At 40.3% G+C, this 72089-nt stretch overlaps 1 protein-coding gene across 1 annotated transcript; it reads left to right on the forward strand.

The window, feature by feature from the left end:
* The first annotated feature begins 2563 nt into the window (after positions 1–2563).
* On the forward strand, positions 2564–24911 carry ICOS (inducible T cell costimulator). Its single transcript, XM_004262823.4, has 5 exons — positions 2564–2680; positions 17732–18070; positions 18790–18896; positions 20178–20262; positions 22587–24911. The coding sequence occupies exons 1-5, from the start codon at positions 2623–2625 to the stop codon at positions 22625–22627; spliced, it is 630 nt and encodes a 209-aa protein (XP_004262871.1). The 5' UTR covers positions 2564–2622; the 3' UTR covers positions 22628–24911.
* Positions 24912–72089: the final 47178 nt, after the last annotated feature.

Here is a 72089-nt window from a genome sequence, read left to right on the forward strand (position 1 = left end):
AATAAACACAGCATCTTTAATGTAGCAGACTTTCCATTCCCACCCTCACCCTGGGCATCTGCACACACAAATCAAAACCCTCTTAAGTCACGGAATGAAAAAGTGAAAAAAATAAAAGCAAACAAAAAGGGCTTCCTGTGGGGTGAATGGAAATTTCTGCCCAGTTTGTTTTCCAGGCACATGAAGAGTAGTTCTGAATAATCAAAACCACAAGTAATTGTATTCTGAACCGAGATTTTTGAGACAAGGAGGAAAGGGAAGGATCCCTTAGAGGGGTCTTTGACAGAAGGCTCCGTCTACAAGGCTCCGTCTACATAGACACAGGGCCTGCTCTACTTCAACTCAGTTTCAAACAGATCCCTATCAAACAAAAACGCGCGTATCCAATTGAACTAAAGCGAGCTCAACCATAATTGTGTAACTTTTCTCCCCCAAGATAGAATCATTGCACCTAAATTTTATTAGGAAGTCTCTTTTGCATTCAGATATTTGGGAACTTCATCTAGGACCTAAGTGCCCTTCTTCCACCAAAATCTGAGGCCAAAACATCATGTCACCGGTAATTTCTGGCCAGATAAATGAAGGCTAGCCTGTGAGTATATTGTGGTAATTAAGAGCATGGAATTCACAGAGTTCCATTGTCTTTGTTTGACCTGGCTCCATCACTTAGCAGCTGTGTGATCCTGAGCTACTATTTAATCTCTCTAAATCTCAGTTTCCTCATCTGGGAAATGGGAATAATGACGAGATTTACTTCAGAGAGTAGTTGTGAGAACTGAATGAGACAATTCATGGGAAGTGCAGTACCTGGCACACAGTACACACTCAATAAATGTTCATTATTAGATTCCCTCCCGCATTTTCCTCTGCATAACTGCAGCCAAGCTCTAGAATTTGTAGCAGCTTTTATCACATGAAGTAAAATCTCTTTATTCTCAGTTCCAGAGCTAGGCCACAACTAGGTTAGAAAAAGTCAGTTATTCTCTACTGCCTGTCTTTGCTGGGAAAGGACTCCAGTATAATGTCAGTGGGACTCTTGATGCTGTCAGGGCAGAGTAGAAGGGAAAGGAAGGAAATACGGGTAGCAGGTTCCCAGGGGACCTCGTGACCCAGTCTGTACCGCTCAGGTTCTACACTTCAAATGGTTTCTTTCACATCCACTATGGAGGCCCAGGAGCCCTAAAAAAGTTACCTGGGAAACCTCAGCAGCTTGGAAATCACTGCAGGATCAGTCTCCTACCTTACCTTTGGAAGCCCTTGACTCTCCAGTATCTTTAATTGCTTTTTTACGGACCATCCTGGATTCTGCTTCAGAGCCTGGACATTTTGGACTGACATCTTGGTTGCCCTGCCCAGCTGATTCCAGCTTCTCACCTAGATGTCAGCTCTGCAGGCTGAGAATCTATCCTGCCCTGTGACTCCCCAGAAACCCAACCTGGATCCAGCATTCTGGAAGCCAGTTCAGACCTCTGAGTGGCAGGCTCAGCAGGCCTTGGCATGACTGGTTTCACCTGCTTGGTTAAGAGTGAGGATTCTGGAGCACACACTCCAAATCCAAGCACTGCCACTTACTAACTAAGTGACTCGGGCCAGGTAATTTACCACTCTGTGCCTCAGTTTTCCTCATCTGTACAATGGGGAGACTAGCAGTCCCCATCTCATAGGATGGTTAAGAGGATTAAATGAATTAATACATGTATAAGACATCATATAAACATATACAAATAATCCACCTACATAAATGTGAAACAATATAAATATAATATTAGCTATATTCACATATTTTATACATATTAAATATATATTATTTTACATTTAACTTTATGTATGTTTTACATTAACATGTATTATTTCATGTAAAACATTTATATACATATAAACATAATTATTTATATTATTATTACTGTTGTTTTTGTCTACTCTATCTCCCTGCATGGATAGAGAGACCATGGGTAGGCTCTTCAGCTTTCTTGCTTTCATCTGAGGCTATAGATGTAGAATCCTGATTTCTACAGACTCTGCTGTATTATGTAAGGCAAGGTTTAAGTTAGATTAAAACCAACTCTAACACTTGGGAAATTACCATCTACAATGAATGCCATGTAAATATTCTTTCCTAGATTCCTATGTTGCTCTTCTTTCAGTATCATCATTTTAAGTTCTGTTGCAATTGCTTTTATTTCTTGTCTTATTTCAAAGGCTTTCTCTCTCTGGAGCACATAGCATAAGATAGAAATGTGTCAAAATACGTGCTATTTATCATGTGGTTAATTTTAGATCATGTTATGCCCAAAACTATAGATTCAGAGGAATAGGGTGGTTCTGAAAAGAATAGGCATTGTCTCTTCACTTCTTTTCATGGAACTGAAATGAGGGTAAAATTTTCCTCTGTCTTCAAAATCATTAATAATCCATGGATTAAGCTTAACCTCCATGAGCAATAATGCCATATAGCCACTGACATCAATTAAGAGACACCACCCTGCCTTGATGGTAAGTGTGACACTTCATTAACCCCAAAAAAACCCACTTCCTTTCCAGCAAACAGAAAACAGCAGAGGACATGAATTCACTGGCAGCTTTAAGCACTGAAGGAGAAAATTGTGTTTGTTTCTGGCAAACATGAAGTCAGATCTCTGGTATTTCTCTCTCTTCTGCTTCCAAGTTGAAGTTCTAACAGGTAAGTGACCTACTGAATATTTATTATTAAGTTATAATTCAAGTGAACATTAAGAAAAACCAATTGGAAAAGTTAGGCACCAAATAGAAAGGTTTTTTTTGTTTGTTTTCAGAAAGTAAGAACGATTACAGAAGAGCCCAAGTCCATGGCCAAGGATGTTTATGTCACTGTTTTAAGATGAAGAAAAATGTCTCATTGGATCATTAAAACTTTAAATTACCTGCTTGAAGTTACTTTTTAGTGGATAAAGTAGAAGAGTGGCTTACTGTTCTCAGAGAGAGATGAAAGGCAAAATGACTTGTGTCAACAGAATGAAAATTAAGTAGTCCTGGCATTTGGGCTGGGGATTCCTTCTGAAGGAGAAAATAAGATGGAAGGGCTTTGAAAAGAAGGATTTTGATTTTAATCTTATCTGGGTGGTCTTTTGTCAGAAACGCCCTGGCTGCCACAGAGTTTTGTCGACACTAATGTCAAGGTCCTTCTAAAAGGCTACGGAGTAGTGGATAATGTAAAAACACTCTCTAGCCTCTGTAGACATTAAAAAAATCATTCTGAAGTCCTCAATTCTTTCTCTTACATGGTATATATCACACTCTACTTGAATACTTTAAATAATGTTACCTACAATGAAATTAATATGTATTTCTGCTGCTTCTTACTTGGTACATTTTCTATTATTTTTGTTTCATCTTTAAGTCTGAGTCTCATGTTCTTGAGGCTGAGAAAAAGCAAAGTGAAATTATATTACATTGGGAAGTTCTACTAACACTAAAAGTGCAGAGAGAACTTTTAGTAGGTGTAACTTTATTTAGAAATAAGTTTTGCAGTGGTACCAAAAATAGACTTTATTTTTCTCTCCAAAGAATTAAAAAACAAAAATGTATTGGTCAAATATTTGATCTTGTGGTGGCTCAAGGTGGCTCCAATGCTCTTAAATAAAGAGGAAAGAGGAATGAGGAATTAGAATCTACTTAAGGTCCCAAGGGCAGTTTGGGGCCACTTGCTCGTTAAACTATGGCTTTTATACAACCCAATGAAATCCTTTAGCTGCATGAGCAACAAAGGAATAGCTTTGGAATTGATAACCATTCATTCATTCACTCATCCATTCTTTCAGCACCAAGCACTTGCCATGCAGGAGGTACTGTGCCAGCTGCTGTGTGTACAATGATAAGCAAAACCAGGTCAGCCCCTGCTCTCATGAAGCTAATTGAATGGCGGGGAGAGAGACATTAATCAAATAATCCCATGAATGAATGACAATTACAGGCAGAACTCAGTTCTGTCAGAGGATGTAACAAAGAAACCTGCATAGACTGGTGGGTGTGGAGGTGTGGTTGGGGGATGGGTTCATCCAAGTCTTTCTTGTGGAAGTGGCACTTGAGCTAAGCCTTGGGGGACAAATAGGAATAAATGGGGAGAATGGTGGGATGGTGGGTAAGAACATTCCATATCATGAAAAGAGTAAGTGCAAAGGACCTGTGGCAGGAAGGCATGAAGTAAGTCAGGAAGCTGGAAGAAAGTGGACGTGCCTGAGTACAGAGAGGAAAGGGGTTGGGGATGGTGTAAGATAAGGCAGGAAAGGAAAGCAGAGACCAGACCATTCAGACCATATGCACCATGTGAAGGATTGTGGATTTTCTTCCAAGAACATTCGTTGAAGTCATTGAAGGGTTTGTACTGCTAAAAAGCATCCAATATGCCAAACCCATTTAGGCACTTATGGTGGTGATATTATGCTCAGGAGATTTGAATTAGCAATGGTGTTACCACTGTGGAAGGACTGATCCAGCCTAGGTGGAATTATTTCTAGTTGGCAGATAAAGCTGATGAATAAATTGTACTTCTGGAATGATATTTATCTTGGATTCTAATGGAATAAAACCAACATTCCCCCTCATCAACAGAAAACCATGCCATGGGCAAGCTGTTATCCTATTTGACAGGTGGCAAAACTGGCGCACAAATGGCTAGATGGAGATAGTGAACTGCTGAACAATCTTCATATTCAAAATATCACCATAATGCATGTATCCAGCAACTACCATTTGAAAGGCTCTAAATGCAAAGTAAAGAACCAAACTGAAGTCAACTAAGCTCTTGCAGATCCTTTCTTTGGCATATTTTTAATCCTCCCAACTATGTAGGCTTTCTCATTCCATGAAGAGGTAGGCATTCTTACTTTCAGTTAATGTTTGAAGAATCTCAGACCAGGAAAGGCTAAGTGTTTGGTTACCTAGTAATCAGTGGCAGAACCAAGATTAGAATTCAAATATGTCTGATTCCAATAATCACATTCTTTCCACACCATGTTGAAGTAGTGGAGATATAACATGAATCTCAAAGGAGAGAAATTCTCATCAGTTTTGTTATTTGGTTGGTGAGTTAAGAGGAAAGAAATCTTGGTGATTCTCAGTCTTCTATTGATCTCAGTGTAAAACTTAACAAAGTCATCTTCTTTTAATGATTCTGGAACAATAGGAGGCTCTTAATTGTAAAAGGATCTGAGAAAAATGAGACACTCTGTCTGCATTTAGAAGACACTCTTTCTAGACATTATGGGCAGTGGAGACCACGTGGGTGACCTGATGAATTCTGGTTTGGGAAAGACCACTTTAAAAGCAGTGGAGTGGGAATGACCAAGGTTGGGTGGTGTTTAATATATGTGCATGTCTAATGATATGTTCAGGGTGGAAGCTGGAAGGGTAACCCTCAGGCTCATTCTGAGCCTTGATTTTTGTCACCCAGGCATTGAAGCAGTGATTCCTGAACTCCATCACCTCCAAAAAACCCAGCCCTTTGGCGCTTCCAGCACCTGCCCCTCCCCAGAGCTCAGGGAGAGTCCTGCGGAGCTGAGTTGACATTTAAGCCCCTCCCAGCACCTCCTTCCAGTGTTCATGCTGAACTTTAAAAATCCACATTGTCCATCTTTTCTTTCAATAGATGAATTCAGGGCATTCTCACTCAGCACAAGAAGCCTATGTTGATTTCACTCCTTCAATATTATGTTTATTTCTATTTTCCTTGGTTGTGGTATTCTCTTTTATTTTTGTCGGTATGAGGAAGTTTCTTTTAACTCCCCTCTTTCCCTCTGTAATTTGGAAGGTTGACCACACGTCCTAGCTGACTAATTCATTATCATGTTCAGAGCAGCTTAATTGAATATCTATTTATTATTGTAGTAAAGTAAATAATGACAGTAGCCTTGCTTGACGTGTTTACCCCACCTCCCATCCCCCGCAGTGACGTGAAAACTTTGGAATGTTCTCTTTTCACTCTCTTGCTTTCCCCTTAGTGAACCCCTGCCCCACACATGGGTTTTGTTGAAATAACTGAAAACTTGTAGTTGCAGATCATTGCTAAGTTTCCTCTGACAGTGTTTCTCTTCTGGTTCAAGAACTCTTTACACTCACTTCACCTTTTTTCAGCGGCAGCATCACTCTTGCCATCTGCTCCTGTCTTGTCATCCTTGTTCCGATCCAATGATCAGAAGACTTCCATTATTTTCTTCAGATACCTCAAACTCTGAATTCCAGCATGGGTAAAGATGTCTTCCTTTACTCTGTTGGGTGACTAATATCTTTTCTGGGAGTAGTATTCCTGGACTGCACTCTTTTAATAGTCTCTGGGTATTCATTCACTGTATGCTGGCTTCTAGGGTTGCACGTGAGTAGTTCCATGTTAGTCTGCCTCTCATTACTTTGCACGTAGATTACAAAGTATCACTAGAATCTTGTTATTCATTTCAACAAGGGAATTCGGGAATTCCACTAGGATATGCCTAATTCTGTGAGTGTTTCCATTAACATCGCTTGAGATTGAGTGAGTCTTTTCAATCTGCAGACTTCAGGTGTTTGGGTTTTTTTAAATTTCGGGGATATTTTCTCCCAGTAATTGTTTAGTCATATCTTTTTCTTTGTCTTTTTTCCTTCTTTTTAGACATGCCTATTATTTTTATGTAAGATCTCGAGATCCTTGTTTTTTCATCATTAGTGAGCAAAATGAATTTCATAACTTGCCATGGCTGTTAACAACTCCCTCAGATGAAATGGAATATTATAGTTTTTAAATTGCTAGCAGCATATTCCCATTCTTGGTAGAAACAAATTGTAGGTGTGTAGGGAGGACCTCAATTCTCATCTGAGCTTTGCTCACTGTGTATCCATAGACTTGTTTGACGTAAAAAAAAATTGGCCTCAGCATTCACAGTTGTAAACTGAGCAAAACCCACAGCTTATGCTGTCTCCCTATCCTAAGAATATAAGTTTTATACATAAAAGGATGTACTGGGCTTTGCAAATTCAAAGCCCAGTATATACATACACATACATATATAAATATATATATATATATACACACACACACACACATATATATACCAATCATTTGTAGCCTTCAATACCCAAAGAAAAGACCCCGTTTACTCCATAAATGGCATCTCTGTGCTACTGCTCTTCTAATAAATTGAGTCTATTAAATGACACGTTTTCGTCATTCTAAGTAAAATAAGAATGTGGCATTCAATACCTTTTCAGGAAAATTCAGAATTATACTTTGGAAAGTGGAACTTAAATATGTAGAAAACATGTAACACAAATGAAAGCTGTTGGTCAACAAGAAATTTTTTTCCAGTTTGGCCTGTATGGTCGATTGAAACAGACTGAGATTTGCAAGTTAAAGTAGAGAGTCAGAAGTTGGGCTATGAACCTCCTCTGGCTCTCTTATAACATACTGATGGCTGCATCTACTTTGCATGAGGAAAAGCTAAGAAGAAGCAGTTTGTCTTTAAAGGAAGGTGATGGACTCAAGAATTTTGAGTCAGTCAACCACTAGTTCTGAAAGTCTTTTGTTTTTCTGAGTGTGTTGCCATAGACGTGGCACTTCCAACAGGCAACAAAGAGTCACTTAAGTGGAACCTTTTTGAATATGAGAAATCAAACTTTTTTTTTTAATTAAGGGTACTTTAATTAATTAATTTATTTATTTATTTTTGGCTGTGTTGGGTCTTCGTTTCTGTGCAAGGGCTTTCTCTAGTTGTGGCAAGCAGGGGCCACTCTTCATCGCGGTGCGTGGGCCTCTCACTGTCATGGCCTCTCTTGTTGTGGAGCACAGGCTCCAGACGCGCAGGCTCAGTAGTTGTGGCTCACGGGCCTAGTTGCTCTGCGGCATGTGGGATCTTCCCGGACCAGGGATCGAACCCGTGTCCCCTGCATTAGCAGGCAGATTCTCAACCACTGCGCCACCAGGGAAGCCCGAGAAATCAAACTTTTATAACCACCATTTACACTCTCCTAGGGCTTAGCACAGAAAAAAGTTCATTCATGAAAAAAGCAAGAAACAAAACCTCTACTGCACTCACAATTCAAGTTTTGTTCATTTTGTACTAAGACAAGCAAAAATCTCCTAGTAGTTCCTGTTTGCTCTCATTTAACTATAATAGAGTTTCTTGTAGATGTCAATCCATCTTTTTACATTTCTACAGGCAGATAATTTACAGAATACTTATCAAGAATTTAGATCCCATCAGAGCAAGGACCCAGACTTTGTTGCAGGTTTAAGTACACAGGGCAGCTCAACACACAATGATCCATGAATGAGGCTGTCTAGGGAAACAGGTATGTTAAACGATGTATTTTCACATCAAATAAATAATTTTTATATGTTTTTTGGTGCCTAATAACATTTTCAGTCATAGAATACATATGTGGCACCAATGTAAATACTACTTTAAGTATTTGGGACAATTATACACCCAATACATCTTGAAGGAAAAGAAATACTTGAAAATAACTTCCAAATCTAGCTTAATGTTAAAAGCTTCTTTTTCTTTTTCTTCTCTTTTCTTAGCAAGTCTCTTTAGCTTCTGTGCTTCAGCTTCTATAAAATTAAGGGGTTGGACTAGATCATTGGACTAAGGGGCTCCTTAGAAATGTGGACTCTGATGTCAAATTGTCTAGGTTCAAATCATGGCTCCACCACATTTTGCCTCTATGACCTGGGGCCAGTTACTCAAGCCTCAGTTTCCTCACCTGTAAAATAGGAATAAAAATAGAAAATCTGATGTCAAATGTTGTTATGAACATCAAATGATATATTGCATGTAATGAATTGGAAACCTTAATACACGGGAAACATGCAAATGCTTGTAAGTTGCAATTATTATTATTATTTGGAAGTTTTTGAAAGCTTAGATGTTTATATAACTCCAGAACTATTGGGCTTCAGACAATTGGTTGGGCATCATTCAGTGTGAGACTTTGCCTTTGGACTTGGAAACAAGCATCCTCCATTATCTGGTAAATTGGATCCCCTGCTCTGTTTTTCTCCTCCTCACCTCATTGCAGGACATTTACCAACCATGCTCAGCTTCGATATTCTTCTATTCATTCATTCATTCATTTATTATTATTGAGCATCTAATATATTCCAGGTCCTAGGATTATTTGTGACCATGATCCAGTCTTTATCCTTGTGAAGTTTATGTTTAAGTGAGGAAGACAGACAAAAATAATTATGATCTAAGCTTATACACATTATAAATATATTGGTATAAACAAAGCTTTATTGAAATCATTGAGATAGGAGTCTTTGTCTGGGGGGTCTCAAGGACAAAGCGGTTCTTTAAAGTGGTTCTTAAAGAATGAATGAGGATTTCTAAGCAAATAAAGGGGTAATGGGATATTCTAGTCTATGGGGACAGAAGTAACAATGAGAAAGTAATGGCCAAAAAGTATGGCGTAGCTTGAAGCTATATGGTCCCTGAGATTGTAAAAGGATTTTGTGTCATTCCAAGAAAATTGATTTATTTTTTTACCTCATAAGCAAGAAGGTAGTGAATATTTTCAAACTGGGCAGTGAAAGGCTTTTTAGAAACACAATTTTGCAAGCAGCATGGAGAATGGATTTGGAGGGAGAGACTGCTGTTGAGAAAGCCAGTCAAGAAGATGCTTCAACAGATGAAGGAATATGTGAAAAAGTCCTAGTTTGGCAATAGGAATGGGGAAAAACCATCCATGAGCTAGAGTCAACTGGACTTGGTGACCAATTGGATCAGGACAGTCAGAGAGAGGGAGTAATGAGGAAGACTCTGAGGTCCTGATGCCTTAAAGGACAGGACTTGGGTTAGGTGAGTGAATGCTGAGTTCAGTTTGGAAATGTTACTCTTGATGTGTCAGGGGACACATCCAGATAGATGTATTGAAAGGAAACTGGAAATAGGGACTAAGCCAAGGGAAGGAGTGGGCTGGAGATGAAGGTGTGGGTTACTGGAGTAGAGAGTAGAGTTTATTCTAATTACTTTGTAAATATCGCTACAAAGTTTTACAACACCCTTGGGATTTTTCCATTTTCACAAAGAAAATCAGTTTTTACGAGGAGAAAATCAATCATTCACTTAAAAAATTATGCATTTTAGAGCATCAAAGTTGTTTTACCCCCTCTACAGAGTTCCTTGGAGAATAAAAGAGTCACACATTGTGTGTGTGTGTGTGTGTGTCTGCGTGCGTGTGCACGTGCAGGTGTGCTCAGAGTCTTTTGCCTTTTTAACCTTCTCCTTACTTTTTTTCTTCATGTTTTTTTGACTTCCTTTTCGGCAAATGTTAAGACTTGGGATTGGGTTTATTTTGCCTACCCTTGCTACCGATTTCAATCACTATTTTAGATTATGGATGCCTTTGAATAATAATGTAAATATAGAAATTATGCATATATAAAATATGCTAATCAGGATTCCAAAAGTTTTAGCTAGTAGATGCATAAGAAATGACAGTGGTTTTATGAGAGGTAAAAAAAAAAGTGGTAGAAAGCATATTTTTTAAATGCCAGAATTTCTTAGGAAAAGATCAAATGTAACAAAACCCTAATATAAACATTGCAATTTTTAGAACTTCACTTCTTATGTCACATTCATGTGCTGTGCTAAGCTAAAGCTTATGATTGTTGGATTACAGAAAATATTTTTAATAAACACTATCAATAATTGCAAACTCAGGAACTCTTATCTTTCGATCACTCAGACCTTTGTGGAGGTTTGTGGTTAGAAGTCTGAGTTAAGGAGAATAAAGTGAAATTGCTGATCGGTCTCATATCCCCTTCACTGTGTGGGTTTTCTAAGTGCTTTTGCTAAAAGATTTTCAACCAGGCATGATACAATTGCTTATAAAGAGTCCTGGCAGGATGGGTTCTATCAAGACAATCTTACACTGAAGAAATGAAATAGTTTAGACGTAAAAGAATCAATTTGTAAATAAACTTCTGAATCATAATGCGATTCTCAGCTGAATGACCCTTTTCTTCAGAGATTTTTTTCTTAACAGCTCCCCCCAAAGAATATGCAAATGCTTTTATCTTTTAAAAATTTTGACGATCTAAAGAAATCATCTGATATAAACATTCTGATTTTACTCTTGAAACCTTAGTCTGCTGATATCAACAGTAATGTTATAAAAATCATAGCAGCAGTTAACAGGTTTGAACCTCTATTGGAAAGATTGCACCCTTTAGACATGGTAGTCAATGTGACTAAGATATAGCAGCTATTTTCTAGAGTACTAATAATCTAGGAGCACCAACAAGAAGTAAACAGATATGGTAGCAAAGCGAAAATGAAGTCTGAATATTCAGATTTTTAGACTCATCACAGGATTCAAGAGAACATATTCCTGTTTGTGTTTTTAGCAACGCATTAAATGCTAAATTTTATAGCATGGTTTTTCTATTGCAAATCACTAACATGCTCTGGTTATGAAACATCTGGATGTATTAAAACAATCATTGGTTCAGAGGCACCTGTCCTGGACATCCATTGGGCAAATTTAATGATTCTGCACTTTACAAAATACATAACAAATAATACAAATAATAACCAGGTTTAAACCTGTCTTCCCTTCTATAGACACAAAAGAGCCAAGAGAATAGTCAACCATCTAAACAAGTCTTTATGAACCTGGTAGATATTTATAATAGTTAAAGAACGTGCTTCTTTATAGCTCAGCCAGATAATATTCATTAGAACCTGACATCCCAGTCGAGGAGGTGTCTTTTGAACTTGATTGTATATTTGCATGGACTTGTCTGCAGAAGAAAGGCAACATGCCGTAGCTAACCCTGGGATCGTGTCCCAGCTATGAGCTATGTAATCCTGGGAAAGATACTCAGTTTTCTGGCCCCAATTTAGCTTGATAAATTTAAGGGTACAATTTAAAATGAAAGGCTTAACTGAATAATTTTTAAGAGCCCTTTTGATTCTTATATTCTATAGTCTATGCTTTATCTCCCCAGATTTATAACATCACTGAGATCTACGTATCCATTCATCCATCCAACCATCCAATACATATTTATTGTGACTAACTACTTACCAGGTGCTATTGTAGATACTTGGGATGAATCTGTGAATAAAATCAACAAGGTCTCTCATTTTAAAGCTTATGTTGTAGTGGGGTAGCCAGACAGTAAACAAGAAAACAAAGCAGACAGCAACCTCAGGTAATATGCTAGAAAATGACTTGTGGTGTGTTTTGGATTGAGTGGTCAGTGGTTGCTGGAGAAGTAAGAAGCAGCCATGTGAAAATCAGAGAGAACATTCCAGGCAAAGAAACAACACATTCAAAGCCCTGGGGACCAACTTCTTGTGTTTGAGGAATAGAAAGGAGAACAGTGTGACTGCAGTGTGGTGAGTGACTGGTATAAAATGGTGTTAGGGGGACAGGGTAGATCACGCAAGTCATGGAAAGTAGCGTAAAGAGTTAGATTTTCTTTTAAATGAGATGGGAAGGCCCTGGGTGTTTTATAAACAGGGCAAGTATACTATCTGATTATAAAGAAGATTATTCTGATTCCCCTGAGGAGACTGGATGGTGAATGGGCACGAGTGAGAGCAGAAAGTTAGGAAGCTCTTTTCATCCCAGAGAGAGATAATGCTGGTTTGGACCAGTTGCAGCTTAGATGGAGAAATGGGTAGATTCTACTGGAAATAGAAGAGAGGGGCAGGAAATTAGACTTTCTTCCTGTAGAAGGATTTCAACAGTGATCCTCTAAGACTCAGTCTATAGTGACCACTTTGTAGCTTCACGTGGTTGCCTGCTTCCATTATACTTCCTCTTGCTGTTGCTAGCGACACTTCAACCTCAGACTGTACCCCAAATCTTTCATCTGCCCAAGAAGTTGTGTGACCTCGGACAAATAATCTAATCTGTCTGGGTCATCAGCTGTCTGTATGTGGAAAAATTGGACTTGCTGTATGACTTGTGTGTTTGCTAGGCTTGACTGTGTATGACGCTGGGCAGAAGTTGAATCATGTTACAGGAAACACAAGTGTGAAGGTAGGGGTGTTTACAGGATGTCTGAAACATGTACAGACTGTATATGAGAGCTTATGGGGATTGGAAATGGAGATGGTTATGGCAGGGAGAGTGAGGAACATATCAAAGATAGTGTGAGAGAATATTTTGGAGGATAATTTTATATTAAAAAGTGGTATGTGGAGTGATTTTAAGCTTGATATAAAGGAAGAAAGAACAAGAAGAAAGAGATCGATGAGGGGAATAGTCGCAATTTTCAACTACTGGTATGACAGGGGAACTGACCAAAGAGATTTGACACCCAGTCAAAGCAGACACAGGGTATAAAAAATGGTGCTATCGTACCAGTACTCCTGACTGAATATTAGACTTGGAGATAAGAACATCCAGGGAAGGTGTAGAAAAGATTCTAGCTGCTTCAGCAGTTATAAGGAACGAACATATTCAGATTTTCCTTAAATTGTCTGTCTATCCATTAAATGTTTTAGTCATGATTATAGGGATGATCTCCTTTTGATACTATTTTTCAAATATCATCAAAGACTAAGGAGATTTTGTGATTAGGTATTTGAGCATATCTGTTCTACAGGTGCCAAAGTAATTATGAAGCAATTGATTAAATCCCCTATCTGGTTCCTTTAGTTGAAAACATTCAAATAGAAGACCAAGGATTGCCAAATCGTTTTCCAGATGGAAAGTTTAAGCATCAGGTATGTGGACACTTAAGTCAGGCTTCTTGTCACCACATTTAATAATAAAAAGGTGACCTAGGTAGTTTTTAGATTAAAAAGGGTAAAATGAATAACTAAGAGTGTCCAGTAGAAATGACACTTTGGGATCTCCAGTTACTCCTCTGATGTCAATGGCACTGTCACTCAAGAAAAACTTGGAGTGTTTTCCTTGCCATACCTAAATGCTATTATGGGCCAGGAAGATTGTCTCATTAATTTTCATTCCTCCTGACTTCATGGAAAAGCCCAGTAAGATGCTGGGACAGAGAGAGTATTATGGAAACATGTTTCTCCTCTGGAGAACCCAACAGCAAACTAGTAGCTCTCTTAATTGTTCATGGTCTCATCTAGATATGTTCTCATCCTGAATCCATAGAGAGTAAACGTTGGAAAGAACTTTAAGATGTCTTGGTCTTACTTCCTTATTTCACAGCTGAAGAGACTAAAGTCTAGAGAGGTATCCTTGTCACAGAGACTTGCTAATGGCAAAGCCAGAATTTTCCTCTGGTTTCCTTGGGAACCACTGCATTGCACTTCTATCACCCTGCACCGCTAACCATTATATTTCATCTTGCATTGGGTTATAGGTCATAGTGTGGGCCCAAAAGGAGAAAAAGCTGCTGACAAAATCATCTTCAGAAGTAGAAGACAATGCCTCTATGTCTGTGTGTGCACAAGGTGGCCGCAGACACTTTTGTTCCAAGATCTCTTTGTGGTTTACACGCTGCCATTCTAAAGTCCTTGGGAAATTTGCTCTGAACGTTTCTAAAGGAACTGTGAACCAGCTCACTGATTTTATCTCCTGCAATAGACAGTAAAGACAAGCATCAAAGCAATAGTAGTGCAACATAATTTACTTTCAGACAAATAAGTCCCCATGCAAATTATCTTTCACTTTAATCTAATGTAGCTTGCACCTATTCTCATGTGATGAGTTTTTCCCCTTTCCCTTTTGCTTATATTTACTTTCAGTTCTTTAAATGAAACAAGCATTATTTTTCTTCTTTATACTTGAAAACTATTTTATTCTAGAACAAAACATCTACTCACAAAAGTGGAAAAATATAAATGTACAATTTAACGAATAGTTACAAGACATACTACCTTACTCCTACAATTATCACAGGTCAAGAGGTAAAACATTGTCAGCCCACAGGAGCCTCTCCACCCTGTGTTTTCCTTCCCGGTTCCAATTCCTTTTCCCCTTTATACAGAAGCATCATACTGAATTTTGAGATATTCATTTGGGTTATATATTCTGTTTCTATTCTTTTGGTCATTATGCAAGAAATCACAACATGCATACTTCATTTATCAAAGTCTCAAGTTACATACACCTTTTCTAGCCTCCTAGACAATGTGTTTTAGGTTGACAGTTTCTTTCAGTACTCTAAAGATATAAGGTGTAATTCCACTGTATCATGACTTTTACTGTTGATTTTGAGATACCACCTGTCAGTCTCACAGTTGCTTCTTAGAAGGTAGTCAGTCTCTTTTCCCTGGCTGTTTTTAGGATTTTTATTATGATTTGTCTAGATGTGCATATTTTTTAAAAATCTGCTTGTGTTTTATTTTCCAGTTCAACAGCTCTGTTTAACCATCTAATATGCTCTTAACTTATCTCCTGAGTTTCTAATCTCAGTGTGGGTTTTTTGGCCAATTCTAGTTGGTTCTTCTTCAAATTAGTTGACTTTTTTTCTTTAAGTTTCCTGTGATCTATAGATATTATTACAAGTTTGTCTTTTATTTCCTTAAACACAGAAGGCTCAATTGTTTTATTTGGGGGATCTGATAATTTAAATATATAATTGTGTATTTGTTTTTGGAGTCTGTTTTTTCTGTTGTTGTTTTGTTTCCTTGCATGTCTGATTATTTTTTATGGTATGCTTGTCATTATAATTATTATTTGTAGATATGAGTTGAAGCCTAGGATGTAAACCTTTTCTTTCTGTAATAGTTTGCATTTTTACTTTCAAAAGCTTAGGGGTAATAATAATCCAAAATCACCTTAGACAAAGTTCAATTATTGAGATTTTCTGGACCACTGAAGTGATTTGAAGGTGGGCTATGATCTGCATGAAGGCTGGTTTACTTCTGGTTTAACCTGTATTCCAAGGATGTAGCCCTTTGGGATTTTGAGGAGCTTATTGAGGAGAATGTCTTTTACTAGATTTCTCACTTTCAGACTCTGGAAGTTGAGACATGAAAACAGAAGTGTGAATCTGGGAGAACAGCACATGCTCTCGAAGTAAAAGCAACTTCTAAACTTTGCTTATCTCTCTGGATTCTGGTTCTTCAAATTTAATCTAGTAATTTCTTCTTTTTTTCAGCTCTTTAATCCTTTACATTAATATTTTTAGACATTTCATTCAGCATTTTTGGTTGTTTTGGTGTGGGAATTAGTTTGAATAATCTGGACCACCATACTGAAAACTAGAAAGCTTGTGTTTTCACAATCAAATCCCCAAGTTGAAAATCTATTCCCTAGCAATATGAGAGATATAAATTAAAGCCTACAGGTACTAGGAAAAATAAGTAACTATGGTAAATTTTAAATAAAATGAACGCACTGGTGTAAGCAGAGCCATGACAAGTGAATCCAGGAGGGTAATGCTAGTCCTGTTATAAAGTGGAACAGTTCTTTCCAAAAGCAACATGGTGGTACAGAGTGTTTTCAGAGTCTTTAAATATTTTGCCCACATGTCAAAATATTTACATAAAATCAAAATGCTGAAAATAACCCCAACAGTCAACACTGGTAGAATGCTTTAACAAGTTATGATAGATGAACATCATGCCCTTTTATATAGCCATTAAAAAGGATAAGTATGATGACTACATAAAAAATGGAATGTTTATGATAACATTAACTGCCAATAGAAGAACAAAAGGAATAGGTTTGCTATATAAAATAAGTATATGTCTGGAAGGTAAAGAGCAAAAATGCACAAATGGTATTTCTATTTCACTGGAAAAGGAGGAGTAGGTAATATTTTTCCTTAAAACTTCTTTGTACTTGTTACATAGTTTTCTCAAGAATAAAAACAGGAATTTCAAAATTTAAGCTAAAAACTGTCATGCTAATAATTTTTCCCAAACAATTTCAGCATGAGACTTATTAAAAGTCATATTTAAAAAGAAGAAGAAAAAAGAAAAAGAAAAAGGAAGGCAAAGAGTTGTTTGAACTTGTAACTGAATAACTCAGAATCTGCAACCAGGCCGAATCCATCTCAGTTTCCTTCTTCTGTGATCCCCATGTAGCTTGTAAAAACAACCTTGGTTTCCTATAAACTTTATTTTAAAAAATGAAAAAGTAAACAAAAATCTGGGTCTTTACCTTTATCATCAGACTTTGATTCAGTTCTCAATGGATGAGGTTCAGAGAAGACATGTTTCTATCATTTGAAAATGATTCATCTGTTCTTTCACTCTCTAGCAGGAGGGTATAGTGTAAATATATACTCTTATATAACCGTTCATTTTTAGTTTAAGCTGTTTTGTGCTTTAAAATGTTTCTTCCCTAAACTATGTCTTTCCCCAAATCTCTCATTGTTTGACTGAAGTGCTTATCCTCCTTCAATTTCAATTTTCAAAGTCGCTTTCTCCAAGTGGCATTATCTGATTCTCCAATCAAAATGTGACTCCATCTACATTTACTTGAATAGTACTCCATTCCTAGCATGAATTATGGTGCATAACTTTATATTTATCCATCATCTGTCTCCAATATGAAATCTGCCCAAAGGCAGGAACAATTTCTGTTTGATTCATACTATGTAAATATGTTATTTAATATATTACATATTATATATTCATATATGATAAACAAGTCTCCAGTTAGGTTTTTTCCCAAGACACAGTTTTACCTTCATGTTCCATTTTTTGGTTGTGAAGTTCCTTCATTTTGTTGCAATAAAGGTGACTTTATGAAGAGAAGAGATGACTTTTGTGCTCAAATATAATGATTAGGTCAACAGAATCATAAAATGTCACTTTTGCTTTTTATTTTTTTTATCCAGGAGAATTCAATGCTTCTGCCACGTCTGAGATGTTTATATTTCACAATGGAGGTGTACAAATTTTATGCAAATACCCTGATACTGTCCAACAATTTAAAATGCAGTTGTTGAAAGGAAATAATATACTCTGTGATCTCACTAAAACAAAGGGAAGCGGAGACAAGGTGTCCATCACGAATCTGAACGTCTGTCAATTTCAGTTATCCAATAACAGTGTCTCTTTTTTTCTGTATAACTTGGACAGTTCTCATGCCAGCTATTACATCTGCAAACTATCAATTTTTGATCCTCCTCCTTTTCAAGTAGATATTCTAAGCAAAGAATATTTGAATATTTACGGTAAGTCATTGTTTTAATTTTCCAGACTTAAGAGTACATAGGCATTTTAACAATTTTTCTCACTAATGAAAACAGTTAAACAAATAAATATCTCTTGTGTTGGAGTTCATTTCGGTGCAATTGATGGCAATAATTTATGATGAAATATATCAATACAAGGATGTTTATTAATAATAAAAATAATTATATTAATCAGTAATATGAAATTTAATCATATAGACTTCTGAGTTAGAAATAGGTTACGTTGTCTCTAAAACACACATGCCATTGAAAATCAGGAAAAAAAATTAGGAGAAATATCCAAACCCATGGCTTAATGGCTGTGCTTCTATTCACCTAAAGTTTAAGGTTTGGGTTTTGTGCTGGGAATTGTGGAATTAAGTGAGATGATTGAAAACAATAGTTTTATACCTTTACTTTCCTACTTATTCTTTTTCAAAAACATAGATAGCGAAGTCTTTTCTATTAACCAGATTTATAGACATATACGTGCATAGAGTCTTTTCGTTTTTAGTTTCTGGATCCTTGCTATCATACTGAGATGATGTTATTTATTTACTGTTTACTGGATTTCATGATTGTAACGAAGGCAAGCTTTACGGCAAGCTGTTTAATTTAAACAGCTCTTTTAAATTTGTTAAGTGAACTTGTGATTCAGCACTGAAAGAGAAGATTTGATTCTGAGAGTTTTTCCTCACCTTAATTTTTTTCCAACCCAGAATCACAGGTTTGTTGCCAGCTGAAGTTCTGGTTACCCATAGGATGTGCGGCTTTTGTTGTAGTGTGCATTTTTGGATGTGTCCTTACATGTTGGCTTACAAAAAAGGTGAGCAGGGCTTCCCTCGTGGCGCAGTGGGGGGGGGGGGTCCACCCGCCAGTGCGGGGGACGTGGGTTCGTGTCCCGGTCCAGGAGGATCCCACATGCCGCAGAGCGGCTGCGCCCGTGGGCCGTGGCTGCTGGGCCTGCGCATCCGGGGCCTGTGCTCCGCAACAGGAGAGGTCACAGCAGTGAGAGGCCCGCGAACCGCAAAAAAAAAAAAAAAAAAAAAAAAAATAGGTGAGCAACATTGATCTTTTCTTGCACTGGCTTTACTGAGGAATATGAGCAGTTATTTAATCATCAAAGTATGTATTGCTCTTGCCAGAGTAATTTGATCAACAGGTAGATGATTTCTTTTCCTCCAGATATGCCTACTAATTAAACTACTAACTTGGAACAGAAGCTCTTTTACTTTATAGCCACTTCATTCCAAACGGAATTCAGTGGCTTACAAAGAGATATGTTATTATTATTATTCAAAAAAGATAAGGAAATTGGGGCCACAGAAAGACAAAAAGGCAGGGAGGAGGGAGGAGGGTTAAAAGATAAAAATAGATGCTTCCGACTTTTAAAAATTATTACATGTGGGCTGCAAATTTGATTCTAAGTTTCCAAAGTCAGGGCAGATGAAACAAAATTTTCCACAACCAGTCAATTAAAAAACAGTCAGTGAGAAAGTCTCGTAGGGCACCATCAGTAGTTGAGAGGGAAATTGACAGCTTCTTTACATGGTAACTTATTAGGACTCCTTGCTTTTAAAGAAAACCACTGAAAAGCTAGGCAGAAAGATGAAAGAATAACAACACCGATAACAACCAAAATCTCTCTGTGCCAGGGGATATTCTTTTTAGTCTATCACAAAACGGGTTCTCAATCAAAGAACCTATACCATTTTGCATATTATGCAAAGGTGTTAGCATCCTCAAGTATATCCATAGTGTGACGGTTGGCCATACAGTGTGTATATCTGTGTCAGAAGGGAATTTGAAAAGAGAGATAAAGAAGGAAGAGGGGAAGATAAGCCCCGTGGTCTAAGTCTACTGGGGAAGGAACAGTAAAGGCATAAATGAGAAAAGACACTGAGCAGAAACAGTTTTTATTTAAAGCCCTTTTCATATTGTTCTCCTACTTAGCCTAAAGTCAGGAGCCTAAGTCACATTATAACACTTTGTCATATACTGCTTCAACAAAGAATAGAAAACAGTAACAAACACACAAACACATCCCCCACAGGAATGGAGATGGGGAAGAGCAGATGACAAACCACGTTTCTGACTTTTCTTGCAGAAGTATCCTTCCAGCATGCACGACCCTAATAGTGAATACATGTTCATGGCAGCAGTGAACACTGCTAAAAAGCCTGGACCCACAGGTACAGTGACACATGGGGGCTTGGGAAGGGAAGAGCGTTCTTTACATGAAGCCTACAATTTGAATTTTTTATTTTAAAGGAAGGGAAAATGTCTCTAGTATTTTCTGTAAAAAGTCAAATTTTCATTTTAACTGAATTTATGCTCTCTCTAGTTCATTGAAAACATGTTTGTAAACCACTATTAAAACAACCAAAAAGTTCATAAACCCCTATGGTATCAAGGCAATCTTCCAATCGATATTTTAAAAATTGGGGTGATTCTAAGTCTTCCTTGTTAAAAAGTTCATTAAGTCATACGATGAGATTTATTGAATATCATTTTAGTGTAAATTACTGAGTGAGGCACTGTGGGGGATACAAAGATATGAAGGTTTTCGACTGAGATTTGGAAGAAAGATCTGGGCTGGTATTCCCAAGGGGAAGAAGGAGAAATTTGTGAAGATATTGTTATTTCAACGTAAAAAATGTGCATGGTTAGAGAAATTGGATGGCTGTGGAAGTCAGCTAGGTGGGACTTTGACCTTCTTCATTCAGAGTGAGTGTTGTCAACTGCAGTGTTCTTAAGTTGAGGACCATCCCAGAAAGTCTGAAATATCCATTCTTGTAAATCTTATGCCTTTGAGGTTGCAGTGATGGAAGGTGTATAATGAGACAGAAGCCACTGCATTTTTGCCACCACTCAGTGGTAAAGGACTTGTATAAAAGGGATGCACAAAACACCTGTAATCATGGAATTAAAGCGCGGGAAGGGGCTGAATCTCCTTTAGCCCTCATTTTTTTTTAGATGAAAGAAATTGATGTTTCTTCTGGTGTTCGGTGATTCTTTGGTTCTCCAGAGAGTTGACACCATAGCTTTGACACTAGCAAAGAGCTTGTGTTTCATTATTCTGCTATTGGAAAAAAAAAAATCTTTTCTCTCAATCTCTGTGCTTGTAATAATGTGTCTCTCTTAATTTGGGTCCCTGAAAGCAGACCCTGAGACAGACACTTGGATGCAAGTAGTTTATTCGGAAGGAAGAAGGGGTGAGGGAACAGGGAGAGGGAGACAGGAAAGGCAGAAAGCAGATGAAGGTTGCATTACTAAGATCTCAGCTAGAGGCCACAGGACGTCTGAGAAGTATACAGATGTCTCCCAGAATTGTTCTTCCGAAGGATGGCAAATGGGGCATTTATCCATCGGCTCCCATCCCCACTGGCTTGGGGTTGCCTGCAGGATGCATTAATCTCCTTTGTTCCTGAGTCTTGCTCTGTGCAGGCCATGAGGCTGCTCTTAAGCCTTCAGAGAAAGCCCTGAGGCAGAAAAGCAGAGAAATGCAGGGTGGGGCTATTTTGCTAGAATAGTCAGCATACTCAGAAGTGGTGCAGCTGAAATCAGAGGGGGGTAGTTTCATGCCCGATCTACCAAGCCTAGCATATATCTTGCAATTACATGTAAACAAATAGTAACTGAAAATGGCCAGAGTGTAGGCCAGAGTGTAGCTCTAGTGTAGGGCTACCTTCTTGAGGGTAGGCAGGGTCTTTCTTCTGTATTCCGACAGCATTACACATAAACAATTCCAGGCAGAGCATGACTCAGCACCTCTGTCAAATATTTGTTATTATGTGAATAACACCGTGCTGAGTAATGTGTATAGAGGGTAGAGGGAGGGAAGCCCTAAGACAGTCCTTGTCTTCAGTTTATAATGTCACTGGGAGAGGTAATATGTTTGCATGGAGGGTGGAGTCACGTGATAGCGTTAAAAGTCCTCAATTAATTGCAAAGCGGTAGAGTTCAGACAAAGTTTGCAAAAAGAGTCAAGAGTGGGCTGGGGGGCTTCCCTGGTGGCGCAGTGGTTGAGAGTCTGCCTGCCAATGCAGGGGACATGGGTTCGAGCTGTGGTCTGGGAAGATTCCACATGCCACGGAGCGACTGGGCCCGTGAGCCACAACTACTGAGCCTGTGTGTCTGGAGTCTGTGCTCCACAACAAGAGAGGCCACGACAGTGAGAGGCCCGTGCATGGCAATGAAGAGTGGCCCCTGCTCGCCGCAACTAGAGAAAGCCCTCGCACAGAAACGAAGACCCAACACAGCCAAAAATATAAATAAATGAATGAATTAAAAAAAAAAAAAAAAGAGTGGGCTGGGTAAAACTCCATGGAAAATGTGGAAATGGTGCTCGGTCTTGAAGCATAAAGAAGAGTTTGGACGGGGTATGTGTTTGCCTGTGTGTGTGTGTGCATGCGTGTGTGCGTGTTTACAAGAGGCAGAGGAAAGGGGAAGCCTTGCTGAAGGGGATTGGCACATGGAGAGCTTTTAAAGAATTTATGCTAAATTTTTGTTACAGATGTGACCCGTAATTTGGAACTCTCTGGCACCCAGGCATGAGCCGCACTGGCCAGTTCCCTCCAACTTGAAGAGCAAGATTCTCTATTTCCTGGACCACAGAGAGTCTGACTTGATTTGACTACATACATCTTTTGCCGATATTTTGTTCCGTCTGGACCAGTGACTATATCAGTCAATAGGGGTTTTAACAGACTGCCTTAGTACCGTTAGAGTTCTCTCAAAACAAATACCCTCTCGCAACTAGCTTTATAGAAAGCCCAGCTTGTGTGTGCTCAACAAACAGACCTCACTGGGATGGAAACCCTGTCTTCAGATCTGCTTCTAAGCAATGCATCAGCCAGGAGAACAAACACATCTATAAAAATGTTTTAAAGATGTCAAGGGTATGGAATCTGCAAAGCAAATGGACAGCTGAGGGCCAGAGTCTGTCTGCATTTCACTAACAGACTACCTCTTCTTTCTGTAGGGAGGAGCATTCCTTTTATAATCAGGCAGTAGAGGGAGATGCTTCAAAACTGCAGTAATTTTATCTCTGAGGTGTGGCTATGTAAGGATAGCCTACTAATACAGTGGAACACAGTACCCTTCTCCAACTTCTGAACCCCAGTTGACCACTGCACAAGCAATTTAGGTGCCTTCTTCTGCCCTCAATTTTCCTTTTAGAAATACTTCCACATAAGTACTTGACAGATACTCTGAGTTGGGAGCTATGTCTACATTTTTTCCTTCTGCTGCTTAGTTTCATATATATAGCTGCAGCCTAGTGAATATAACTTGCCTATATTCTCCCTAAATAAGCATATTTTTTGCTCCAGAAAGATATCTTATTTTCCCAAATTCAGTTCAAATGGTTTACTTTGCTGACTCATTGACACCAGTAGTAGGAAACATTGCCCAGAATCAAAAGTGACTTCATTTTTTGATATTCTTTTCTACCGTTATCTGTGTTTTCATGGTGCTATTAATTACAAGCTAGGCTAGTTTTGGAGATCATGCTAAAATTGCAAGCAAACAAAGGAATCCATCTTTCACTGTCAAGCATTGTCCTGGGAGATAGAACCCATGATCTATTCAGCATGAAACCTGCAGTTCCTAGAGGTCACTGCCAAACTATAGCCGCGCTGCCTCTGGGCTGTATAGGTTGAAACAGCCCCCATCAGCCTGGAGCAGCCATCCAGACCTGGGTGGAATTCCCAGAATTGAGAAACTCCGCTTAGCCAGGACAAACAGGTGCTCTTGCCCCCAAAGGCTGAAGTCACCCTGGGGACCAGAGTGGGTTTGCCTGCATTTTCCTCCAGGATCTGTGAAGAAGCACAGATGTGTCAAGGAACATCTGTATGATTCCGTCTCCTAGAAACCATTCAGCCTGGAAACCGACCCTGGCCCTTCAAGGCAGTCTTCCTTTGAATTTGGTTTAGCTGGAAAGATTCTTAAGTACATGTGACATGTGATTATTCTTAGCTGAAATACTTTCTCCACTTCCTGTCTGCATACCCAAGGCTTCTGAAGCAGCCAATGTGTATGCAACAATATTTCCAACTTAGGTAAAAAAGGGATTATTTAGTAGTTTTAAAACTTGTAGTTGCCTGCTTATAGTTTACTTTAAAAGTGAGACCTGATATGTCATTATACATACTTATTTTAAGCATGTGTGATGCTGGATATGTACAGTACAGTACTGAACGTGTAATTTGAATCAAGTACGGTGTTTCGCTGACTTGGGCAACCTGGCTCTCTTGGCAGAGGTGTTCTCTGAGTTGTTTGTGGGTTTCTGCGTGGGTGTCAAGTGGGGAGGACCACTCTCATGTGGTCTGCTTCTCCTGATTGTCCAAGTTGTGCCCTGAAGCATCCTCATCCTTAGCCCTGTACATTTCAAAGTGAATTATTAAAGAATACAGTTTCTGTGAAATAAAAACTGGTTTTAAGAGGAGCTAATTATGAAATACATTTTTGTAGTAGTAGGAAACTAAAGAATAAACATTTGATGTTCAGCTGAAAATATCTGTTTTCTTGGGGGAGGGAAATGATTACTGTAGCCAGCACTTGCAAATTTGACCTTGTTCTTAAAGATCGTTACACTGCTTGGAACAGTTCCTCTTTTCTTTTTTTTTTTTTTTTTTGCGGTACGCAGGCCTCTCACTGTTGTGGCCTCTCCCGTTGCGGAGCACAGGCTCCGGACGCGCAGGCTCAGCGGCCGTGGCTCACGGGCCCAGCCGCTCCGCGGCATGTGGGGTTTTTCCGGACCAGGGCACGAACCCATGTCCCCTGAATCGGCAGGCGGACTCTCAACCACTGTGCCACCAGAGAAGCCCTTTTTTTTGTTTTTTAATTTGAGACAACTACAAATATAAAAAAGTTGGAAGGCCAGCAAAAGGACTGTTATTTTTCTAAGTTTCTGACCTAAAGGCCCTATCACCTCTGACTGGTATATATTTCTTATAAACAATACACTCTCCTCCATAAGCACAATATAATCATTAACATCAGAAAATTAACATGGATACATTGCTGCCCCTAATTCTCAGACTTCATTCAAGTTTTTCCAGGTGTCCTTATAATGTATTTTATGCGAAAGATTCCATCCAGAATCTCCCTTTGCATTTAGTTATCACATCTCTGTTGTGAATGTCAGTCTGTACAGTTCCTCAGCCTAGGCTTTTACGGCCTTGGCTCTTTTGAAGATTACAAGCAGTTATTTTGCAGAAGGTCCCTTGATTTGTATCAGTCTGATGTTTCCCCATAATTAAAATCAGGTTATTGATCTTTAGCCAAAATAACACAGAAACGATGCTACTTTCTTTTAATTACATCTTATCAGGTGGCTCAAAATCTCAACTTGTTATGTTACTGATAACATTCATTTTGATCACTTGACTAAGTTAGTATCTGTCAAGCTTCTCTGTAAAGTAACTCTATTCCTCTTTTTTTTTTTTTTAACATCTTTATTGGGGTATAATTGCTTTACAATGGTGTGTTAGTTTCTGCTTTATAACAAAGTGAATCAGTCATACATAAACATATGTTCCCATATGTCTTCCCTCTTGCGTCTCCCTCCCTCCCACCCTCCCAACTCTATTCCTCTTTATAGTAACAGTTTATAGGGAGGTACTTCGAAATTTTGTGAGTCATCTGTTCCTCAGCAAAGTGTCAAGTTATTCATTTGTCCATATATATATATATATATATATATATATATGTATGTATGATTTCCTATTTTATTCAAAGGGCAAACATTTGTTATTGTTCTAGGCTATTTTTGGAGATCATGCTAAAATTGTGAACAAAGAAATCCACCTTTCACTGTCAAGCATTGTTCTGGAAGTTAGAGCCCATGATCCATTTTGATGCTTAAACTGTCCCATCCTTGGCCAGCAGGAGCCTATTCAAACTGGCTCTGGTATCCTTTGACCAGGCCCCATCATTCTTTCAGCACTTCCTTGCTTTCTGGCAGAACAAGATCCTCCAGGCTCAGCTCGTGTTTTTCCCTGTCCCAGTGCTGGAATCAGTTGTTTTCCGAAGGGGTCCTGGTTTCTTTGAGTGAACAATGGTTTTTAGAAGCCAAGATTTAAGCATTAGTAAATGCTCATTCTTATTGCGATTTCCCTGCTCCGGGATCCTCAGTGGACAGAACTGGGACACACACAACCACACACACACAAATTCAGAGGTAAATGTGTGTGCATATGTGTATGCGTGTGGATTTAAATATACACGTATATATAATATATATATTTAAGTATAGATGTAAATGTGTGTATGTATATACATATATATGCATACATATACACATTTACAATTGTATTGATTTCTGTACCTATATCTGTATATGTTGAAATCCATGAGTTCATACCTATGCCTTTAATTCTAATACAACACTACAGAGTTCATTCTAGATTTATTCCTTTCTATTATTTGTTCCTCTTATGACATTGAGAAACCTGCCTCTTATTATCCTTAATATGTTCACTTATTTGATCAATGCCTCAGTATGAAACCAATCTCCCATCTCGGTGGCATCCCCTGCCCCCCATGATAGCTTCCTCTTTCTGCCAGGGCTCTGACTCCCCACTCTGCGTGCTCCCACGCCATGTATGCCCTTTTTACCCTGTTTGGGCTCTAACAGCCCAGGCTGGGTGGTTCATTCGTCCTCAGCTGGGGGCCACAGTGGCTCCCTTGGCCTGGGATGCCTAACCTATGGCCTGTGTTTTGTACTGATTCCCAGAGTTTGCCCTTTGTGTTAAGTTCTGATTGCCTACGGTGATTACTGGTTCGATACCCTTTATTGCCAGCTGCTCCTTCCCTGTCTCACTTCCTTATGTCTCCAGTAACTCCAGTTCAGACACCCTTTTTTCCTACCAGCGCTAGGGGAAAGCCTGGTTTCCCACTGTTGCTCGTTCCTGGTGCTTCATCCTCCCTTGTTTTCTCCTTGAATCTGCCTACACCTTTGCGAAAATCCCATCATCACCTTCTTCACTTAGCTTCTAAGTTGCTACCTATCGCTCCTTCTGGTCCCTTTCTCTTGCGTCCAGCACCCTGGGACACAGGGTCCTCCTAGGATCTGACCTCCTTGCTTAAGAGTGTCATCTTGGACTCTGATGAATACAATTCTCCATCTGGTTACATGTTTTTCTTTGCTGAATTCACATTCTTTTTTTTTTGTGGTACACGGGCCTCTCACTGCTGTGGCCTCTCCCGTCGCGGAGCACAGGCTCTGGACGCGCAGGCTCAGCGGCCATGGCTCACGGGCCCAGCCGCTCCACGGCATGCGGGATCTTCCCAAACCGGGGCACGAACCCGTGTCCCCTGCATCGGCAGGCGGACTCTCAACAACTGTGTCACCAGGGAAGCCCTAAATTCACATTCTTTATGAGACGGGACCACTGCTTTGTGTAATCCAAGTCCTCTTCCCATTTCCAGCCTACTCCCTTTAAAAATTTTTCTCTTGTACTGGGTGGATAAGATTTTTCTTTGTGCCATGGAAGATAGGCTATGCTCAGCCTACTTGCTTGTCAACCTTTGTTCTATGAAAATGAGGAACTTGGAAATTTGAAATTTTCTAAGAGGTTGACCTCATCAGTATCAACATTTAATACCCCTTCCAGGGTCTATATTCTCCATAAGAAGATAATTCAAGTCTTTCCTACATAAAGGCAAGCTACCCTTGGATGTCCTTCACTATATGCCACCTTTTAGTTCTCTCTTGTTGATTAGTATTTATGATTCAATGTATGAATCTAAGCTAGTCTCCACCTTGCCATATAGTCCATCTAAAGGCAGTGAGACAGTCTATCATCAAAGCTAGAAATAACCCTTAAAAGCAACGCTTGCAGACTCTCACTTTGTCTTCCAGGTCTATTCATTCTTGTCTCATTTCAGGGACTGCTCTAACCATGACTAAACATCATCCTTTGTCCCCAAGTCTCCTTAGCATAGTGCTTCCTATGAATTTTTTCATTTTCAAGAAGCTAATAGCTATTGTCAGGGAGATTCTCCAGGAACCTGGTCTCTGCCGGTAGAGCTGGACAAAAGCCTTCAACCAAACCAGGATGTCTGCCACTGACCTATCTTCTTAAGGAAGGGTATTCAAGGACTTCCCTGGTGGTCCAGTGACTAAGACTCCACACTCCCAATGCAGGGGCCTGAGTTTGATCCGTGGTCAGGGAACTAGATCCCAAATACTGCAACTAAGAGTCTGCATGCTGCAACTAAAGATCCCGCATGCTGCAATGAAGATCCCAGGTGCCGCAACTAAGACAGGGCACAGCCAAATAAATAAATAAATATTTTTTAAATAAATAAAGAAAGAAAGGGTCTCCATTGAGGTTGGGTTAAAAACGAATCTCATTTCGCATCGAGGAATTTTTAATTTTCATGTAAATGAAGAGTATAATGGCATCTAAGTATGGTTCTTTGACAAAAACACTGAATCCTAGTTGTGACTTCTCCTCAGTATGGTTTCTCTCTGCTATGTCCTTTTGGCTTTATGGCCATAGTCCAAAATGACTGCAGCGTGTCTAATGGACACGACACTCTTTTCAATTATTATCCCTTAAGTTTGGAAGTCATAGTGAAATGCTCTCTTGAACTAGGCTCGGAAGACGACAAATTCAAAATGCAGCTGAATACCCCCCATTTTAAGTCCAAAACATCAGATAAGTTCTCCTAAAATCCACAGTATAGAATCCAGATATCTCTGAGCTTACTCAGAATTAATTGAAAAAAAATGACTTTCCATCATAAATAAATGTTAACTGAAAATATACCTCTTCCCAGTCTTTTGAGAACACGCCCAAATAGGGATGGGTTTCATTCACAAAGCACAGCAAAAGTTCATTAAAAATACCCTTGTCCTTATCATCAGTGCCTCTTACATGCCTGGAGGTGGCTCTGGAAGCAGCTGCCCCTCCTTTCTCCTCCTAGAGCCCTCTCCAAGCAGCCTGCACATCTCTTCCATCTCCTCCCCACATTTTCCCATGCACAGCGCCTGAAAACATAGCTCTTTCTTTCTTCCTAGTTCACATTTGTCCCTGTATTGGTTTCCTGGGGCTGCTGTAACAAATCCCAATGAACTTGGGGGCTTAAAACAGCACAGATTTATTCTCTTGACCGGAGTTCTGAGGCCAGAAGTTCAAGATCAGTTCTGCTGGCCTAAAGTCAAGGTATGGACCGAGGCTGGTCCTCTGGAGGCTCAGGGAAGAGTCCATTTTCTTGCTTTTTCAAAGCTTCTGGCGGCCGCCAGTGATCTTTGGTTCGTCATCACTCCAATCTCTGCTTCTGTAGTTACATTGTTGTGGAATCTCCTTTTGCCTTTCTCTTAGAAGGACACTTGTGATTACATTGAGGGCCCACTCGGATAATCCAAGATAATTTCCCATCTCAAGATCCTTCCCTAATGGCATCTGCAAAGTCTCTTTTGCCACGTAAAGTCCATCACAGATTCCAGGGCTTAGGACTGGGATACCTTTCATAGCCCATTATTCAGTCTACCGTAGTCCCCTAACCATCAGGGTGTTGGTGGTGGGGAACCCCTTAGGAAACTTTCCTTCCACTCCCAACTTGGGTCTCTATATTTCGGATGCCTCACCCTTTCTCTATTCTCTCTAAGACTCCAAGTCCTTCTTTGACAAAGCTCCAGTTATTGCCTCCTTTAGAGTCTTTCCCCATCCAGTGGACTGTCTTCCAAGTCTAAGTCCTAGAGTTGTGATTAGTTTCAGGCTTCAACCCACTGGAAGGCTGAGGCTCATTACCCTTAGCAGAACAGGTGTTGAGATGGAAGGAACGTGGGCCAGTAGGGGTTTCAGTCCAGTGGGCAATGGTGAAGGCAGCTTTGTCAATTCCAGTTTCCTTTCCATTACATTCACCAAAAGGGACTGCTGACTTACTGGTTTGTTTACTCGTTGGTCCATTATAGTAAGCACATCCCCAAAGAACAAACTATACTTGGGAGTCAGTGCAGTTTAAACTCAGGTTAAGAAAAGACACAATTGCCTCAGTGAGCCAGGACTGTGTCCTGTTCTTTGTGTCACTCTGTCCCCATTACTGTGAAATAAAGTTTTTTTCTTGCGTCCTCTGGCAGGGCCTGCCAGAATCCTAAAAGAAACTGACATTAGTTTTTAATGTCTGTTCACTTTATTAATGTGGGAAGTGGGCTAGACTTAATTAAATTGTTTGGGGTCAGAATTTCCCCTCCACCCTTCTCTTCCCTGCCTAATCCCACTCTGTCATCTTAAAGGAACTTTATGTAAAATTCTGGATTTTAAGCACAATGTTATAGAAATCCAACTGTCCAGATTTTTTAAATGTCTAGAATATTCAATTTTATGTGTGTGAAGGCCAGGTCTGAGGTATCAAATCTGATCACAAGAAAAGGTATTTATAAAGCTCAACAGAACAACCACAGAATTAAACATAAATGTTCACGTAGCTCTTCTTGACCCAAGTTTTTACCACTAAACTACAATACAATAAAGGGGCACCTATGGATGAAGTAGGGACTCCAAGGATTGAGGGCAGAACAATGTCGTTTTACATCCTCCTCAGGGGCAGACCCCGGCTGGGCTGCATCGCTGTGCTTCGGACAACCACAGAATCTCCACAGGCTCTGCAACCACTGTCCACTTTGTAGATGGGCTAAAGAAGTAAAATGATTTCTCACGGTTACATTCCTAGTGAGTATCAGGAAAGCACTAGAAATTACACCTCTTATTTTTGACACCATTGCTTATCTGTTTTCCCACCTGCTTTATCTTACACAACCCAATTTCATAGACCCTATATCCTCTCCCTATGCATTAATTCACCCCTCTTATCTCCCATCTTCTCCGCCCCTGGAGGGAGACTGAAAAAAGACAAGGAAGGAGGATGCGTGGGCAGCCCGTGGAGAGCCTCTATGGGGGCCATTTTGTCAATTCCAGTTTCCTTTTCATTCTCCTCCCTCTTCACCAAGACTTGTCCCCACCTCCAAGTCCTTTGCCTGCCCTCCAGGGCCAGGGTCCTCCCAATATCGCACTCTGCCCTTGACCCAAGAGACACTGGTGTAACCCTCTTCTTCATCCAAGATCCTTCTCCTTCTAACCACACATGAGAAGTCTGGCCAAAAATTGTTTTTGAATGAAGAGGTCAGTGGAAATGAGGGCTAGATCCCTGACTTCTGAGACCATATCTCTAGGGCACCAGAAATATAACACTCAAAAGGAAAATGAGGGCTTCCCTGGTGGCGCAGCAGTTGAGAGTCCGCCTGCCGATGCAGGGGACACGGGTTCGTGCCCCGGTCCGGGAAGATCCCACATGCCGCAGAGTGACTGGGCCCGTGAGCCATGGCCGCTGAGCCTGCGTGTCCGGAGCCTGTGCTCCGCAACGGGAGAGGCCACAACAGTGAGAGGCCCACATACCACAATAAAATTAAATTAAATTAAATTTAAAAAAGGGAAATGGAAATAAGACCTTGTGACTGAATCTTCAACGCCTCTCCAAGGAAAAAGGGAGTATGCTCTTGGATTTTTCCTCAGATGTGATATTAACCTCTTATGAGGAATTTCTCCCAGGCGGGCTTCAGTTCATAGTCATGAACTTTAGATAACTGACATCAGCTGACTGACATCCTGGCAAGACTAAAACTGAGAACTTCTCCTCTCTGGCTGCCCTTCAATACCACTGATTCACTGCCATGATCTTTGGCCACATGAATGTGAGTCTAGACTAAGTATTGTGTTCATGGAGCAGTTTTGCCTGAGATGAGCTCTCTAGGTTTTGTCTTGTTTTCAATTTCACTAGTGCAGTGCTGCAGCAGCAATAATCTTAGTATGACTTTGGGTTCTTTAAACGTGGGGGAACAACAAAAATGATGCTCCTTTCAGTGATAAAAATTGCAGGCAGTAGTGGTTGAAAGAACCTAGACTCCATCAGATATCTGAGCTTAAATCCTTTAGCTGAGCCCAAGTAGAATAAGAACTTGGGGAGGAAGAATTAAGGATGTTAATTCTTTTGCACGTTAAATTATTTGGACCTGAATTGGCAAGAGAATTTAATCTTTGGACTTCAGTTTCTTCTGGGAATTTCACAATGGGAGGGAGTTTCTATGCAAAGTTCAGGCATCTTTATGTTGTTGGAAATTTATGAGTGAAATATGTTGGTGTAGCATTTTAATTGTATTGCCTAACCTCTGGTGAGCTGTAGTGGGCAGTGTAGTTGGGCATCATTTGGGATGTGAAATAGAAGAGGAAGCAAAGTCTCAGCCTTGGATACTGTGTAGATTTGGAGTTAATCTAATTAATATACTGTCTGGGAGCATTTTTATGTTTCCACAGGAGGATACCAAAGGAGCAATAGGTGGTGTTGAGGAAGCAACCCATGAAGGTGGAAACAAGACTGCCTTGATCAACAGCTGGTCTCCTCCCTTTCGGAGGTTAGTCACTGTTTTGGTTGATATAATTCATGATGAATCCCAAAGGATGAGAGAAAAATAACATGGGAAATATTGGGGGGAACTAACTCATCCTCCTTTCTCAATCTACTCTGTTTTCAAATTTTATATGGGAGTCCTTAACTAACACCCTCATCTTTTACCCATCTTCTTTCCTACTCCATCCTTTCTGGTGGTAGGAGACATCCATTGGTCCACATTGATCTATTTAATGGAGCTGATCTATCACACAGTTCCAAGCACTGTGGTGTTAATTTCTATTATGTCCTCTCCATCCTGGATCAGTGTGAGACAGAGATACTGGATGTTGTTTTATTTTGCAAACAATAAAACAAAGATACTGTTTTATTTTGCAAAGTTTTCCCCTTGAGTTGGCTTTCCTAAGGTCTAACTGGGGTATGAATGGGAGGTAGTATAGTAGAGAGTGTCAGTACACCATTTTTCTTGCATAAATAAACCACATATTCCACCGTAGATTTCATAGTAATGTCTAACATTTTGACTTCCTTTTTCCTGACTTCAATTGAGAGGGTTTCTCAATTGGTTTTTAACTCAGGTGTGGGGTAGAGGTGTTATTTTTTTTTTTGGATTCTGTTAAACCAGAGGTATCAGTGCAAAAATCACAAAGAGAGTAAAGAGTAGAATTTGTTAGCGACAAGTCAGTGATCTGACTATGCATGAAAATGGTGGGAAACAAGCCAGGAAACGTACTTTGGGGTCAAACATGGGTATGGCTTTAGACTTATATTTTTTCACAAAAAGAGGAAGCATTGGAGGTGTTTGAGCAGGGCAGAAACATTTCCGAGATGAATTTTCCAGAGAATAATCTGCATGCAAATAGACTGAAGACGGATGAAAGAAGATGACCAAGAGGAAGGTAATGGGGCTTCCCTGGTGGCGCAGCGGTCGAGAGTCCGCCTGCCGATGCAGGGGACACGGGTTCGTGTCCCGGTCCGGGAAGATCCCACATGCCGCGGAGCAGCTGGGCCCGTGAGCCATGGCCGCTAAGCCTGTGCGCCCGGAGCCTGTGCTCTGCAATGGGAGAGGCCACAAAAGTGAGAGGCCCACGTACCGCAAAAAAAAAAAAAAAAAAAGAGGAAGGTAATGGCCAAGGAAACAGGGGTGAGAAGGAAGAATAATATCATAGAAGTGTAGCTTGACAGATGATTCTCTATTGAGGGTGAAAGAAGTGTAGTTGCCAAAATAATACAGTTGTTCAGCTTTGGAAGCTTAGAGCAGGGGTTGGCAACCTTTTTCTGTAAAGGACAAGATTCATATTTTAGGCTCCACAGGCCATACAGTCTTCATGGCAATTTTCAACTCAGCCATTGTAGCATGAAACAACCACACACAATACACAAATGAACAAACAAGGCTGTATTCCAGTAAAATTGTATTTACTAAAACATGCAGCCTGCAGGCTGTGCTTTGTTGATCCCTGGCTTAGAAGGTTATGGCACCAGTGCTGGAATTAAGCTATCACCTCTGAGCTGTAAACTCACCCTCTTGGGATGCTGGCGTTGGGACTCTGCAAACCACTTTTCTGTTTTGCCTGCTGCTCTCTGTGAGGTCAGGAGCAGGGAGAAGGGACACACTCCTTCCTGTTTTGCTTGCTGTTCCCATCAAGGTCATTACAATGGTTCTTTACCCTGGAAGCTGCAGTGGGTTCTGATTTCCAGTTTCTTCCCACACTCCTAGGACCAGCCTCAGAGATATGAACACCCGCTGCCTGGCACCCCCTCCACAGGGACGTGAGTCTTGGCAACACGAGCATCTTCTTCTGAGCTCCTGAGGCATCAGTGCCAGCCAGGCAGAGACCTCTTCTCAGATCCAAGGTTCTAGGTTCTAATAACCCTAACTTCTTCCCTCTGTTCCAACAGCCCTACTGAGTAGTAACTGCTTCCTGGAATTACTATCTTTGAGTTACCTCAGAATATTCCCCTTTACTTTGCCTTTTCAATCCTCCAAAGTCTATTTAAATTACTTCCTGTATTAAATTTTCTCTATTGGAATAATTGGTGTGATTTCTGTTTCCCTCACTGAACTCGGATCCACACAGTACTATATTCTGTATAGAATAAGGATATACATGGGGTATAGATAGGAAATACGAGAAGTGTAGTCTTGAAGGAGTATACATTAAGTCTACTTATAGAAATGATGAGTTTGGAGTACTCACAAATGAATCACTTCTAGATTTCTAGCAAATGGAGATTGAAGAAAAACAGGGATATATTATTCACATGAAGGTGCTGTTTATATGAGTAGAGATCAACAATTAGGAAAGTATAGCTAGAGTAGAAAAGATAGAAATGGGAACCATCTTCATTTTTGAGAGAAATGATGAAGAGGAAGAAAAGGCAAGACAAAGAAAGAATTGTGTTAGAGGCAGAAGGAAAACTTGCAGAATACAAGAAGTCAAGAGGGAGTTTTAAGAAGGTGGTCAATATGAACAAATACTGTAAATATCAAGGGAGATTATCGATGACTTCCCAAAGAGTAGTTTCCAAAGAATAGCAAAGTTAGAACGGGAAGGGTTGGTAAGAGAAATGAAGCCAATAAGAACTATTTTTTCTTTCTTTTTTAAGTGAAGCCATTTGATGGTGAAAGGAAGACGGGTGATTTTATAGAGATCTACAAGCCCAAATAAATCAAATTTTATTCATTTATAAGGAAAACTTTTGGCAGAAATGTTATCAATGGTGACAGACAATGGGATACGCAGAGGATAAAGGAATAACACACGTAACACATGAGTGGAGAAAAGTGGGTGAGAAGGGATGGGATAGAGAGCCCAACTGATACAAAGGAAGGGTACTTCCTCTTCTGAGATCCAGACAAATTTCATGTGGGGAGGAGAGAAGCTGAACTTGTCTTGAAAACAAACTCTCCTAATTCCTTGTTCCTGTGTTAAACAATAGTGGGATGAGACATATTTTCCTATTCCTATGCTAATTAGTGCTGAGACCAAGCAATAACAATGGCTGCTTTTTAGGGAGTGTGTGCTCATGTATGATGAGACTGTGGGCCACCCAGTCCAGATCCCTCTTTAAGGAAGGACTGCTCCCCTGGCTGCTGGAGAATGTTGTTGGCTAAATGTCTTTATCTGTCATTCCTTTCCAAGATTGCCTCAGCTGCAATTGACCATTAATTACTTGGTCAAAACTGCCTTAACCATAACTTCCTTCCAGGGGTAGGCTATGTACAGTGACATGGCCCAGTGAGGGACATTTCTGATGAGTCATTTAAAATGCATAGAGCTCCCTATGGGGGATTGGCTGGGATTGTGGAGCCTGCATCACAGCTTGACTTCTCCTCCTGGCCATTCTGGCTCTCCTCCCCCACTCCCCATTTCACAGGTGTTGACCTCAAGGGCACACCCTAATGACCATCTGAAATACTAAACTGCCCCAGAATCTGCTTCATGGAGAGCCCAACCTATAATGTCAGCTCTATAGCTTACTTCTAACTGCTTGCTCATCAAGACCTGTTTTCACGACCTTGCATACTGTGCTTACTAAATCAACTTATTTTGTCATAAACTCTCCAATCCCAACCAGTTTGCTGCCTTGGAAGACCTACCTTAAAGTCATCTAGTCTAGGCCCTAAAACACTATTGATAACCTGTCTCAGTATTCTATTTTGAGCCTGTCAAAGTGGTGTCCTCCCTTACTTCAATACATTTAGTATATTTAGCTTTGCTTGATTTACAGGTTTTTCTGGTGATCTTCTAGAGAACTGATAGTTGAGAGTTTTCATCAGATATTATTCTTCCCAAGTTTTAGAAAGTCTGGTAGCTTCAGAAGAGATGGAAAGTTTGGAAAATATTGATATATCTTGGTCAATTTAATAAGGAATCAACTCTGAAAACTTTGTTTTCTGTCTTGACTTGGGATGTTTCAAGGAAGGGTGATCTCCTAGGGGTTGACAGGAGTTCTACAAACTTGGTTTCAGTTAACATGGTGTAGGACAGTCCGAGTTGGTAGCTACTATCTTCACCTGATAATCAGTGTTCCCAGAAGCCTATCCCACAGCTTGGGCTCCGGTGGAAGTGGAATCCCTGATTTCTGTTTTGACTCAGCAGTCATGTGCTTCCTTGGGTTTGAGATGGTCCTCTGATTCTGAGCATTCTCATCTCTCCTTCCCTCCCAGGCTTCTCAGCCCCCCTCCTTCATTCTCTGCTGCTTGTGGGTTTAACAAGGAAACATGTAGCCTCAGAAAGCTTTTCTCTCTTCCTTGTGTAAAACCTATACATAGGAATTTGGGAGCACACAGACAAATACATTAATTTCCCTTGAAATAATGCTAGAGATATTACAAGAGCAATTAATACATAAGATGAACTTTGATGTGCTCAAGTATGATATGATCTTGAGAACATGTAATCTATTCTTCTGCCTTCTACTCTATTCTTAAAATATTCGAGGTGGATGTTTCCCATATAGTTATTTTTCATTAGTTCTCACTAGAATGTATTTGTTTGTTGAAATTTAAACTCATTTCTTCCTGCCATTAATGAAAATAACTTATTCAGTAACTATCACTGAACGCCTGCTAGGACAAGTCCACCAAGCCTCTCATGATATCATGTTACATCCTTGAAGGTGGTTAGTAAAACTTTTCTCCACCTTCTCTTCTTAGGCCAAATGGACCTAATTTTTCCTTCCTCTGATTTCCAAAAGACAACTTCAATTTCCTTTTTTGAATATATTATTGGTTAAGGCAGGGCCAGCGCATTAATTAAGTCAGGGTCAACCCACAGAAGATCCTTAACTCAAATTACCAGCCTCTAGGTTTTGAACAGTTGAAGTTTAGGCTTATTTGAAGTCATCTGGGTTTTCCCCTCCTTTTATTATCTTCATTATCAACAGCAATCTCTGGTGCCTGGAGGCACCGAATATTACAATTTCAAGCGCCCCACCCAGCTTACTTGTAAAGCACCTTTAACCACAGTGGCTGTTGGGGCCATTTGGGAACCATATTTACTTAAAGGCAGAGCAAAGTTCAGATCCCGACGTGCTCAGAGAGGAAATGAGATTGACTTCTGGTGCTTATGATCTACAAACGTTGTCACCGCCACAAAGAACAAAACAGAAGCTCTTGCTAAGCACTTTTTCCAAGTATAATTTGCTTTTCTAAAGAAGTGGTACCTAGTGTTGCTGTAAAATGAATTCACATAAGAATCTTTAAAAAAGACAAACCTGAATTCAAAAATGACCCTTAAAAAGTAGGTGAGGACACCTTTTTTAATTACATGATTGAAAGAAAGTTTAGAATGTAATTATACAATTTTCACTAATAATTTGTCTAAAATTAGTCAATTTTCTCTTCTCATAATTATTGTGAGCTTTTTGGCTTTCATACCCCACACCTCTTCATTTTCTCACAGTTATCACTAGCTTTGAATTTTTCAGTTTCTTTATATTACCACTTTCACTGTTGCCAACTTCTTTGTACTCACGGGGGAGGAAGCTCAGAGTGTGCTATAGGTGATCCTGGATTGAAGCTTGGGGTTTTTGCAGATGAAGCCACCGTATCCCACCTCAATTATACCCAATCCCATTTAGTTTTAACCTTCGCACATAATTTTTCTTATTACTCAAAGCGTGTTGCCTTTTATCTGTGCATTTATCTTCAAAGTGACTGAGTAGTCACTTCACTGCCAGTCAAATACACTCAAGGTCTCCTTTCCCTCATTTACAAAATAGCTTCTGAAGTCTCTTCTATTGCTATAATTTTACTATTCTAGCATTTTAGAATCTTTAGCTCCATCCCCAGCACTTGAATTTCAGCATTTCTTAAAATCCTTTTGTGGTGATCATTTTGGAAGTTATCAGAGTCTATCAGTTCACTGCTGAAAATGTGTACTTCAGCTCTTGGTTTTCCTCAGGTGGGTGAGATGACCATACTTGTATGTAAAGCATCATAAATTACATTGGCAAGATGCATTCCTTCTTTTTTTTTTTTTTTTTTTTTTTGGTAAGGCCTTGTACTTCTTAAAGCTGTATAGTCAGGCATTCTGCAATTTACTTCTCTAATTTCTGGGAAACTCTGAAAGCTCCGAAGCTTTCAGAAATCACCCAAATCACAAGATATTTTCTACTTCCACCTTCTACCCTTTGACAACTTGTTTAGAGAAGAGGTAGTTTGGTTTTCTTCAATCTGGAAGTGCCAATTTCCCCATTTTTAGTATTTTTATATTGTGAGTATTTTTCCCCTTGAAAGTTAGATGGAGAGAAAAGGATTGCCCCTATTAGAATGGGTGGAAATGAATGACTTTGCAAACTAAAACAAGCAGTTTTATTTGTGGCAATTCTATGCGGGTAATATGTTTGAATTAGCAACCACTTAATTTTTAGGTTTGCAGAACATGAATATATGTGGTAAAAGCTTCTTTTAAGTGATTTTAAAGAGAAAAACTAAAAATGTTATAGATGGCAATTTAAATGCTTCCTGGACTTAAATAGCAATTACAAGTGAGCAATTTCAAAAGCAGAAACAGTTGGATGAAATTTCTCACAAAACATGGTACAGATTTTATACAGAGTATTTCAATGTAATCACTGTCTTTTGTTACCAGCTGTCAGTCTTTTAAGAATTTATAGTGATTTTCAGTAACGCTATAGTGGAAAAAAACCAAAGCAACAGTCTTCTTTTTCAGTAAATTCAAAAATTTAGTCCAAGAGACAAAGAACATTTTAATCTCTGAGTCCGTCAGAGCCAAGAGAGGTCAAGGCTGGGAATGGGGAAGATGAGAATTTCTGAGCCATGTATCTGCCCAGGTTGGCAAACGCACATTTGAAGGGTTAGGTGAGATTACTCAGGACTGCATAGGAAGACCCACAGGTTACATCCCAGGGCATGAGGAAGTCAGGAATACCTAGGCAGATGAGAAATCAACCAGGATCTGGAAAGAATGCCTATTCCTCAAGAGTTAACAAGCAGGGTGGGTAAGTGTAGACAAACAGGTTGTTTCTGACAGATCTAGGGTCTAGAGGAAAAGGTAGCCAAAAGTGGTTAAAGCTGATGTAAATATAAACATAGCAAATAGTATGAAGATGTGTTCACATGAGGGCACAGACTAAATCTGAGGACAAGGAAGTCACTCACCCTGCTGTGCTTCAGACTTGGGACTTTAACATTCTCTGCCCAACTTCTGACATGACTATGTTTATTTAGTACAAAATATATAGAGGGCAGAGTGAATGCAAAACATATCAGGCTCAAGACGAGCTCGCTGAGCCTGAACATTCGTAGTTATTAACTCATCACTCTTTCTGTCTTCCCTGCCTCCTTACTGCTCCTTCCTTTTTGACACTCTTTTGTTCTCTTTCACTGGTTCCTTTCTCCATTTCTTTTATTTCCAAGTTTTCTTTCTTGATATTCAGTGCATTCCCCCAAATTAATCTATTTTCTCCAAAGAGGATGACTGTATTTCCATGTACTTGGATATTTTTCTTTGAATTCTATCATTTTATACATTATATATAAATTATTCAGTAGTGGGAGGGAATAAAGATGAGTATGACAGCCCCTGAAGCATTCATTTACTCATTTATCCAATAACCATTTACTGAGTGCTTAACAAGTGCTAGACATTGTTTGAGACATTGAAAATAGAGAAATAAATAATACGAATTTCTTGTCCTCAAGGACTCAACATCTAGGAGACAAGGAAGAAACATAAACACATAAAGACCCCCAGAGACTGAAGTGAATAACTCTGAGGGCCTATCAGATGTGTAGGATTGTTTGAGAAGCACTTTGTGGCCTAACATGACTCCTGTCTTTGTATTAATTTCCTATCATTTGCTAAATTTTAGACTATATTTCACTTTGCTATATAGTATGTATCTCTGTATGTGACGTTATATCATATTTTTTTTTGTCATGGTGTGTGTTATAAATAAATAAAATTAATAGAAGTATATATTTAAGGGAGGTGGGGTTTTTTAATCTTTTTTTTAATTAATTAATTTATTTTTGCTGTGTTGGGTCTTCGTTTCTGTGCGAGGGCTTTCTCTAGTTGTGGCAAGCGGGGGCCACTCTTCATCGCGGTGCGTGGGCTGCTCACTGTTGTGGCCTCTCTTGTTGCGGAGCACAGGCTCCAGACGCGCAGGCTCAGTAGTTGTGGCTCATGGGCCTAGTTGGTCCGCGGCATGTGGGATCCTCCCAGACCAGGGCTCAAACCCGTGTCCCCTGCATTAGCAGGCAGATTCTCAACCACTGCCACCAGGGAAGCCCCAAGGGAGGTGGTTTTTGAGGTAAGCATTGAAACATGGAGTTCAATGTTCTCAACAGTGAGAGGAAAAAAAACAGCAGAATATACAGTATGTGCCAATGTACAAGGGGATGAAAATCTTGGGATGTTCAGATAAAGGTAGGTAGGTTTTTGTGGGATCATAGAGCACCTGGAGTGGCAGGAGTGGCAAGGAACTTCTGGAAGGAAAAGAACTTCTGGTCATACTAAGGAGATTGGACTTTATCTTGTAGTCAGCGAAGAAACACTGGTGGTTTTTAAGGAGAGGAGTGACATGTAATGGCAGAGTGAAAAAGATGGATTGGAGTGAGGGAGGCAAAAAATTAGAAGAAGATGCAGTGAGCGCCTGCACTAAGGCAATAGTGGCAGTGGTATAAACGAAATAACCAATCTGAGCAATATTGAAGAATCAGAGTGACATGACTTCCAGACTGTTTGTGTACAGCCAGTGGGGGAGAGAGAAGAGGCAGGCTTTCCTCTGGATGGTAGATCATGTCCTCATTCTCACAGACATTGAATACATGGTTATTGGAAGTAACTTAGAATATTTTGGGGGTAAAAAGTCACCAGCACATGAGAAGTGAGTTAGCAATAATTTACCTTCCCTCACATAATACAGATTGCCATGGATTCCATTCCCTTGTTTGATACCCTGTGAATGATGTCACAAGGCAATGCATGATTGAGTGCCAAGCATGTGTTCCTGACAGTGAGGGCTGTGTGGTAGAAATGGTATGACATAAAGAATTCTTGACTATCCAACAAGAAGATACAATATTTGTAAATATTCATGTACTCAACATAGGAAAACCTATATATATATAGCAAATATTAGCAGACCTAAGGGGAGAAATAAACAGCTATATGATAATAGTAGGGGACTATTAATGGACAGATCATCCAGACAGAAAATCTATGAGGAAACATTGGACTTAAGTGACACATTAAACCAGATGACCTTAACAGACATTTACAGAACGTTCCATCCAAAAGCAACAGAATATACCTCTCGAGTGCACATGGAACATTCTCCAGACACATCATATGTTAGGCCACAAAACAAATCTTAATAAATTTAAGGAGATTAAAAATCATATCAAGCATTCTTTTCCTACCAGAATGGTATAAAACTAGAAATCAATTACCAGAAGAAAACTAGAAAATTCACAAATATGTGGAAATTAAACAACATGCTACCAAAAAAAACCAATGGGTCAAAGAAAAATCAAAAGAGAAATTTAAAAAAGCTTGAGACAAACAAAAATGGAAATACAACATAACAAAATGTATGGGACATAGCAAAAGTAGTTCTAAGAGGGAAGTTCATAGCAATAAATGTGTACATTAAGAAACAAGAAAGATCTCATATAAACACTATTTTACAGCTCCAGGAACTAGAAAAAGAACAAACTAAGGCCAAAGTTAGTAGAAGGAAGGAAGTAACAAAGATCAGAAATGAATGAAACATAAGCTAAAAGACAGTAGAAAAGATCAATAAAACTAAGAGCTGGGTTTTTGAAAAGATTTTTTTAAAAATAAAACTTTTAGCTAGACTTACCAAGAAAAAAAGAGACAGGACTCAAAAATATAAAATCAGAAATGAAAGAGGAGACATTAAACTGATACCACAGAAATACAAAAGATCCTGAGACAGCTACAAACAATTATACACCAACAAATTTGACAATCTAGAAGAAATGGATAAATTCGTAGAAACATAAAACCTACCAAGACTAAAAGGATTAGAAGAGCTAATATTCTTAAACTGTCTATACTATTCAAAGCAGTCTACAGATTCAATGTAAGCCCTATCAAAATTTCAACGGCATTTTTCACAGAAATAGAACAAACAATCCTAAAATTTGTATGAACTTCAAAAGACCCTGAATAGTCAAAACAATCTTGAGAAGAACAAAGTGGGCAACATCACACTTCCTGATTTAAAACTATTACACAGGCCTTCCCTGGTGGCTCAGTGGTTAAGAATCCGCCTGCCAATGCAGGGGATATGGGCTCGAGCCCTGGTCCGGGAAGATCCCACATGCCACGGAGCAACTAAGCCCGTGCGCCACAACTACTGAGCCTGCCCTCTAGAGCCTGTGAGCCACAACCACTGAGCCTGCATACCACAGCTACTGAAGCCCACACGCCGAGAGCCCGTGCTCTGCAATGAAAGCCACCACAATGAGAAGCCTGGGCACTGCAATGAAGAGTAGCCCCCGCTTGCTGCAACGAAGACTCAATGCAGCCAAAATGTAAAATATAAATTAAATAAATAAATAAATAAATAATAAAACTATATTACACAGCTATGGTAACCAAAACATGAGGTGTTGACATAAAAACAGACACACAGATCAGTGGAACAGAATACAGAGCCCAGAAATAAATGCATATACGTTCAATTAATTTATGACAGTGGATCCAAGAATATACAATGGAGTCTCTTCAATAAATGGTGCTGGGAAAACTGGATAGCCACATGCAAAAGAATGAAACTGGACCACTCTCTTATACCACACACAGAAACTAACTCAAAATGGATTAAAGGAGGAGCCTCAAGAAGGTGGAACAGTAAGACGTGGAGATCACCTTCCTCCCCACAAATACATCAGAAATACATCTACATGTGGAACAACTCCTACAGAACACCTACTGAACACTGGCAGAAGACCTCAGAGCTCCCAAAAGGCAAGAAACTCCCTACGTACCTGGGTAGGGTAAAAGAAAAAAGAAAAAACAGAGACAAAGAATAGGGATGGGACCTGCACCAGTGGGAAGGAGCTGTGAAGGAGGAAAGGTTTCCACACACTAGGAAGCCGCTTTCTCAGGTGGAGACTGTGGGTGGTGGAGGGGGGGAAGCTTCAGAGCCGCGGAGGAGAGCACAGCAACGAGGGTGCGGAGGGCAAAGCGGAGAGATTCCCGCACAGAGGATCGATGTCGACCGACACTCACCAGCTCAAGAGGCTTTTCTGCTCACCCGCCAGGGCGGGCGGGGCTGCGAGCTGAGGCTCGGGCTTTGGTCGGAGCGCCGGGAGAGGACTGGGGTTGGCAGCGTGAACACAGCCTGAAGGGGGCTAGTGCGCCACAGCTGGCCGGGAGGGAGTCCGGGAAAAAGGCTGGACCTGCCGAAGAGGCAAGAGACGTTTTCTTCCCTCTTTGTTTCCTGGTGCGCGAGGAGAGGGGATTAAGAGAGCTGCTTAAAGGAGCTCCAGAGACGGGCGCGAGCTGTGGCTATCAGCGCGGACCTCAGAGCCGGGCATGGGATGCTAAGGCTGCTGCTGCCGCCACCAAGAAACCTGTGTGCGAGCACAGGTCACTATCCACACCTCCCCTCCCGGGAGCCTGTGCAGCCCGCCACTGCCAGGGTCCCATGATCCAGGGACAACTTCCCTGGGAGAATGCACGGGGCGCCTAAGGCTGGTGCAACGTCATGCTGGCCTCTGTGCCGCAGGCTCGCCCCGCATCTGCACCCCTCACTCCCCCCGGCCTGAGGGAGCCAGAGCCCCGAATCAGCGGCTTCTTTAACCCCGTCCTGTCTGAGTGAAGAACAGACGCCCTCCTGCAACCTACACGCAGAGGCGGGGCCAAATCCAAAGCTGAGCCCCTGGGAGCTGTGCGAACAAAGAAGAGAAAGGGAAATCTCTCCCAGCAGCCTCAGAAGCAGCGGACTAAAGCTCCGCAATCACCTTGATGTACCCTGCATCTGTGGAATACATGAATAGACAACGAATCATCCCAAATTGAGGAGGTGGACTTTGGGAGCAAGATAAATTATTTTTTCCCCTTTTCCTCCTTTTGTGAGTGTGTATGTGTATGCTTCTGTGTGAGATTTTGTCTGTATAGCTTTGCTTTCAACATTTGTCCTAGGGTTCCGACCGTCCGGTTTTGTTTTGTTTTTTTACTTAAAAATTTTTTTTTCTAAATAATTATTTTTTATTTTAATAACTTTATTTTATTTTATCCTACTTTATTTTATCCTCTTTCTTTCTTTCTATTTTTTCTCCCTTTCATTCTGAGCCGTGTGGATGAAAGGCTCTTGGTGCTCCAGCCAGGAGTCAGTGCTGTGCCTCTGAGGTGGGAGAGCCAACTTCAGGACACTGGTCCACAAGAGACCTCCCAGCTCCACGTAGTATCAAATGGCAAAAATCTCCTAGAGATCTCCATCTCAACACCAAGACCCAGCTTCACTCAACGACTGGCAAGCTACAGTGCTGGACACCCTTTGTCAAACAACTAGCAAGACAGGAACACAGCCCCATCGATTTACAGAGAGGCTGCCTAAAATCATAATAAGGCTACAGACACCCCAAAACACACCGCTAGATGTGGACCTGCCCACCAGAAAGACAAGATCCAGCCTCAGCCACCAGAACACAGGCACCCATCCCCTCCACCAGGAAGCCTACACAACCCACTGAACCAACCTTAGCCACTGGGGACAGACACCAAAAACAACGGGAACTATGAACCTGTAGCCTGCGAAATGGAGACCCCAAACACAGTAAGTTAAACAAAATGAGAAGACAGAGAAACACACAGCAGATGAAGGAGCAAGGCAAAACCCCACCAGACCTAACAAATGAAGAGTAAATAGGGAGTCTACCTGAAAAAGAATTCAGAGTAATGATAGTAAACATGATCCAAAATCTTGGAAATAGAAAGGAGAAAATACAAGAAAGGTTTAACAAGGACCTAGAAGAACTAAAACAAACAGTGATGAACAACAAAATAAATGAAATTAAAAATTCTCTAGAAGGGATCAATAGCAGAATAACGGAGGCAGAAGAATGGATAACTGACCTGGAAGATAAAATAGTGGAAATAACTACTGCAGAGCAGAATAAAGAAAAAAGAATGAAAAGAATTGAGGACAGTCTCAGAGGCCTCTGGGACAACATTAAATGCACCAGCATTCGAATTATAGGGGCCCAGAAGAAGAAGAGAAAAAGAAAGGGACTGAGAAAATATTTGATGAGATTATAGTTGAAAACGTCCCTAATATGGGAAAGGAAATAGTTAATCAAGCCCAGGAAGCACAGAGAGTCCCATACAGGATAAATCCAAGGAGAAACATGACAGGGCACATATAATCAAACTATCAAAAATTAAATACAAAGAAAAAATATTAAAAGCAGCAAGGGAAAAACAACAAATAACATACAAGGGAATCCCCATCAGGTTAACAGCTGATCTTTCAGCAGAAACTCTGCAAGCCAGAAGGTGGCAGGACATATTTAAAATGATGAAGGAGAAAAAACTACAACCAAGATTACTCTACCCAGCAAAGATCTCATTCAAATATGACAGAGAAATGAAAACCTTTACAGACAAGCAAAAGCTAAGAGAATTCAGCACCACCAAACCAACTTTACAACAAATGCTAAAGGAGTTCCTCTAGGCAGGAAACACAAGAGAAGGAAAAGACCTGCAATAACAAACCCCAAACAATTAAGAAAATGGTAATAGGAACATACATATCAATAATTATCTTAAATGTAAATGGATTGAATGCTTAAACCAAAAGACATAGACTGGCTGAATGGATACAAAAACAAGACCCATATATATGCTGTCTAAAAGAGATCCACTTCAGACCTAGGGACACATACAGACTGAAAGTGAGGGGATGGAAAAAGATACTCCATGCAAATGGAAATCAAAAGAAAGCTGGGGTAGCAATTCTCATATCAGACAAAATAAGCTTTAAAACAAAGACTCTTACAAGAGACAAAAAGGACACTATATAATGACCAAGGGATCAATCCAAGAAGAAGATATAACAATTGTAAATATTTATGCACCCAACATAGGAGCACCTCGATACATAAGGCAAATACTAACAGCCATAAAAGGGGAAATCGACAGTAACACAATCATAGTAGGGGACTTTAACACCCCACTTTCACCAATGGACAGATCATCCAAAATGAAAATAAATACGGAAACACAAGCTTTAAATGATACATTAAACAAGATGGACTTAATTGATATTTATAGGACATTCCATCCAAAAACAACAGAATACACATTCTTCTCAAGTGTTCATGGAACATTCTCCAGGATAGATCATATCTTGGGTCAAAAATCAAGCCTTGGTAAATTTAAGAAAATTGAAATTGTATCAAGTATCTTTTCTGACCACAACGCTATGAGACTAGATATCAATGACAGGAAAAAATCTGTAAAACATACAAACACATAGAGGCTAAACAATATACTACTTAATAACCAAGAGATCACTGAAGAAATCAAAGAGGAAATAAAAAAATACCTAGAAACAAATGACAATGAAAACACGACGACCCAAAACCTATGGGATGCAGCAAGAGCAGTTCTAAAAGGGAAGTTTATAACAATACAATCCTACCTTAAGAAACAAGAAACATCTCAAATAAACAACCTAACCTTACACCTGAAGCAATTAGAGAAAGAAGAAGAAAAAACCCCAAAGTTAGCAGAAGGAAGGAAATCATAAATATCAGATCAGAAATAAATGAAAAAGAAATGAAGGAAATGATAGCAAAGATCAATAAAACTAAAAGCTGGTTCTTTGAGAAGGTAAAATTGATAAACCATTAGCCAGACTCATCAAGAAAAAAAGGGAGAAGACTCAAATGAATAGAATTAGAAATGAAAAAGGAGAAGTAACAACTGACACTGCAGAAATACAAAGGATCATGAGAGATTGCTACAAGCAACTATATGCCAATAAAATGGACAACCTGGAAGAAATGGACAAATTCTTAGAAAAGCACAACTTCTGAGACTGAACCAGGAAGAAATAGAAAATATAAACAGACCAATCACAAGCACTGAAATTGAGACTGTGATTAAAAATCTTCCAACAAACAAAAGCCCAGGACCAGATGGCTTTACAGGAGAATTCTATGAAACATTTAGAGAAGAGCTAACACATATCCTTCTCAAACTCTTCCAAAATATAGCAGAGGGAGGAACACTCCCAAACTCATTCTACGAGGCCACCATCACCCTGATACCAAAACCAGACAAAGATGTCATAAAGAAAGAAAACTACAGGCCAATATCACTGATGAACATAGATGCAAAAATCCTCAACAAAATACTAGCAAACAGAATCCAGCAGCACATTAAAAGGATCATACACCATGATCAAGTGGGGTTTATCCCAGGAATGCAAGGATTCTTCAATATATGCAAATCAGTCAATATGATACACCATATTAACAACTGAAGGAGAAAAACTATATGATCATCTCAATAGATGCAGAGAAAGCTTTCGACAAAATTCAACACCCGTTTATGATAAAAACCCTCCAGAAAGTAGGCATAGAGGGAACTTTCCTCAACATAATAAAGGCCATATACGACAAACCCATAGCCAACATGGTCCTCAATGGTGAAAAACTGAAAGCATTTCCACTAAGATCAGGAACAAGACAAGGTTTCCCACTCTCACCACTATTATTCAACATAGTTTTGGAAGTTTTAGCCACAGCAATCAGAGAAGAAAAAGAAATAAAAGGAATCCAAATCAGAAAAGAAGAAGTAAAGCTGTCACTGTTTGCAGATGACATGATACTACACATAGAGAATCCTAAAGATGCTACCAGAAAACTACCAGAGGTGATCAATGAATTTGGTAAAGTAGCAGGACACAAAATTAATGCACAGAAATCTCTGGCATTCCTATACACTAATGATGAAAAATCTGAAAGTGAAATTAAGAAAACACTCCCATTTACCATTGCAACAAAAAGAATAAAATATCTAGAAATAAACCTACCTAAGGAGACAAAAGACCTGTATGCAGAAAATTATAAGACACTGATGAAAGAGATTAAAGATGATACAAATAGATGGAGAGATATACCATGTTCTTGGATTGGAAGCATCAACATTGTGAAAATGACTCTACTCCCCAAAGCAATCTACAGATTCAATGCAATCCCTAACAAACTACCACTGGCATTTTTCACAGAACAAGAACAAAAAATTTCACAATTTGTATGGATACACAAAAGACCCAGAATAGCCAAAGCAATACTGAGAAAGAGAAATGGAACTGGAGGAATCAGGCTCCTGGACTTCACACTATACCAGAAAGCTACAGTAATCAAGACAGTATGGTACTGGCACTAAAACAGAAATATAGATCAATGGAACAGGATAGAAAGACCAGAGATAAACCCACTCAAAGATAAGGTCACCTTATCTTTGATAAAGGAGGCAAGAATATACAGTGGAGAAAAGACAGCCTCTTCAATAAGTGGTGCTGGGAAAACTACATGTAAAAGAACGAAATTAGAACACTCCCTAACACCATACACAAAAAGAAACTCAAAATGGATTAAAGACTTAAATGTAAGGCCAGTCACCATCAAACTCTTAGAGGAAAACATAGGCAGAACACTGTATGACATAAATCACAGCAGGATCCTTTTAGACCCACCTCCTACAGAAATGGAAATAAAACCAAAAATTAACAAATGGGACCTAATGAAACTTAAAGGCTTTTGCACAACAAAGGAAACCATAAACAAGATGAAAAGACAACCCTCAGAATGGGAGAAAATATTTGTAAATCATGCAACTGACAAAGGATTAATTTTGAAAATTTACAAGCAGCTCATACAGCTCAATATCGAAAAAACAACGCAATCCAAAAATGGGCAGAAGACCTAAATGGACATTTCTCCAAAGAAGATATACAGATTGCATATATACACATAAAAGAATGCTCAACATCATTAATCATTAGAGAAATGCAAATCAAAACTACAATGAGGTATCACCTCACACCAGTCAGAATGGCCATCATCAAAAAATCTACAAATAATAAATGTTGGAGAGGGTGTGGAGAAAAGGGAACCCTCTTACACTGTTGGTGGGAATGTAAATTGATACAGCTACTATGGAGAACAGTATGGAGGTTCCTTAAAAAACTCAAAATAGAGTTACCATATGACTCAGCAATCCCACTACTGGGCATATACCCTGAGAAAAACATAATTCAAAAAGGGTCATGTACCAAAATGTTCATTGCAGCTCTATTTACAATAGCCAGGACATGGAAGCAACCTAAGTGTCCATCAACAGATGAATGGATAAAGAAGATGTGGTACATATATTACTCAGCCATAAAAAGAGAAAATATTTGCAAATCATATATCTGATAAGGGGTTAATATCCAAAATATATAAAGAAGTCATACAACACAATAGAAAAACAAACAAGCAACCAGATTAAAAATGGGCAGAGAATCTGAATAAATATTTTACCAAAGAAGATGTATGAACAGCCAACAGCTACATAAAATTTTCCCAACATCAATAATCACCATGGAAGTGCAAATCAAAACCACAATGAGATATCACCTCACACCTTCAGTCACCTCCCTTCTCTAGAGCCTAGTTGGTTCAAAGGAAGGTTCTGGGAGAGTGGACCTGGAAAAGAGGATTCCACGTGCCCCTCTTCCTACTCCCAACATAACCTTGTGAGACTCCCTCATTCAAGGTCTAACCCTTCCACAGGTCAAGTTCAAGGCCAAATCAAGGTCCAGCACTCCTTTGGAATCACATGAGCATGAAGGGCACCTGCTGGATTGCAACCCCATCTTCCCACTTCCTTTCACCAACCACTTTCCCTTCAAAAAAAAAAAAGAATTCTGGCCTCACATTCTGAAGTGGCTCTGACAGTAACTAGAGGTATGAATTTTACTCCATTTGGACTTGTTTTCTTCTCTTTACAGTTTGCTTCAGGTGGGGTAGAGTGAGGAGTACTCTAGATGACATTTAAGTTTTCTCAGATCTATCACCTTATGAGTAAATGTTCATCTTTCTTCCCCAAGCTAGTTTCCCTTTCTGACTAGACTGTTATTTCCTGGAAGGCAGGGACTGCTGTGTTCAGCTCTGGATCCCAGTGACCCGGCACAGGGTCTGACATAGAGAGTGCAGAATATTATTGAACAAATGACTAAATGTGTGACCTTCATATTTCACTAATGGTACTATGCCCCATTCTCCCTGCCTCCTGGGATTAAAACCTTCCAGTGCTCTGTGCCTTCCTTCTCCTTGCATAACACCCTCACTCCCCTTTCCTATTCTATCGGGACACAATTCTTCCCTTTAGGTGTCTTTCAGAGTTGGCTTCCCTTTCCATCGGGTGCTAGACAGTCACCTGAATCTCTGCACTTCACCTTAAACTGATATGATTTTAACATTGTATTCACTCTCTGTTGAAGTCTCTCCCCGCAAACCCACCCCATCTACCACCACCACATTAAACTTCCACAGTTTTGTGGCTTAAAACCTCAAATGTCTACAATATACAATTTACACAATTGTATATTTACCCACATTGGCATGAATACTCTACTTAACCCATTACTCACGGCTTTCTAAACACCTACACCTTCCTATCTCAGGATGTTGTTTGTCCTACCCTAATGCTCTTCTCCCTCACTATCTACCTAAGTGCACTTCATCCTTCAAGGCCTATCTCATTACTCCTCCATCAATCTGAAGTCTTTCCAGGCTGTATTCTAGCTCACAGTATTCTGTCCCTCACTCACCTGACAAATAATAGCACCACATTCTTTATTAGGATATTGCTAATACTGTTGTCTTGTCACATGATCATGTCTTGTCATCTCAAGTATCGTGTAAGCTTCTTAAGGGTGGGCAATATGTCTTATGTATCATCGTATTCTCTGTTATCTAATGACAACAACAACAACAATATTAAGAGCCAATACTAGTTGATTACTTATGTGTGCTAGATATATACCAAATACTTTATATTCATTTTCTTTCTTATTACTCAAAACCACCCAATATCATGGGTGCTGTTCTTCAGATGGGAAAACTGAAGCTTAGAAATATTAAGTAGTTCGCATTAGGTCAGCTATAAAATGACAGCATTTTGCTTGGTTTTTACATATAAGAGGCTCCTCCAAAAGTTAATTAATTCAACTTTTGGTTTTCGTCTTTCCTCCAAGTGGCTGAAGCAGAAATGATGAGAAGGCAGAGTTTTGGGGTGGGCTCTGGAACAGCCTTGAGGAGATTTAGGGGGAGTTAGTACTAGAACAGTAGGCCTGCCAGTGTGGAGTAAAAGATTGTAAGATGAGGAAAACATGTTTCAGAATCCAGTTAGACCCATATCTGGGAGAGTAGCAAAATGTGAAAATACCCTGGGTCAATAATCTATGGAAAAGGAAAAAGTTTGGAACAAGCATTACCGCAAGCTTCCATGTTTGTTTAGCTAGGACATTTGGGTAGCATGGAAAGTTTTTAGCTAGATATTGAACAGTAAGCATGCTAGTTAAAATTAAGACAATATTTTTTAGTGGGAAAACTGTGACAGCAAGTAATAGGATTCAGTTACAAGTAGTGGTTTGCATTTGAGAGTGTAATGTGTTTAGGGCCAAAGAGGGAGTTCAGATTTCATTCTAGATTCATTCTCACCCTTGGGAACTGTAAAGCGGGAAAAATAAACTTTTACTTTCCATCCAAAATACTTCCCTGGAGTCTCCCAGAGCTTCTTAGGGTGGGACAACCATAACAGAGATTGACATGACTACTGGCTTCAGGACTACAGCCCAGCAAGGCTCAGTCTGGCATTGCAATAACTGACACCGAGGTTGCAACTCATGAAAAGGAGTTGTAACCCTAGGCAGCCAGGTGACCAACCCATCTCCTTGCTCTGGAAGAGGAGGAAGCAAAGGAACACTATGAGTTTTGGTCAGTTCCCTGGGAGGGATCTCTCAAAGTCTAAAACCAAAAAGCCCTGACCTGGAAAGGATGGCAATTGACATTGATCCACCACTTAGACTACACACAAGTGCAATGTTTGGTACTTTATACACATTATCTCATTTAATGGTCACGGCTCCATGAGGAAATGGCTTGGGTAGTTTAAGTTACACAAGTTCCCATAGCCAAGAAGTGACAGAGTAGAGATTCACATCTAGATGTTTTGATTCTGAAGTACACGCATATTATCTTTTGTTCGCCAAGAAAAATACCTGCTCCTTGGGCTCTAACTCCAACTCCGCTACTAACTGGCTGTGTGGCCTTGAGAGCCTCTTAAAAGAGGATGCTGACCAAGGTTGCTTCCAACACTATGAGTCTCTCATATTATCTGATAAAAGAATGAGGAAAAATCCAAATGCTAGGTAGAAATGGTGTGTTCAATCCCACTGTGGTCACCTCACCTAAATTTTTATACCATTAAGATGAGGTAATAGTACAAAAGAATCAAAAGAGGGAATTCATAGGAAGCCCAAAACCTGGAGCAGTAAGACAGATAATTAGCATGGTGATAAACACACAAGGGCCAGCAGACTTTAAACTACCTATTTTCTCCTAATCTGGCCTGTCTTCCCACATGAGCTAGGACAAGCGTGAGATCTTTTGGTCCTCTTACTTTTGTTTTATAAATGGGTGGTATATTCCCAAACCAACTGGCCTGAGAGCTCAAAAAGAAGGATATAGAGGATGCACAATGCTATGTGTCTCCTAAAACATACCCTCTTCACATGAGGGTTGCCTAGATTGTGTGGAAATCATTATCTACCAGGGAGCTATTGGAGAGGATATTCAATGGACACAGAAGTTATCTTTCTCAAGTTCTAATTAGTTTTATCTTAAGATAATACAACAAGAAATGAAGCGCTGATATATGCTACAAGATGGATGAATCTTGGAAACATTGAAAATGAGGTGATCTGTGTAAAAGGTTTAGCACTCACTGACACATGGAAGGTCTCAGTCAATGGTGTCTATGCCAGTAGAATTCTATCATTACTGTTACTTTTTCTAAAAGTGAGAATGTATATGAAAGAACCTTTCTCACAGTGTCTAGCCCATGGCAGACTCAATAAAATTTTAGTACCCTTTCCACTAGTGAGAATTGTGTTCTTTTCCTTTTCATTAGAAAAATATAACAAGTAAAAACCATTTATACTAGCAAAGCAAGAATTCAAAATTCACTTCCCTCTCCTCCATTCACCCAACTGAAATGGAGACATTATTAAAATAAACCAAAGGGCTCAGTTTCAAGAGAGAATTTTGCTCTTTCCAAGAAGTCACTGAGAACACATTTTATCCCCTTGTCCTGGAGTGGCCTCAGTTCAGGGACTTTATCCAGAGCTGAAGGCAAATGGGGTTCATGTACTGGTTATGAAGTTACACAAGTCATCTGTTTGCTTCACCTGGAAATTTATGTTGTTTTTCTTTAGAAGGTGTTCTGTTATGGACCACATGGTTTCTGAGTTAGTCAAGCTCTAGTTTCTTAATCATTCAGAAAACTCTCAATTCAACCAAAGTTAATCATGTATGAAGTCTCCTCCCCTTTCATCAGTAAAATACCAAAAAAGCCACCAGCTTTTGTTGATTTTATTGTAGATAAAAATCCTGCCACTTAATGGAAGAAATCTACAAAAGACTTCACCTGACAATCATGATAGTGAAGACTTTTGCTTTTCCAGTTTAGATTTCAGAATTTTCTTACATTTATATTCCTAACCCAGAAATCATGTATTAAGTTTAGATGAGAGACCTGCTTTCATAAATTTTTATACAAGAGTTCAGACAAGTTAGATGAAAACATGTGACATATTTAAATACTCAGGGATAAGATGTAAAATAAACATGTGTACATGGTAGGGTATGGGGACTGACTGCCATATCAACGCTTATTTGTTATTGCTGCCAGAACTCTGATTTCAGTAGCCATAGTCCTTTGAGGTCTTGGAGGTAATTTGAAAGCAAGCAAGCAAAGACTGGTGTGACTTGCAGAATCTTCAAAGATTTTATTGATTTCTAGATATTTGGCTAGATAGCTGGGCACAAGGGTCATGGAGAACTCCATCCTAGCTCTAAGCAGACAAAATGAAAAGAGACAAATCCTTTTCCTCATCTTACACACCAGCCTTCACCCATCACTAGGCTGTTGGTTCTGTGAAATCCTCCTTTTCACTTGTGATTTCTTGGCATCTTGTGTCATTCAGCCTGTTTCTTGCTCTGTGTCTAGCCTTAAAAGATTGAAGACCTCAGATAAGGAAACATGCATCTTTATTCTCCCCTATCTACATCCTTCCCCTTCCTACTCCGTATAACAGGATTGTGATTAGCAGCACTCAGAGACATCAGTTTCTAGAATCAAGCAGCCAAAGCGGGGGGAAAAAAACCCACAGAGAAGTTGTTTTGTAAACAGAGCCATTGAGTCATTTCACTTCCAGGAAAGCATCCTGCACAAAAAGTATCAGGGAGGGAAAAGTTCTGAACATCTCCTAATTTTAAAAGGTGATTACTTAGTTCATCCTAACTGAGACAACTTTAATCTCCCGAACACTATTGCTTCTTCTTCGTGACTTTCAACTTCCTATTCTTTCTTCCTATTCCCAATGACAATAACCTTGTTCAGAATCTTATCTTAGGACAATGCATAGCTAAGTGTCATAGACAAGGCACACGTGGAGTGACTGAATCTTCCAGAGAGGGGGAAATTGGTGACAAAAAGCTTTATAGAGGAGATAATTCTTGAACTGACTCTGAATGTGAGTCAGTGTTTGTCTGAGGTTTAAGAGAAGGACAGTCTAGCTGGAGTGGATGTGAGGGCTGACAGGGAGATATTAGAGATGAAGTTGTTATATTAGGCAATGACTCAAGATCTCACAGACCTTCCTTACATGTTGTACTAAGAAGCTTGGATTTTATCTTGGGAGCAATGGGGAACCACTGATGGACTGATCTAATGATCCACTGATGGACCGATCTAACATGATCCAATGATAATGTTATTCACAGAGGGAAAAACAAGAGTGGGGAGGACATTTGAGGGGAAGAGTAGCTCTGTTTTGGATCTGCTGTGGTTGGAGAGGCTGTGGAAATTCAGAAGGTGTTCAGTAGGCAATTTGGAGCTCAGGAGAAAGATCTGCACCAGGGACTTAAACCTGAGAGTAAACAGCCTGCAAGTAGTTGACAAAGTGGTGGGTTGACTGTGATTTCCTGAGAAGAACTGTAGTGTGAGATGAGAAGGTGACAACAAACAGGAACTTCAACAAGGGGGACTGGGAAGGGATGGTCAGAGTGGTGGGGTGAACCAGTGGGGAGCCAGTACTAGAATCCAAGGGAGGAAAGAGCTTCAAGAAAAAAGTCATCAGTCATTCCAAATGCTACCAAGAAATGATCAAGTCATACGAGTCTTGAACTCTGTTATTAATGACCTTGGCAAAAGCCAGTTTGGAGGATGGGATTTCAGAGGGCTGGTGAGCATGTGCAGATTGGAAGAAGATTAGAAAGGCAAGACACTGATAAGCTGGTCCTCCTCTGAGCCTTCCATAATGGAAGTGACTGGGAAGGTATGGGACATAAGACATGGGGATATTGAGTTTCTGGCATAAAGGTAGGAAAGAGTAGAGTGGAACAAAATTTCTGTTTGGGGGATCAGTGAGAGGAGCATTGTATATCTTTGCTTATGGCATGTTCTAATCTCCCTTTGTGGGCAAGAAGGACCGAGTTATGCTGGATCCCCAGCTGAGGGCCAGTGTCTCAGGAGTCCAAGCTGGATTGAGGGGGTATGTGGAGGGCTGGCCCTTGTACTGTGAGCAAGGAGTTAAGAATAATGCAAGACACTGTTTGCAAAGAGAGTTGCACTGGATTTTCTCTGAGGTCTCTTTCAGCTCTAAAATATTATGATTCTGTGATTAATTTGCTACATAAATTAATAGTGCAAACAGTATTTCAAGAGGAATATTTAAATTACTTATGAGAACAAACTTTTTAAGTACCCTCGAGCATCATAAAAACATCCAATCCCATAGAAATAATTGATACACCAAATATAAATATTTCTTAGCTATGCATTCAAGTGGATTTCCTAAGAACTATGCATGGCCACATTCTATTTACCTAGTTCAAGTTCTTGTTTGTATTTCAAAGCCATTGAACTGCATTTCTTTAAACATGTTTCAAGCCAGACCAGTCCCCTCAATAGGGCTGAATTATTAAAATGTTATATTATGTGCAAGATGCGTTCTTGATGAACTGGTTCATCTCTGGAGAAATGCCCATCTTCTTCTTAATTTAGGACACAGCTGCTAGAATTGCAGACTTCATCAAAAATGGCCACAGAGAACTCAGACAACTCACAGAAACATTTCCTCTCAATTGGCATGGTCTTTGAGGACGAACCACACTCTAAAATGTTTGTGTGACAGGAAAATGTGGTGTCAAGATGATCAAAACAAGATAGAAAATGATATATTTTCACAAAATTTGCATATATTATTAAAAATAGCTGATAGTGAGCCTACAAAATGAGAACACAACACTTAAAGGAGATACCGTGATAAAAATGCAGGCAGATTAAATATGATTGTGATCATAGACCCAAAATTAACAACAATGAATTTGTTTCTCTTCTTCAAATTTGGGAGGACATCAGCAATGCTCCTCTACCTCAGCAAAAGCAGGTGACCACTCTGCTATTCATCTCAGTCTTTGGTTATTTTATACTTGGATGAAATGTGTGAGCTACTTAACCATTCCAAGTCTTCATTTCCTTAGCTGTAAAATGAAGAATATCAGGCAAGGTCCTGGCAGAAATCAGATGGCACATACAAACTGGCTGATTTAAGGAACATTTAATGAAAGGCTACTTCCAGAAGTGTGGGCAAGATTCAGGAAAAGCAGCAAGTAATGAGACCATTCCCACAGTAGCAGGAGCAAGGACCCTGCAAGCAACTCTATGTAGAAGTTACCTGTCATGACCCATGACCTTAAGAGAGGGATGCAGTCAACCTGTAATAACCTGAGAGAGAAAGAGGGCTAGAGACCTCGCTGTCCACCCACCGTCCACATTTCCTGCTGTTGCCTCTGACTGGCTGAACCTAACTAGAGTTCAGAGATTAAGGGAGCCAGTTGAGGCCGTCTCTATGAACCACCTTCCAGGGCAGAGAAGGGAAGAGATCAGGAGTGCCATAGGATGATATCCACCATGATGGATAGTAGAGGTACAACCTTATAAGGTTGTTGTAAAAATTAGGGAAGAATAGAGAATAAGTTGTTAGCACAGAATTTGACTCACAACAAGCACATGGCTTGATAAATACTAGTAGCTACTATTATTTTTATTAACAGAGGCATTGAATTGTATCACTTTCAATAAGGTAGACTGTTAGTGTTCTGCTACTACTATAACAAATTACCACCAACTTAGTGGCTTAAAACAATACAAATTTATTTTCTTCAAGTTTGGACATCAGAAGTCCAAAGCCAGTTTTACTGGGCTAAAATCAAATTTCCTTCTATAGGGCCTCAGGGGAAAATCCACCCTCTTGCCTTTTCCAGCTTCTGGTGGCGGCCAGCATTTCTTGGTTTGTGGTTCCTTCCTCCATCTTCAAAGTACGTCATTACAATCTCTGCTTTCAACACCACATGCCTTTCTCTTTGACTCTGACCCCCTGTCTCTCTCTTATAAGGACTTGTGATTTCCTTTAGGGACCACCTGGATAATCCAAGATAAACTCCCTACTTCAAGATCTTTATCTCAATCATAGCTGCAAATTTGCTTTTATCATGTTAAGGTAACATATTCACAGGTTCTGGAGATTAGGACATGGATAGATTTGGGAGACCATCACTTGGTTGACCATAGATCCTAGACTTCTGGAGCTAAGTGGAATTCCCTTGCTATGTGATTAAATAGCTGCTCCCACATGACTCCCACAACAACCAATGTCATTATCTTGTACTGGATTCCTCACAAAATGAGAGCCCAAGACAAAGGTTTATAGGCAGATAGTTTATTTTGGAAGTGGTCCCAGAGAGCATGAGTGATGGATTGAAGAAAGAGGTAAGAGGGGAAATCCAATTTAAGGATGCATTATTGGCTTGACCATCACTGTAGGCAGCTAGGACTTTATCCAGCCAGGACCTTCTGAAGAAGACTTAGAATGTATTCCAGAATGGTCTGCCCAAGACAGTAGGACTGGTGGGAGAAACTAGCCCCATCAAACACTGACCCAGAGTTGCCCTACAGGGTGCTAAATCCCTTGCACTTCTAAGCTGCACATGCATGAGTCCAGGCAGTTTCCTCCAGGTGTCCCATGATACATCAGTCCCAGGGCTGAAAGCCAGAGATATGTGAGCAACTAAGGTATGGTTACACCAACTGGTTGCTGTCATAATGGCTAAAGAGTGGTCCAGAAGAACACAAGATGTGGCATAAAAGATATCTAGTATTAGTCATCCAGGCTAATATTAGAGGCAGAATGACTCTGTGTTAAGATGGATAAAAGTGGCTTGCTGTGCTACAGTGAGACGCCAGGATTATGTTGCCCAAGTCCACTATTTTCTTAGAGGAAACATTAGGTCCATTACATGTGGTTACAAATAAAAGATCGGAAGTCTTTGGAACAGCCAAAAATGCAAGGTTCTTTTTGAACCCCCACTCATGGTTTGCTTTATAGTCTGGTAGAGAAGACCAGCATTAACATTAACAAAAGATAAAACATAAATAATTAAATATTATCAAGTGTTCTGATGCCACGTACCTAGTCTGAGAATCAGAGAAGGTTTTCTTGAAAAATTGTGATTAAGTTGGGACTTGAAGACTAAGTAGGACCTATGTAAGTAAATAAAGGGAACAGCATTCCAGACAGAGGGAAGAGCCTGTGAGGCAGACCAGAGCAGAGCATACTCAAAGCTAAGGGAATCTAGCATGGCTGGAGTGAGCAGTAGGAGTGTCACAAGATAAAACTGAAAAAGGTGGGTAGTGGTGGGGCAGAGAGAGATTATTCAGGGTCTCAGAGTCCAATAAAGATTTTGACCTTCCCCTTGGGAAGACATTACAGTTTTTTTTTTTTAATGAATAGGAGATTGGCAAGATCAAATTGAATGTTTACAAGGCTTCATGGCAGAGGAGAGGGGATAGGAATGGATGCAGGGAGATGAGTAGTGAGTCTTAGTGAGAGATAATGACTGACAAACTGAGGACACAAGTCACTGTGAGAGAAACTGAGTCAATCATGTGTGGATTTCAAGATACATTGGGGTGGAGGTGACCTGCCTCCATGAGGTAGTTTATGATTTCTGTAAAAGCTGAGGAGTCTCATTTCAGTTTATAGACACTAGGTAGGTCAGCAAAGATGATGACGACCATGAAGAAGAAGGAGGAGGAGGAGGAGGGGAAGAGAAGGAGGGGGAGGGGAAGAGAAGGAGGGGGAGGGGAAGAGAAGGAGGGGGAGGGGAAGAGAAGGAGGGGAGGGGAAGATGAAGAGGGGAGGAGGGGATAAGTGAAGGAAGGGGGGAAGGAAGGAAAGAAAAAGAAAGAGAATAGAAAGAAAAAAGAAAGAGAAAAGAAAAGAAAGAAAAAATAGAATGCAAAAGAAAGAAAGCAAGAAGGAAAGATTCATAGCATCACCTGAAACAGAGTTGAAGGAAGTTTGTGGATTAACATTCTTCTAGGCCAGGGTTTCTCCACCCTATTCTCACTGTTAACACTTTGGTTCGGATAACTCTTTGCTGTGGGGAAGTCTGCCGTGTGTACTGTAGGATGTTTAACAGCATCCCTGGGCTCTCCACACTAGAAGCCTGTAGCAACCTCCCTCCCTTCCAAGTTGTGACAACCAAAAATACCTCCAAACATAGCCAAATGTCCCCTGGGGGGACAAAACCACCACCATTTGAGAACTGCTGTACTAGACCTTATAAGTTTTTGGTGCCACTGGAAGGAATATGCAAAATTTAAGAAGTCTAAACATATTATTTCTTTTGTCTTTAACCTCATTTTATGGGTAACTGAACCAACAGTTGGATGATCAGTTTTTAATCTTTGGAAATATTTAATTTACTTCCCAATTGTTTTGATTAACGATATTTTAGTTCAAACAAGAGGAACGCTTTACTACAACTTGTCTGCTCTCTGAACTGAAATGTTTCATGCGTGGAAAATAAGTCAAGCTGAAAAACAAGTTGAGTCAGTAGGTCCCCAGAGCCATGTGTGAGTAAACTTTTATGCAAAATCATTTGTTCTTTGCTGCTGAAAGAGAAACAATGAGAAGATTAAAAGGTTGGCACTGATGAAATAAAAATATTCATTTTTCTCATTTTCCATAGGCCAGAAAGAGTTGAAAAGATTCTTCCATGATGCAGAGAAGTAATTTTTTTCTTGCAAATCATCAAACCTCCCATTCTCCCTCTTTAAAGAGAATGATCTAGCCATAACTGAAATTTCTCTCATTGCACTGTTGTATGTCTCCCTCCACTCCATTTTCAACACCTCAGCTGAAGGAATATTCTTTCCAACATGCAGATCCGATTGTGCTTTAAAGCTGGTTATTGGCTTGCCATTGCTTTTGGGTTAAAGACCACAATCCTCTCTAGTCACATCTCAAACCATGTACCCCTATGTTACATGTGCTTTGGCCACACCAGTCTTCTCTCAATTCTTTAGATATTCCTTGTTTCCCCCCATCACAGGGCTTTGCACACATTTGGTCCTTTGCCCGGGAAACCCTTCCATAATGTCTTCAATCCAGCTAACTTATTCTCACCCTTCAGAGCTCAGCTAAAACAGCACTTCCTTAGAGAAATTTCTCTAGCCAACCCTCACCAAACACACAAGTAAACAAACGTCTCTTTGTCTGATAGCCTAATGGCACCATATATCTTTTCTTCATAGCTCTAATTACATTTGTCACTTTATACTTATATGTGTGCTTATTTGATTAACGACCGTCTCCTCCACTTAGATGTCATCTCTGCAGAGCAGGAACTGTATTTCTTTGTCTTACCATTGTGTGCCCAGCACCCAGCATAGTAGGTTCTCAATAACTATTTGTTAAATTAATAAATACATTAGTCAATATTGTATTACAGGCCACCATGTACATCAGAGATCAGCAAATTCTTGCTACTGTCCTGTTACCTGTTTTTTATAAATAATGTTTTGTCGGCACACTGCCACCCCCATTCATTTACGATTTGCTATGGCCGATTTTACTCTACAGAGGCAGCATGGAGTAGTCGTGACAGAGAGCACGCTGCCAGTTAAACCTAAAATACTCTCTGGCCCTTTATAGAAAGTTCGCCGACTTCTGATCTAAGTCATTTACGTCTTGTTTGGCTTATTAGCCAGTGGCCGTACAATCTAATCCCAGGAAAATATGAAATAAAAGTAATGTGAATATATATTTTCACTGCCAAAATATTTAATGGTAGCAATCCCTCAATGAGCACGTCCTGTGTGTTTGCCAGTGAAATGAGCATGTTACTTAACATTATCTCATGAAACCCAAACAGGGCCCCATTTTATTTTAAAAAGAAAGTATTCAGCTTAACTCAGTTTCCCAGAATATGAAGCTGATGCAGAGCTGAGTACGTCAACACCAGCTTTCTGTTTCTTTGATTTAGTCATTAACTGGATGCTGGGGACACTAGTGCGTGGTGGAAACTCATATGAGAAATGTTTCAAGTGCTAAATGTCCTTGGACTGTCCAAAGAGCAGAAGTGAACGGGTTAAAATAGGACAGGATGGTGTAGCGGTGAGATCCTTGGAAAGTCGTAAGAATCCGTGATGGCTCTTATTTCAGGTGGCTTCGAGCATGGCATCGTATGGCAGGGTCCTTGGCGGCAAAAAGGAAAAACTGACTAGGAAGGACCGAATTGGGAAACTGGTGGGGGAAGTGGTGGAGAGGGCACTGAAAGGATCCACAGGGCACTGACCGGTCCCACGAGTCTAAAGAGGTCAGATGTGGCGGTGAGAAAATGATAGGCTAGGAACTTGGGAAGCCAAGGGGAAGGGTCAAAAACCAGGAACAGGGAACTTGAAAATGAAAGTAAGAAGGCAGAGTCCATACAGCATAGGATCAAGAGAGCCCTAGTTTAAAAACCTGGGCAACGAAATATTGGGATCAAGGCAAAGTGTCTGAGAAACTAACTATGGGGTGAAGAAATGAGAACATAGCTCGCTGGGAACTTGGTATTCTGAGGACCCCCGTGCCCAGAGCCAGACTGTCAGAATGTAGGCACCCAATCTGACGGTAGAGGCAATTTTGTCTACCTGGATACCTACAGTGGGGAGAAAAGACAGTTCTTGGCAGGAATAAGAAGAGACTCCAGTTCAGTACTTCAGCTGGCTTTGTTTGTCCCTTCAGGCCTGTTCTTCCTTCTTGTCTCCATATTTCTGACAAACGTCTCAACTGTGCAAGTTTGGTTTATTGCCGTCGTAACTCGCCCTTCAGCAACCCTCAAGCCGAGCCGTACCACCACTTGCCAACACAACCAGAATACCATGTGTCTTGCCCCATGTTTCCCAAATGTAGCCAAGTTCCCTATTCCCCTTTTCCCTTTCTCATACCATTGTCATTGCCTGAGATGGCTTTATCCACTCATACAACCTAGAAAAATACCCACTCATCTGACAAGGTCCAGCTCAAATGTCACATCTTCTCAGTAGCTTTTTCAGACCTCCCTACCTCTCAGGAAGAACTAATTCCATCCTCTCTGTACCTACAGTGCTTCTTACATAGAACTTTCATAAAGGATTTATGACTCCCCAGTACTCTTAGGATAAGGCAAAACCTCTCTGCGTGGCTTTCGAGTTCTTGCGTAGGCCCCATCCCCTGTCACCAATCTTGCACCCAGCTGCCTCCTATTGCTCCCTGATGGGGCTATTTCTTCTGCTTAGAAGGCTCTTTTCACCTCTCTTTGCCTAGTCAATCCCCAGTTTTCTTTTAGATCTCAGCTGGGGAGAGCCTCCCCTGAGTTCTGACTTGATCAGAAGCCCCATTGCAGTTTCTCATAGCTCCTGGGTCTCGCTTTCATGGCCCTGTAACAGAGGCAGTTCTATAATGGCTTCTGGGATTATTTGATTAGCCATCACTCCCATATACCACATATATCAGGACTTGAAGAAATGTGTCTTTTGTTGCAGGCCTGTTATTTCCTGGTATTCAGTCCAGTGCCTGGCTCAGAATAAGCACTGAGTGCGTAGTGGTCAACGAATACATCCATGTCATATTTGTCTCTTTGTGGGTCTTCCCCTCTGCAGATAGAGAGCTCTTGGGAGAGAGGGCTGTAGCTCTCAGTCGTTTAGACCCGCAGTGTGTGTCACAGTACCTGCCACATGCTAGGTGCTCAGTTAATGTGTTTTGAATTACATCATATTCCACTTCAGTGTCATAGATTGGTCTCAAGTTTGACCAGCAATTGTGGTTCTTTGATCTTAAAGGTGGCAAGACAAGAGACCATCCATGAAGAAAGTGTGTTACCGTGGACATGTCTTTATTATACAAATTTCTTTCAGTCACCCCATGGCCACTATAGCCTACCCTCATTGACAGCGCTCTTCCACACCTGATGCCTTGGTTATCCATGCAGAATTCTCAGTGGGTGGCTTTTTCTTCTTCTCTTGACCTTCAACTCTTAGGTTTTCTTTCCTGGTAATTATAATCCCATTTCTGCAACTCCTACTCTTACACACAAGTCTTCTGCTATACCACAGGGACCGTTGTTTGCTTTCTTCATTCTGCCAATGTAACTCTGCTCTCACCCTCCCACACAGATTTTCTCCCAGAAGCAAGGTGACAGCATGAAGGGAGTACCAAAAAAGAGAAAAAGAGATTGTGTGCCTGCATTCCAAGTAACAGAATTCTGAAGGCAGGTGTAGGAGGAATAGTTTTTTTTCAAAAGAGGAAGGTGGGCAGCTTGTGATTTTATTTTTGGTCTAAAGCAAGAGGAAAGTAATGGATGCAATTAAACTTTCTGATACTTAAGTTGTAAAATGTTACATGAATGGTTTGCCCTCAGACCTCTCGTCCTAGTTCCGGAGGAGGGAGTGGGTCGAGTTCAGGGATCTGCTCGGGGGAAACCAAGGCTGTGGCAGGAGGTGACAGGCTCAGCAGAGGAGTTGGGGGGGGGGGCACATCCTGGGACACTCCTGGCTCCACCAGGGACAGAGTTTGTTTGATTCCTGCCGTTTGTTCAGTGCCTAGCCCAGCGTCTGGAACGTAGATATTTGGTGAATGAATGACACCGTCTAACAGATTGGAATTTCTTGAAATACTTTATTTGAGGGACAAAAAATGTTTTCAAAGAGTATAAAAACCACTGGATTAAGTGCTCTGTAAAGCCTTCTGTGCTCTAAAGACAATTACCTCTATGAAATTTAGAATGTGAATTATTTAAAAATAAGCAATACAATAGCCTTAAGGCAAAAATATCCTAGCCCATTCTGCAAGATATATTTTCTTCATTTGAAAATCATACTCCATAAAATATGCATAAAAACGTTAAAGTGTAGAGCAACTGAGCACTTAGAAAATGGCTTCAATGCACAATCCATTGTCCTACTTTTGCCTCCAATTCCTTTCGTCTTTAAGCCGAACTTCCCAGGAGGTTTCAGGAACCTCGTGAACCTCATAGTTGCTCTACCTGAGAAACATAGCATTTGCAAATTCAGCATTTTGTGCTGAATCAACAGCCTCCGGCTCATGCAACTCTAGAAAGGTCTCTTTAGAACTTTCCATGATGAAATAGTTTGAATTACTGAGGTCAGCAATCTAGGTCATCAGTTTTGTTTGTTTGTTTGTTTTTAAGTATAGTTGATTTACAAAGTTGTGTTAACCTGCTGTACAACAAAGTGATTCAGATATATGTATATGTTCTTTTTCATATTCTTTTCCATTATGGTTTATCACAGGATATTGAATATGGTTCCTCGCGCTGTACAGTAGGACCTTGTTGTTTATCCATTTTATATATACTAGTTTGCATCTGCTAATCCCAAACTCCCAATCCATCCCTCCCCTACGCCTCTCCCCCTTGGCAACCACAAGTCTGTTCTCTATGTCTGTGAGTCTATTTCTGTTTCGTAGATATGTTCATTTGTTTCATATTTTAGATTCTACATATAAGTGATATATGGTTTTTGTCTTTCTCTTTCTGACTTACTTCACTTAGTATGATAATCTCTATTTCCATCCATGTTGCTGCAAATGGCATTATTTTGTTCCTTTTTATGGCTGAGTAATATTCCATTGTGTGTGTGTGTGTGTGTGTGTGTGTGTGTGTGTGTATTATATATAGCACATCCCCTTTATCCATTCATCTGTCAATGGACATTTAGGTTGCTTCCATGTCTTGGTTATTGTAAATAGCATTGCAGTGACCTTTGGGGATACATGTATCTTTTTGAATTATAGTTTTGTCCAGATACATGCCCAGGAGTGGGGTTGCTGGACCATATGGCAACTCTATTTTTAGTTTTTTGAGGAACCTCCATACTGCTTTCCATAGTGGCTGTGCCAATTTACATTCCCACCAACAGTGTAGGAGGGTTCCCTTTTCTCCACACCCTCTCCAGCATTTATTGTTTGTAGACTTTTTGAAGATGGTCATTCTGACCAGTGTGAGGTCAGATGACAGGTGATACCTCATTGTAGTTTTGATTTGCATTTCTCTAATAATTAGCAATGTTGAGCATCTTTTCATCTGCTTTTTGGTCACCTGTATGTCTTCTTTGCAGAAATGTCTATTTAGGTCTTCTGCTCATTTTTTGATTGTGTTTTGTTGTTGTTGTTGAGTGTATGAACTGTTTGTGTATTTTGGAAATAAGGCTCTTGTTGGTTGTGTCATTTGCAACCATTTTCTCCCAGTCCGTAGGTTGTCTTTTCATTTTATTTATGGTTTCCTTTGCTGTACAGAAGCTTTTAAGTTTGGTTAGGTCCCACTCGTTTATTTTCACTTTCATTTCTATTGCCTTGCAAGACTGTCTGTGTCATCAGTTGAATCATATATATGGCCAGAATTCTGGCTAATCTTATAGGCTTCTCCTGAGACTATCAGTGAGCTACAGTAAGTAGGGAAACAAGGCTCTTCAGTGACTCATCTAAGCAAGTCCACTAATAACACAGAAAGCTCTGTCAGTGACATAGGACGACCAACAACTTTGTGCCTGAAACTCTGTACCAGGGAACCGCAGGACCACTTACAGGAGACTAGACACGGGCAAGGTTGTCAGGCATGGCTCTGCTATCCCTCTCCGTCTATCATGACTTATTGCAATGGTATATTCTGGGTCTCAGATCCTTCTACAGAATCACATGATGGTAGATTCCACAGGACTGTGGTATTTTGTTTACCAACAAGACCAGTTATCAACCTGTTCCAAGTCTGGACAGAGATGTCTGACCAGCATCTGCTGCTGTGACAGGACTCAGGCTCTATGAGACCACAAGCCTTTTTAAATGAGCAGGTCCCTTGGGATTCCAAAGTGCTCCTCCTGAGAAAGAATCTGTGGCTTACAGCTCTTTCAGCTGTTATCCACTGTTGTAATACTAGTGTAGAGGCAAGGTGTGGAAGAGCGGGCATGTTCTATAGTCTTCTAATCAAATCGCAGTCTTTTAGTGGGTCTGTGTCTTGAGACTGTGACCTTCACAAGTGTTTCTCCAGAGGTCTAGCTTTTATTCTCCTGCATCCTACTCCTTTCCAATCTATTGCCTTGAGGCTCTGATCCTCTTTGACTTTGTATTTTTCCTTCTTTAAGGGAGGCAGGAAGGCTAGAGGGGATTGGGAGGGGAGGAATACTCTTCCCCGGGGGGGGGGGGGGGGGGGGGGGGATAAGGCTCTGGCAAAGTCTTTCCCTTAGAGAGTAGGCCTCTGCTATGGAGAAGGTTCTGGTGTGTTTCACAGTAATGACTCTTTCCCGCCCTAGAGCCTAGACGGTATCTTTCTCAGATCTTCATTATGAAAACCTGGTGGGGTTCCTAGAAGGAAAGCCTGTCAAGGTGTGGAGCCTCTAAGACTCCGACCCCTGGGGATTTCTCAGTCTCACTCAGTATTCCACACTCAGCCTCTAGCAATCCATCGAAATTACCATTTAAGTGTTCCTACCAGTTTACGGCTCCAGCAGCTTCTGTTCTGGGCTGATTCAGCAGGTCACAGCTGTGTCTCTCTGGATGCCCCATCTCTACAGCTTTCAGCATGGCACTTTGCCCTGCAACCTGAGTTCCCTGAAAGGAACAAGAAAAGTCATCGATTTTCCATTTGTACAGTTTTTTCTTGTCATAAGAATAGTAGTGATGACTTCCAAACTCTGTACATGTTGTAGTTGAGGCCAGAGGTCACAAGTGAATTCCAATTTGCCAGTTCCTTCTTGGTCCTCCAACCCTTAGCCCCTTTCTTGTTATCAAGCAGCAGGGAGGAAAAGTACATGGCCACAGCCTTCACACCCTATGCTCATGACTTATTGGGTCCCTGGGAGGCAGACACTTTGGTGGAGTCAGTCAAATATTGCTTCTCAGCTTAACGTTCTGTCCTCACTAGGCATACACCAAGTCATCATCAATCCTCTTAAATTCCCTTCGGCACTTGCCAAGTCACATCACTTTATTAATGATGCAAAACATCTTTTACTGTAGCACCAATTCTGTCTGATAGTAATTTACCCCCAAATCACTCCTCTCTCTCCCCTTTCACCACAATCTTCAGTTTGGTAAATTCCTCTGCCATTTTTGTTAATACACAGCTCTAGGCTTATAAAGGAATACAGCAGCACAGATCACAGAGGGGCCAAATCCAAATATTTTACCTTCATGGTTGATAGCAAGATACATATGACTTGAGAGTATTTGGGGGAAGTGTGATGTCTGTGCTGCCTTGAAATGATATGAACTGCCAATCATACTCAAGGGTACATTTAGCCCTTAGACCACGCAGGTACCCTCACTCATGATTCATTCAAACAACTTATAGGATGTGCGGTTTTTGAAGGAGCAATCTATTGTCGACATATTGGTGAAAAGGAAAGGTGAAATCCAATTGAAATTTACTGCAGATGAAATGCAGTCTTAATCATTGTAGACTTGTCAATTAACTACAGTGGTTGAAGTATAACTCTTTCAGTGTGTGTGATTTAAGCAGGAGCCTAAGGATACGTTCAAAGCTCATATGCTCTAGAGCCTGGGACAATTTTTTTTTCATATCTTTGAGGTCAGTAGGTTGATGGCTAACCCATTTTTCAACTTTTCTGAATGCTGGAAGAATGTGAATAGAAGTGGAGAAGAAAAATTTTTTAATATTTTTAAGCACTAGTTTCTCCCTGCTCTCCTCTTTTTTATTTAAAAGGTTAATTTTAATCATTTTTCAAGGATTCTTTTGTATCTGGGTAAGAATGAAGTTTGAAATGCTAAGCCATCAGGAGCAGAGCAACAGTTTAAAGTTATTGTGGCTGTATTTCATACTAGTACATTTCATATGGAGAAGAAAATACTGCTCAGGCTTCTTTATTTGCCACAAAGTGAAAAGTTGAATTATACCCATGATGATAATAATCTGAACTAACATACAGCTTACGCAGTGTATGATTAGGAGCCCAATTCTGGCTTACTATATGAGGAGCAGTTATATCCTAAACTACGATATGAGTGTTATCTGTCCTCCTTCAAACCCACTCTATGAAAGTGAATCACACTAGAACTTGCTGGTTCCCCATTATAAGCCATTGGACAAACTTGTGGGTTATAGTGTGACTTATGAATAAATTATATTATCTTGGTAATGCTCTCTAATTGTCCCATATCTAACCATTGAATCTTCTGCCTACCTAGTGAATGCTTTGCCTTTTCATTAGACCATGAAATTGGTTTGGGTTCAAGGATGAGAAAGAACAATGGTTTAGACCGAGTTCTAATCTTTTCATAAATGTTCTTAGCAAAACAAGGGAAAGATGGAGGTGATTGCGTATGATTCTCCATTTCACCCATGTTTATCACGGAAACATGAAGTTGGTAGTCTTGGCTATGTGGGTGGAGTGAGAAGCCCACCAGGGCAGAGCAGCAGAGACTGCCAAGTTTCCACCCAGAAAACACCTGTCACCACTCAAAGCAATGATTCTGATACTCAGGACTAATAGAGAATCTAAGTCTTGAAATTCTTGTTGTGCCTGAACTGGAGTAAATTGCTCCTTAGGCTGCAGCTGTACTGGAGAAGCCATGAATTTCCCATGTATATCCACTTGGAGACATTCCGTGAATGCCATAACCATTCACAATAGGCAGGTAGTGGTTTCAAGGAGGAGTTTGGCTTGGCTCCCCTCAGCTAGTTAAGCTCCATCCAAGCGTATTCTGTTCTTGAGAGTGTCTGACTTCAAGTTGCTGCCAACTGTGGGGACTCTTCCAGAGATCTCACCTTAGAAAGGACATGTTTCCTCAGTAGCATGAACTTCCAAATGTCTTCATTAATGTCTTGGCATGTCTCTGGGTAAACATGTAGCTCATCTCCATGCAGAAGTAGACTGGCTTTCCACTGGGCATGGGCGACATCTTGGTCACCCCTTCAAAATCCTCTTGGTTCCAACCCGTGCTGTGGAGGTTTTGGCCACAGCCCTGCCCTTCAAGCCTGTGCCAAGTACTTCCCATTGTTTTGCCTTGAGGCCTTTCTGATTTTGCAGCATGGAAATCTCAGAAACTGGCTCTGCATACTTATCCTGGAAGTGCAGGCCATGCATGAGGCCAATCTCGGCAGCTGGGGGAAAGGTGCCATTGATACATGCTTCCCTCTTGAGCCCCTGGATAGAGGGTCTGAGTCACATTCATGAGGACCTTCAGATGGTCTTGGTGGGGTCAAACACCAGTTGCCCATAGTCATTTCAATGGCTCTTCCTCACACTGACTTTCTTTCTTTCCTGTTTCACTCTCTCTGCCTTGTACTTGATTCCTGAGGTCACATTCAGAAATAAACTACCTGCAAGCAAGCTTTTTTCTCAGACTCTACTTTCAGGGAAAGCCAAGCTCAGATACATTGATACAAGGATGAAATTGGGCTTTTTAAGTCTCCTACTAAGCTGTCAGCATTGCCACTTCTGTATCTTCTATTTTCTGGAGGGTAAGGATCTCCTTTCAATCCCATTGGGTTGTCTGCCATAGAACCCTTGTGAAAATCTTCTGAAAGAAATAACCTACAAGAGGTGGTTGAGAGGAAATAACCTTGACAGGGAGAAACTAAGGGGTATGATGACTGTATCAGGATCCTGAGGGAAAACAGATGGCATACTCAGATCAGAATAATTCAAGGATGGCTTATAGACAAAGGGACTCATTCCAAGGGTGTGGGCAGGATGGAGGGAAACCAGCAGGAACCCGGGGTTAGCAGCTGACAGTATCCTTAGCGCTGCGTTGCCAGATGAAATACAGGATGCCCTGTTAAATTTGAATATCAGATAAACAATGAATAATCTCTGAGTGTAAATATGACCCCAAATATTGCAGTATATATTTGTTTACCTGACTTTCGCGTTTAACTGACCATCCTATACTGGTCTTTGTTAAATGTAGCAACCTTATCTTAGACTCAAGGGAAGAGAGAAAATTAGAGAAGCCGCAAGAATCATGTAGAACAGGCTGTTTTGGGAGGAGGAAGCTTCGATCTAAGGATTCAGGCAATTCAAGCAAACTCACAGGGAGGAAACTGGAGAATAAAAACTGATCTCAGTCTCTCCTCTCCCTCTGATCTTTTGCCCACAGGCTCACCACTGGCTGAACCCAATCAGAAACCAGAGGACAGGGGAACCTGTGAACATGAACCAATAGATCAGCCTCTGGGCACGGGGCTGGGTGAAAAGGGTGGCTAGAGCGTCTGGAGGGGCAAGTGGGAGAGATACAGCTCAGTGGCCATTCTTCCTGCTCTAAGTGGACCTTCTCCAAGACTTACCTCTGATCCAAGTGAAATCTCAGGAAGTGACATTCCTAGACTGGGAGCCAAGCTACCTGATTATAATAATGCCTCCCTCTCAACTGCTCCTTTTTGTGATTCTTCTCCCTTTGTCTCAATAGCGATGGTTTTGTTAATTCTGTACCTTTTATTATAAAAGCCTTAAGTCTTCTGTGGGGAGTATGCGGGTATGAATACAATAAAAATAGCTTCTTCACTCTTGGAGCTCTTCTAAAGGGAAGGATCTGCCCAGTGTCCTCATTCTGCAGGTTCTATTTCCCTTTAATTCTTTCACTTTAATCCTTTTATTACCTGTGGATTTTGCTTGCAAATCATATGAAATACCAGAACTTTAACGTTTGTAAATGATACATTGAGAGCCATTTGAAAATGCTCCTGTTTGAAATGACTTCTCTAATCTATCGCTTCCTCTGCATGGAGCATATGGTGCCTCTACTCATGTCATGGTTCAGAAACATTAGCATAATGTTAATTTTCTAACTAGGAAATTTCATTTTATTCCCTTATGAGGCCTCTTAATATTTTCTTTCTTACTGTCACTAGCACTGGCATTCGCTTTTTTTTTTCAGAGTGGTTTTTGTGAAGAAATAGCTGATTCAC

This window comes from Orcinus orca, chromosome 7 (assembly GCF_937001465.1).
Source record: "Orcinus orca chromosome 7, mOrcOrc1.1, whole genome shotgun sequence".
In the NCBI taxonomy this organism is placed as follows: Eukaryota; Metazoa; Chordata; class Mammalia; order Artiodactyla; family Delphinidae; genus Orcinus; species Orcinus orca.

Coding starts and splice junctions, on each gene's coding strand:
- ICOS (XM_004262823.4), top strand. CDS start 2,623: ATGAAGTCAGATCTCTGGTATTTCTCTCTCTTCTGCTTCCAAGTTGAA. Junction 18,071..18,789: donor AGAATATTTGAATATTTACG/GTAAGTCATTGT, acceptor TTTCCAACCCAG/AATCACAGGTTTGTTGCCAG. Junction 20,263..22,586: donor TAAAAAGCCTGGACCCACAG/GTACAGTGACAC, acceptor TTTTTGTTACAG/ATGTGACCCGTAATTTGGAA.